Source organism: Phaenicophaeus curvirostris, chromosome 24, assembly GCF_032191515.1.
Source record: "Phaenicophaeus curvirostris isolate KB17595 chromosome 24, BPBGC_Pcur_1.0, whole genome shotgun sequence".
In the NCBI taxonomy this organism is placed as follows: domain Eukaryota; kingdom Metazoa; phylum Chordata; class Aves; order Cuculiformes; family Cuculidae; genus Phaenicophaeus; species Phaenicophaeus curvirostris.
In genome coordinates, this window is record NC_091415.1 from 36,170 (window position 1) to 108,258 (window position 72,089).

A 72,089-nucleotide genomic window follows, 5' to 3' on the forward strand; every position below is an offset into this window, starting at 1 on the left:
AAGGCAAGACAGCTGACTCACTAACAGCTGCTGCTGGTGTAAATGGGTTCCAGGGCAGACTTGAGAGTATATGGTACCACATCTAAGGGAGAAAAGATATTACACAGAACATGCCTAACTACACACAGTTTCTTAGCTATAGCTATTGGAAGCAACTATACGTGGCATGTAGAGAAAGCTAACGGGAACCACCATACTGGTTATGCAGAGAAGAACACCTGGGGATACTTGTATTTAAAGGAAAGCAATTCTCTTTAGGGAGATAAAAAAACCCCAACACAACAGGTTTTATGATCTGAAATTTTCAGCTGAAATTTTCAACATGGAGTTAAAACAGAAAATATGTGCGCCTTCACATGCATCTTTGCAACAGGTAATATCCCAACTCAATCTGATAAAAAGATTAGGTGAGGGCTTTTTTTTTGTGAGTAACTAACTGTATCATACTTTGTAGTATGGGCTTAGGGAAGTCTCACAGTACTCCCGTGTTGCCAGACACACACACAAAAAAGGCATTATGATAAGCACAAAAATAAAAGCCAAGTTATAACCAAATAACACATCTGATGAAAGACAAAGAATTCTGATAGACCCAGTCACATTATGATGGTTCTTTTCCTCAAAACAATTACTTCATTTTTCATGAAGTAGCATCATCCAGCCTCAACAGCTAAACTCGACAAGCATTTTTGCCTCCTGGGGTTTTCCAGGGGTTATTTTGACTACTGATAAAGCCTGTAGTGTTATGAAATTAAGTCCCATTAAATGAATTCAACAGAGACCATTAATCTGGACAAATTACTTCCAATAATCAGAAAAACATGGTGGCAGCAAAATCAGACAACAGTTTCCATTAGAGAACAGAAAAAAAAAGGCCATACATATTACCTCCTTTCTCTCAGACCCTACCGCTCAAGGAAGGTTTTTGTTCCACTGTGATACAATCCATAAGTGCCTGAGATGATGTGTGAAAACACAACTTTTCTTTTGGAGAACTCTGAATTTCCAGCTGAGAGGGAAAGTAGAGTAAGAAAAGAGAAACATGGCATTCTATTATGTGTTTTGAACAGCTGTTATTGGAAGTTAAACATACCTCTTTACATTCCTTGTGCATATTTACAAGCTTTTCCTGGCAGAGATAGTGCCATCTGCAGTAACATCTGTACAGCGGTACGGGTTGGAAGAAGTTACTAATTCTGCAGTTAGGCTAGAGATAACACGGCAATAAGAGAAGTTTCCATGGACCAAAAATACCTCTTCTCCTCTGTCCTGTTTTGAGATGTTTCTCCTGTATTTCAGCCAACCGATCAACTGCATTGGATACATGCTTCTACCAAGTGCTTCTAAGACTGCCAGAAAGCTGACTTTCCACCTGTTCCCATGTTCTCATTGTTTACAGTTTCTGACATCTGCTCGCTTTGCTAAAGATATATCTGCTGCCCTCGGTGTTTTCAGCCGCAACAGTTCTCCCCCTCATCCTTTACATACACATGGAAAATGGGCCTCTATATTCTGCTAAAAATACTTCCCTCACTTTATAAAGATGCATCATATAGGCACACAGTCGTTGCTTCGATAACCCTTATTTTTTCCTACAGAGACCATGCTTTAGTGACTTTACAAGTGAATTTCAGTCAGTACTCCCCTTTCAATCATTTACCATCAAAAGGCTTTTTTTTTTTTCTTAGACAGAATGTGTAGCACGGTAGAGAGTTTTAACATAAGAAAGACTTCCCATTGTCTGTTGTCATTATCTATGCAGCCCATATTCACAGAATATTAAAAATCTCAGCACATCAGTACAGACTATGGGAAAAGTCACCCACATTATTTATCTTATTAGAAAATGTTTTTGAGACACATTTACAGAAAGTCCTCATATAATTCCCTCGCGTAAGTGTGTGTTTCTCCACAGAGTTTATCTGAATTGCCAAGGACAGAGAGTTGAAGAGTCCTCAAGTCTTATAGATAGTATTAGAATAATTATTCCAAAAGCATTATTGGTGGGACATGTAAATAAGGAAAAAGCTAGTGGATTTACACAAATGCTTTCAGTAAATGCTCAGATCCATCCACCAGTAAGCAATACTCTTAAACGAGCAGTCTGAGGTGAAAAAGCTCTGTTACGATAGCACTTTTCATTCTGATCACTTGAAACTTAGTGCTGAGTGTTGAATACAAAAACAAAGCCTTCATTGAGGCAAAAATGGAGAGTGCCTCATTCATGAGAGAAGGAGAAAAGGAATCAGGAAGATAATATGACATTTCACAGGCATGCAAGTCTAGCTGAACAGCAGCGCAAGAGCACTTTTCTGAAATGCTACCAGTAGTTAATTGCCTGCACACAGTCTATTCACAGATGTCTTCGCCAATCTAAAGTAGCTAGTCTCACAGTAGTTTAAGAGTAAACACACACTTATGATGCACCTAGAGATCACTGACTGCATTCAAGTGTCTATCATACAAAACCACTGGAGTTCAGCGAGGCACTCTCATGCTTAGAAATGTTTTGGTTCTGAAAGGTCAGTAATGGCAGCTTTATTTCACTGTTCTGCACTGAGAATTTTTCCACGCAAAGCTCTACTGTCATCTAAGAAAGCAGCACTGAACCAGCCCTCCTAGCTGTAGAACTAATAGTTTAAAGTCAACAGCCTCTGCCTGCTCAAAACCAGCTTGAGCACCATAATGAAAACTCTGCTCTTTTCATTGCAAGTTTTGTAAGAAGTCAATCAAAGATATGCAGTTAACATAGCTCAGAATACAAAGATCAGCATGCACATTAACCCCAAATTATTGATTAAATTTAAAAAAAATGGCAGGATTTTTCAGGAGGTCAGCTTGACTGCAGCATACCAGATCACCTTTGGCAGATAACTCATACAAGGTTAAATTGCTTTTTCCATTTAACTGAACATAGGCCACCAGTCCAGAAAGCGCACGGTTTGTTAGAAAGTGTGTGTGTTGAAAATAACAGCCACAAGCAGCCAGTCAGCTCAGGCAGAACAGTATTTAAGAGCATGGTAGAAAGACAAATCTGTGCAAAATTGCAAAGAACTCGCAGTCTACTGATTTGCACAACCAACACAGAATTCCATGATAGCCTTAGCACAGCCTCTGGAAAAACTTGGCTCATATGCACAACGGTGACCTGCTTTGACAGTTATTTTTGGCAAGTTGGATCTAATCTATAGTCTGACACTAGTGAATTGACTCATAGCTTATAACCAAAAATTGGAGTTTGGTTACAGTGCTGCATAAGCCTGCTTTCATTTTTAAAGGCTAGCAAACACTAATTTAATATCAACATGTTTAACTAAGACACTGGCCAGATTCTTCCAGGATCCATACTCGCATTATGGTAAGGGAAGTTCCCAGATTTTATTTCTAGCCCTTACACTGAAACTAGCCTGCAGCATAGTCTGTCACAGCAGAGAAATCAATACGAACTCATTCTCCCATTTGTCAGTTCCATTTGATGGTCCAGGCAGTATTGCCAGCATTGACCATCAAGGGACAAAGTAATGGAAACGCACTTGAGAGTCTGGACCCAGAGCCCCTGCAGGACTGCTGTCAGAGGTATTTACAGAAGAAGAGAAGCGATCTGCCTAGCAATACACACCTATTGCATCCTTCTGTCATCCAGACAGACCTCACACATATTGCAGCTAACTCCTCTTTCATCAAATAGCCCTCTCATTCGACTACAACACCACAAAATGCTCCTTATTGCCTAGACTTAGAGCTACTGCTCAACCAGTTTCTCCAAGCCCGGAAGTCTTCTTACCACATCTTTGTCATAATTTATCCACCACCTCCTCTAAGTATCAGTAGAGCTTTTACAGCTGTTTTCTACAATTTAACCTTCCAGGCATACATTCCAGCAGGAAGGCCAACTGTCTCCCACAAAGTTACTTTTTTAGGCCAAAAGCATCACGGCTCTGTGATTATAGCAGCACCATTTTAAGAACGCACTTCAACTAAACCCAAGTTCCAGAGTCCTTCCTCTCCAGAAGAGCACGAGATCTACTGGCTTCAGTTTATACCCACGTATTCTAGTCGTTACTAATGTCACAACACAAAATCCAAGAAGCTCTGACACTAAAAAAGCTTACCTTTGCCATCCGTACCCTTTCAGGACTCCTACCTGAAACCAACACCTCTCTGAGGGCTGTCTAGATGCAAATCTGCCACCACATCTACCTTCTATCTCAAACATGCGTTAAACAAGTTTTCCAGCTTCCTTTCCAAGAGCAGTCAGTCATCTCCAGGTACGCCTGCTCCTTCCAGGTGCAGCCATGAGGGGCAGCAAGAGCCGTTCAGTACTGACGGGCAAGCTCTTTCAAGCATATGGCTTTAATATCGTTGTATCTCATTTATACAGATAGGGCACACGAAAATACCAGCATGGTACTCCTCAGCCTTAGGGCCTTCAAAAACCTGCTAAGAGATGTAAAAGACTTTAGAACATGCAGACGCAGAACAGAGGTGTAAAAATACTCATGAAAGCGTCCCGCCTGCCAGGGACACACAAAGGCAAGGAGAGCTACTGCTCTGTTCTAAGGCCCTTTTTCTTTACGTGCTGCTCTACTGCCCAGCCCATGGCAGCGTGGCAGAACACTCTGTGCCTTATATGGTTTGTTCTGAAACAGACTTCACAGATTTTTTTCATTGTATAATCACATAAAAACATTTTCACATCGTCATCTTCATTAACTGGAATAATCGGTGCACAAAAAATATCTTTGGCCCAACTTTGCTGGGAAAATCTTCACGTGGAATTATTACAAAGTGACTTTACCTTTCATTCTCATTTCCAGCACATATCCTAGTCTGTTGTAGAAGACGGAATGCCTTGTTTAGCACCTTGCATTGTCCTGTTGCCTTGTCCTTGAATAAAATGGGTTCGAATTATGAGTCTCTTAGTTTGATGCTGGTTTTACACCCTTTCTGGGGAAACGCAAACAGGGTTAAAACAAGTCTGGTAAGGGAATCAGATCCTGATAGGCTGGACACAATCCCCTCACCCCCTGTCTTAGAGTTCCAAATGGTGAAAAGATACTCAGAAAGTCTTGCGCTTGTTTGGCAGCTAACAGAAAAATATTTCTGTTGGCACTTAGCAACACTCTGGATCAGAACTTTAGTACAAAACAGCGTACAGAGCCTATCCTGTTACACCATGCTCTCTGGAAAAGTTTTACTCTATCTTCTTGCCTTTTAGAGATCTTCAAGGCTGAGAATTTTTTCAGGATACTCTTTTTGAGGAAAGGTCTCCACAGCTTCCCTTTGGGATACTGGTCTTTCAGAATATCTTGCCTGTTTGTTTGGGTTTTTTTTTAATACACTCAGAGAAAAGACAGCAATAAAAATACTTCCACAATTAAAATGGGAAAATGGAAATACCATACTTACGTAAAATGACTGTAGAATGTCGGGGTTCGGGGGTTTTTTGCTTTGTGATTGAAAACAGATCTGTACGACACGCAACACAAAAATGAGAAAATTATTCTTTTTGGTCTGTAATATTATATTACACAGGGTGGATTTTAAATTATGAGCTTAATTCATACACTTATTAAAAAGCTTCAAGTAATTTATTAATGTAGAAAAGCGTAAAGTAAATTTTGTACCTTCTCAGAAGTATGGTTGCCCTCTCAACTGCCATCTGAATACAGTCTCTCATGTAGTGTGGCTTAGAAGTAAAGCAAGGAAGTGAAGACCTGACATTACTTCAGTTCAACAGAAAGACGTTAACTGTGCATCTTGATCCTGAATGTATCCTCTATCTGAAAACTTTCTGCCTTATTAAAATGCAAAGAACAGTAAAAGGAAATAGTTGGTAAAATAGGTTCAAGAGAGCTGCCTAGAATTTTTCATGGCAATTAGCTCAGTCATAGACCTTAAAAATATAAACCAGACTCATTAAATACATTTTCTGCATTCATAAAACTATAGATCAGCATTTGTAAGCCATCATGAAGGCATCCATCATTCATCCTAATTAGATATGGTAGTTTAAAACCTAAAAGGAGAGGGGGGGAAGATATCTACTATTGGTTCATCAATTATTGCAATTTCTTTTAGACTAAAATGATGCATATAGGCTTTGAAATGCATAATTCCAATGCCAGTTTCTCCAGTTATGAAAAAAGGGCTATGGTAACAACAAAGACTGTTTCGTGTTGTAATATTCAACTTGAGTATCTATCTCCCCATTTTAAGGGATGTGGCCTGAGGCTACTGTCATGGTAGTGAGACATACATAACTGGCAATAAAAGAAGTATAGAATTCTTGTAGAAACCAAAAAAAAAAATCCCATATGCATACACGCATTAAACTGAAATGGCAAGTCTGCCTCATGAGTCCTATGCTATACCTTTTGCAAGATAACTTCTATAAATTATCTGCAAGCAGATAACTGAAACTTTAAGTGAAAGTTCACACATTGTTCATCAAAACATACATAAGAACAAGTGTCTGCTTACCTACAAGAAACATTTCTGGCTGTCACCATAATGATTCTCTATGGGCCATGTGAATCTCATGCTGAGTCTTGGCTGATGACAAGAAGCTACGTGTGTGCACACAATGAGACTGGGTGAGCAGGACCCATCAGACTTCAGGCATCCCATCTCCATACGACAGATATATACTTAGCAGCTATCCTGAGAGGAAACTGGAGATCGCTTGGCACTGTGCTACAGTAGTGAATTTGCATCACTGCCTTCGAATTGCAGAGCCGAGGTCAACAAGACAAACGGCTTTGCCCTGGTATTGGAGGGCAGAGAGCACAAACACAGAAGACACTTACACAGTATTTGTCATTTGAAAAAAAAAAAAGAAAGAAAAAAAGAATGACCACAGTGGAAGCACCGAGAGCTCCAAAGCCATAAAAAGATTAGAAGCTAAACACATTTTGAGCAAAAATCGTTATATCTTGCCTATATCACGCAACACACTGCATCAGAAATCTCCAACATAGTATGGAAGAGGTGCGTTCATATCGGTGTGGCACTGAGCAATTTCAGCTGAGCTGCTCCTAAATCCTGTGGGCTGATTACGATAGGCTGTGAGGACATCTTGTCATAGGGATGGACAGCTCAGGGACCTGTAACTCACACCTGCACTTGCACTCACACTTCTTGTAAATGGCTAAACTGGAGCAAAAAGAGTGGGAAGACATAATAATTGTTTACGAATATTTATAACAAGGGAAACTATAAACAGACAACTAAAAAGGTAATAAAGACAAATCAATGAGACAACTGAACATGGGAGAACTTTCAAAGGAGGTGATGGACAGCTGTAGTTGACAAAACACTCAACACTGTTACCTGAAGACGATTTCAATACTGGTATTTGACTTGAAAGGATGACCAGGCAGCTCTAATTTCTCTCTCTACTGATTTCCATCTAATTTCTATTGCTCCTCTATTCAAGTTGCATTAGGATGACATTTCAAATATCAGTGCTCTGCATGAATGCCAGAAGCAACTTGTGCCAGGGGGACATACGGCATCTGAATGAACGCAAGGGAGCTCAATCAAAATTTCAGCCTTGTGAGGTTTTTTTCTGAATGCTTGCTGTTCTCCTTTCAGATCTGTAAAGTTGCAGATTGACATATCTCTGGATTTTTTATGTTGTGATTCTTTTCTCCTAGGATCTCTGCCCTACTGGTTCTGGGAAACTTGTGACCTCTGCATTTTTAATTAGAACTCGTAACTTTTTCCATAGCAACATATTTTGATGTGACAAATACAGAATCTGTCAAATTAAACAACTTCTGGTCAGATAAAGTCCAAACACATATAAATACTAAGCAGCAATAGGATGTATGACATGAAAACAGACACTGAAAGAGGGATGAAAGCCTTTGCTTTGGCTAATTTATAAGATTGAACTTAGTAATTAATGAACTAATACAAGTATAAAGGAATTGGATTGCATGCTGAACTGGTATAGACAAAGAATTCTTAAAACTAATTTCCTTGCAGTTCAGAGCAGATAAAATCCAACTGTCTGGTGTGCCAGGACTCCCATGGCACATGGGAACCGAACTACTCTGAGGAAATATTTCACATGTGGGAAAAGCCTTGCTTACAAGGATGAACTGTATAAGCAGGCAGAGAAAGAAAAAGAAATCCTCTGTAACAAAACCTGAGCTCAGATATTTAAAGACCCAGGAATAATGCAATTCAGTATGATGACTTAAGAAAAATAATTTTAAAAAACCCCATAGCAGTTATATAGGGTTTTTTTGAAAAAACATTTATTTACGATACGTACCTTGCATGTGCCAAAAAATGTTTCTTTCAATAAGAAAACCAAGGAATTTTTGTCAGTCAGATACACTATTTATGTGCTACTGTAATTCATTCACTGATTCTCAATTACAGACACTTTTTGATATTTCTGTCCTTGACATCTGTGCGAGCTTTTTTAACATATTTCAGTGTCGGTAGAGACTTGCACAGAAAACCACTGGCAGTTGTGATGGACGTGTCTGGTTGTGACAGCTGCATTCGGTTCCAAGTGGATTTGGTGAAGACAGATAACAATACCGTAACCAAGGGCTAGATGCGCCCACCTGACCACCGCGCTGGTCACCGTCTGACTCAAACTAAACTTGGAAAAAACTAACATCTGCAGTCAGTACGCAAATATGACTGGAGTCAACCATACTACCCCGTCAAGAGTGAGCAGCCCAGGAGCACCTTGAGCTCTCCTGCATGGCAGTGGCCTAGATGCCAGGATTTTCCCATGAGTAGGGGCATCTCTGGGTTCCTCCTCAAGACTGAGAGAATCCTTATCACATCAAATACTCGGTAAGTGAATTGGGAATAAATGTGCTGAAACTTGTAATCTTAGCTACATGATATAAAGGACCAATTGCACATATATATAATCCTTTAGACATAAACCACTGACCAAGTCTGGGACTAATACTGCATCCAGCTGTGCCTCATCCCCTCTCTGAACCTTGTGACTCAGCAGGAGGGTCTTTCTAACAGTTTGTTTGACCCTGTCCCATATGCAGTAAATAATGAAGTGCACCTTGCTATTAAATGTTGTTAAACCACTGTTGCACTTCCCATTAACTCACTGTCTTATACCAATAAAATGTATTGCTGCTTCTCTCTTGGAAGTGAAGTGCATCGCACTCTCTGTGACAAAAGGCAAACACCAGTGTGGAATAGCTGCTTTACTTTCTCCTTCTGGTTGTTGTTAGACACATTATTGCTGTCCCTTCTCTACTCCATCTGTTTTCTGTATTCCATCTGTTTCTTCTTTCCATGAAAAATACTGAATACTAAGTTAAATATGGTGTCTTTAATCCTTGCATTGCAAATAAGGCATTGCTGGGGTTCTTGGATCCTTCAGTATCACAGACACCCTGCCTGAGTGTCGAGGGAGAGCAGCACAAAACCACAAAGAGGTTTCCTAGCAGATATCTGGATTTCCTCTCATCTATCCTTGGTATAAAGGAAAAGTTCAATATACACTTTGGTAGCCTGCAAGACTATCCAAATGGAGAATTACATTACTTATATAATTTAGGCTTTCTGCTTTAAAATTAAATGCTCTATTTGTGTAAACTCTCTCACGATTGTCAGAAGAGGTAATTCTTCAAATTAAATGCTTCATCTCACCAATTTAAGAATGAAAAGTCCCACTGCTGTGAGAGCTTTGATCCCTCAAAAACCAAAACATTTTTAACTTATTTTAAAATAAGATTGAACAACTTAATAAATCTACTGCTACGTATAAGATACATTTAAGGAATCCAACAGCTAGATTGATGGGATGATACTTGAGATACAGATGGCGCATCACATTGTGTGCATCTCAAAAAGGTCATTATTATTTTTAAAAACCAAATAGTAAAACTAGAATGTTTTGGAGTTAAGAGAAACAGAATTTCCAGGATTTTGCCTTCCAAATACAGGTTGTTCAGGCTTCTAGCTGCAGCAAACAGGCCCATCTTCTAAGTGAGTTGGTGAGGGAAGTCATAACTGCCAGTGCATTTATAAAACCAGCAGCATTCGTTCACTTTCTGTGCTTGCAGTTTTCCCAGCTATTTTCACAGATCATGGCTGCCTCATGGGTCCTAAGGATGCCATAAACTTAAACAGTCTTGTAAATCTTGAGGGGGAAATGATCTGTCTCTTGTCGTAAGCAGAGGGCCTAGGAGAATGTCTATGGGGCTTCACCAGCAAAGCTGCCGAAAAAAGAGCCAAGATTTCGGGGTCCCTGACCTTTCCCAGCCCTCCTCCACCAGTGTCGGCCTGCGGCCTGTTCTGTAAAAGTTTCTGCTCACCCAGGGAGCAAAATCAAACATCTTCTCCAGGGACACTCTCTCTTTCTTCCACCAAGCCACTCATCAGCAAGGCATCCAGAAAGAAAAAAGTGAGTTAAAAAAAAATGCGTGTCACTCAGTCAGGGTTTCCCATAGCAAAGTGTAAATACCCAGACACGCACAGAGTCTAGCACTGCCTCGTCAGCAGAGCCCCAGCCTTCATGCTGAGGCTTCCCGTGTCTGGAGCGAGCTGTAATGGTGCAGAACCAGTGCCAAGCACTTTCCTGTTGATCCACGTATCTGTGAAGCATGCATGTGTAAGTATGGTTAAATGGAGCAACATCAGTATTTGACAAGCGTTTGGATCCCCCATGTCCATACAAACGTGCGTGGCATTTCATCAGTGGTGCGTTTTGTCCAAAATTTTTGGACTTATGACTGCTATGTGAGGCTTTTTGAAGGCTAATGATAACTGTATTGTTCTTTGGAAAAAAATACCGGTTAGCCTAGTCTCACTTTTATTGTCAGTCAACACAGAACAAGGTAAGATAAATGTGGAGAATTTTCCAATAAACTAAAAATCAGATATTAAAAATAACCAACTACAGCACACTATATATTTTTTTAGTACAGTTCACTGGTTACAATTGGCGTTTTTTAAGTGAAAGCTATGAAAAAGTTTACTGCTCCAATTTTTGTGACCACTTCCAATCCCTGTCACAGGTTCTGTGCCGGGAGGATGTGAGGTTTAGAGAGATTTTGTGCGACCTAGTGAGACCCTGGTGCCTGCAGCAGCCAGAGGGGAAGTGGCTCCTTGCACAGAGCTCCAAGTGGGTTTTGAATGGGAAAACGCACTCTCAGCACAAAATTCCCGAAAGGTTTGGAAACTGCCATCCCAGAAACAGGTAAGGCTTATGTTGTTTGAGCTCCAGCCTCTGCACCATGAGCATCTCCTCTGATTTAAAACTGCTTCGGCTGGTGCTTGTACTGGAAGCGGTCTTAACAAGCCACAATAACACTGGCTCCCGGAGGCAGCTACGTTATGTGCATGGAGGTCTGAAATGATAACAGGAATGTATGAAGTCACACAATTAAAGCCACAGCTTGCATGCTCTGCTCAGTGGGCTATCACCCCAGAAGTGGAAAGCCTGCTCTTAAAATGCTAGATGGGCATACAGCACAAGCCATAACAAAAGCTTCCTCCAGGCTGGGACTGCATACAAGTAACAATATTTCTCCTTAAACAACCATAGAGTGCGTCAGACCGGAAGAGACCCATAAAGACCATCAAGCCCGACTCCCTGCTCCATGTGGAACTACCTAAAACTATCCAGTAAAGTACTATTTTTAGGAATCTTTCACTCTTGTTTGTGCTTACACTGACAGCCATAGGTATCTTGGGTAGCTGACTGTTCTCTACTTACAGTTCCAGTGCACTGTTTGTCCAGAACGGAATAATATAAAAGTTGCGTGTAAATAAGCAATGCAAAAGCAGGGTTTCCCTACACTCAACCCTCCTCGGAGGCAAAAGGCAAGAAACTTGAATGGAAAGAAAATGTCCACTTTCAACTGTCTTGCTCAATGTAAAAGCTCCAAAAGTCATAATCAGACTTCCTTTTTTTTCAATACACTCCATACTACATTGTGGGAAGTAAATGTAACAAATATTTAACTTCCCTCCAGCCCAAAGTGTCTTCACACCAGTAATGTTTAAAGGGTAACCAAGGAATTGTATGTGTTTCAGACATACATGTACTAAAGGGCTCCAGAATATTCTTTCACCCTCCAGAAACCTGCATTTTAGGGGGTTCTTATATCAGAAGACAGCACTGGCCCTCCCTGCATTTCCTTTTCAGGAATGCATTCACTCTGCCTTAAACCCATACAAATTTTCCACGTGACATTCTACAGCAACAGGAAGAACAGTCATCACCTCTTTACTCTGTGAGTGGCTTTTGTTGCCCCCTGCTTCTCATGTTGTAGAAAGCACACTAGCATCACCTTTGCAACGTCCCTCATGGCTAAACAGGATTCTATCAAATCTCTCCATTTTCCCCTTTATTTTATTCCGTTCCAGACTAAGGCGTTCCATTTATTAGGCTACTTCTGCATGAAAAAGAATTGTATACTCTTCATTGTCCTTCTCACCCTTCTTTAAGCCTTTTCTAGTTCTAGCATCCTCCTTCTGCAGAGGAATGAGAGCTACACGTGCGTGCATGGGGAATATTTTACAATGACAGAATTTATTCTGCAAGTCACCAGGCTTCCCCCTGCCCCCACTACGGAATAATTGAAAGCAAAAATCTCCAATAACTATTACAGGTATTTTTTCCCGATTAGTAATAGACAGCTCAGAACCAACTACTACAAATGTAAAATTAGGTTTTAGGGTTTTTTTTATCCTGATGCTTCATTTCACATTACCTACATTGACCTTTCTCCTTCATTTCACTTGACACATCATATAACATCCTTCTGTAATTCCTCAGGGAGACTGAAGACTTCAGCCTACCATGGAAGTGGGGTCTCCTCCTTATTTTCCCATTCCCAGTCACTGATGAGCTGGTTCAAGACCCCTGCAGGGCTTCCTGGAAATTGAGTATTTCCCCAGGTCTTGTTGCCTGTCTTCTAAACCATTTGTTTCAACGCCTCAGGACTCCGGACTCTGCTCTCATAGACCATGACAGTCTCATGGTTTCAGTGCTGAAATGTGGTTTCTGAAATATATCATTATGATTTTGATATAATTTCAGACTAGAGAACTTTATCATGGTTTTATTTAGTTCTACTTAAATGCACTTCCCATTAACAGGCTTTAGCATAAACAGGATTTTGCACAAAATTGTACTACGTGGCTTTTACTCCAAACCTTAAGGGGACAAGGGGTACATTATCCCCTATGCTGTAGCTCTGTTTCCAATGCTAAAGGGTGCAACAGAAGCACAGCCTCAGCATACTGCAGATGCGGAATTCAAGTACGCCAAAGAGCAGTATAACTAGGGAGCATTCACTCAACCAGAATTTGTGGCAGTTTTAGTTTATACAGTTCTGTTACTTACAGAACTTATGTAATTAGACACTTCAGCAAGAGACACGTCCGTACTACTGCACATACTTACAGTTTATATAGCAGCATTAAATATTTATAGCTATGCAGTTATAGCGCATCTGTCACCAGAATAAGTTCAGTTCATGGAGACATCACACTGAAGGCAAGTGAAATTTTATTTGAAAGTCCCCTAAAACAGGAAGAAAAAACACTTCAGCAGTAGGTTGCTTTTGTCACTAACTAGAACAAACAGTACATTCCTGTTTATAGTTAGAGACACTGAGGAATAATTTTTACTGAAGATAACTGTTTTCACAGATGATTCATAAATCTGCAGATTGCACAAAGTCTCTGAACTATGCTTCGTCAGTAAGGGGAAACTAATAGTGTCTCCTCAGAGAAAGACACTTGTATTCCTCCACAGCCTACAGCTGTAGTTCATATACTGTGGCAGAAATACAGGGCAAGGGCAAGGGCGATGAAAAGGGGAAGACTATGAACTTCAACTCTATGCTGAAATTTTACATGTATTTTTGTGAGGAAGTTAAATCATTAAACAATTAACTTCTAAATAAATTGCGATATCAAAATTTACCAGTGTTGCAAATAATTTCCAAGGAAGTTCCTCTCTCAGCCGATGTAAATAGTTCTATAGAATTCTACGTGTCCTAGCTTTACATCTTTCCCAACAATTTGAGTTCAGTGATTGAAACACCTCAGTTTTGTGTGGTTCATCTCAACTGTGGAATTCAGAACCATGCGCTGAGATAAAATGTACCGCAACATGCAGGGAACAAGGCACTCCAGAGCCACGGTTGTGCCACGTGAAGGGAATTTTAACTGGCTCAGTCTAACCAGCAAAGACAGTGAGGCTAGAGCATACCTGCAGTCTTACAGCTCATTGAGAACTGGGTATTCTACTGACGTTTATAAAGAACCACATAGGATTCACAGTCTGGAACCACTCTCTCAGTAGCAAGGTGCCTGCAACTTCATTTTTAATATTCTCTCTGTGCCCATTCACTGGAAATACGGCAGTGAATGCAGCTTCTTGCGCTACAGCACACTTGCGCTCACTCCCCACACCGCCCCAGGCTTTATTACACCTATCCAGGAAGCAGGAGGCATGAGGTGAATTTCTTCTTTCTATAAACGCATAATAACCCGCATGTCCCATCTTCTGAGAGAGTCTTCTAATGGCCAACCTGTTACGTAATCTGCAGGCCAGCATCAACCACATTCTGAGAACTTTTGTTGGAAGCAAACCCTTTGGGACTACGAGAGGTGATCACCACATCTCTAGAATCTGATCTTATTTACCTAGTGAGAAGCCCAGGAAAGGCAACCGCTTCACTGCAGAGCCTCATGGCTCTATCTACTAAACAGCCAAGTCTTCCCAAGCTTGCTGTGTCTCTAGGGACTTAATTAACTTTAAAATAAAAGAGTAAGAGGACAGCTGATGAGCAGTAGATACGCAGAGTTTTTTCCACATTACTATTTTAAAATTAGGTGGTCAAAATTAGGCCTCAGATCTTTATGAAATTTGAATCTGGCTTTCTGTGTAAAGTCTTTCGATTATGAAAGATGACATACAAATGTCACCTGTTATCTGGGCTGGATGGGAGGTAATATTTTTGGCAGTATTAAAATTTTATAAAACTTCTTTATGTCCAAGATCCCTTAGTATTTATTTTGCAGTTATGTGTCCATGTCCTCTGGGAGTCTTGGTCTGAGAACTTTCTGCTGTGGTTTTGTTCGGTATTTGAACTTAGATTCAGTTTCTTTTTTATGTCATGGAGTCATGTCCTCCCCCAAGACTGAAGTTTGGGTTTCTTTACCCCTTTTTGGAGAATTTTTTATCTGCAATTAATCCCCTGAGCCTACAGATTAACTATCCTGGCACACCTAAACCCTAAAATTTGAAAACAACCAAATGAGCAATAAAGGTGAAACATGACACCATCTGAGAATGAAAGTTACTTTGATGGATCATCTGGCAATGTGTCAGCTATAGAGAATCTGTTCTCATCTCCTAAGGGCAATCGGTGAATCTATTTTTCTTTTCAAAGGAATTACTATATTTTTTTGCAGCAGGCAAAGGAAAACCAATAATTTAGGTGAGGAAGCACAAGCTCCAGCATGACAGAGAGGGCATGAGACAGGTTGTCCATGAAAGTCTCTGTAATGCCAGCCAAATCCATTCTTCACATTGCATGGCTACAACAGAGATGGTCAAGGTCTAGTTTTGCAAAGCAATGCATTTTGACTGTGATGGTGACACAGTGAACATTTCACTTTAGTGTCAGCTTTGTAAAACTTAAAATCTGAATTATTTATCTTCGCCGTTTCTTTTCTACAATAGTTTCCAGTGCGGCCTACCAGCTTTAACAATCAGCATAACTTGCCGCTTCCTAGGGGCACTAATTATCACCTCCTTCTTCAGTTTTACAATGAAAAACAAAAACAACAACAAAAAGTAGCTTATTAAGTCCACAACAATAATAAGTTTTCATATAAAGCATTAATTTCTTATCATTTGATTCCAATGAGGACAATATGATTCCAGAAATGGGTTTGGCCCCGAAGTTTTAATGTCACTGAAATCCTAATCCTTAGAAAGCACTGGAAGATGAACTTTGACTGCACAGACCTTTAAATAAAAATAGCATTTTTACTAATGTGTTCTTCCCAAGTGCCTGCTTCTTCCTAGTATGTTTCCCATCCTAATACCGCATGTTTTTGCAGCTGGCAGTTGACACTGCCAATGAGCCTTTATGTTCAATGTTATTTAATATATTCCCATCAGAAAGCTATTTTTACTATTCAATTTCAGTATCTTCTTGAAGTGTCTTGCATTTAATGTACATATTTTAATTTGCATTTTTTTCCCATAGGATAAGTAAGCAATGATTCAAATAACCATACTGAAAGAATTTAGGCATGTTTGCTCAGAGGAAAAAAGTTTATAGGATGGTAAACTGCATTGTTTTACTGAAAATAAAGGAACAAACATGACTTAACGTTTCGGATGGCTATAGTGGAGGCAACCGATACAGCACTATCATAATGGAACACTTGCATTTTATTTTATAGGTATGGGAAAATAACATGCTCAGCTATCATCGTAATGAATAGGGTGAAAACTTCTCAGAAATATTGTCCCATTCTATAGAACAAACTCTTAAACAGTTACACGTGGCCCTTCAAGAGGCAGTCTGTGTGGATCCTTGTGCATGTGTCCACGAATGTGGGGTTTCCCAGCCTTTTACTACGTGCTGTTGCTAAACCCCTGCCTCCAGTCTTCCCTCAATGTTCCAGGAGCACGCTTGCAGGGAATCACACACCCCACAGTCCTGAGTTCTGCTGTCACAGCTGCAGGGCACTGCAGTGGGAACCCTCAGGCTCGCATCTGTAGGAAACACCCGCCTGTTCTTTGTGCCAAGGGCATTTGAGTTCAGTGCTCTCACAACTCCTTCTAGATTTTCATACATATAAAAGTCAAGCATCCAGAAAGATGGAATCAGTTCCACCTCAGAGTACAGCAGCAGCACAGCCTACAAACAGTTCTTTCCTTTATGCTTCAAATGTGCTTTGCTAATGAAACTGTAATTGGCCTTTTGTGCATATTGCCCGCAAAGCTCACAATAACATGGGCTGATTTACGGAGTTTGAAGGGTAGATATTTACATATGCTTGCCCAGAACATATCTGCCATTGCTGCATCACAGTAAGATGTACATTTCCTTTCTGCTATAGTCTCCTAAATAAGTATACTTTGTTCTTTCCCCTGGACTGAGAAAACTCTTATTCACACACGACCAGTATAAAAATACTGTGACCTCTTTAACAATCTCCAAGTCAATACTTTCTGCTGAATTGGAAAAATAATCTTATGTGGCTACAGAAATAATGTTTGTGTTGTATCAGCGGCGTTCCCGCCAAAGGCTGGATTATCTGTTTCACATCCATTTAAACACAGGAAGGTTATAACAGGGCAGACAGCAATCTGGACTTTATTGGCTGGGAAAACTGACCTCATAAATCTTATTTGATACATCTGTCCTTTCAGCTGTCTGCATATATGCCCATGCATCCAGTTGGCCATGTGCCTGCTCAGTGATGGATCAGCTTCTGCAGCTACCGCACAGAGGATTTTCCATCTCTCCCTCTCTGCTACAAAAATAAATACATTGAAAGAAGTGCAGAAAGCAAGACATGTTTATTGTCGCTTGTAAGTGCCTGAAAGAGACAAGGTTCTGTTACAATGATGGGTCAGGAAGTGATCTACCTAGAGCAATGCTGGTCATGCCCATCTGTCTATCTCTATTTATCTGCTTACAGTGTCTCTGTAAGCAGACACTGACGCTACTCTCACCGGCAGCTTGAAGTACACAGCAGAGTCTATGAATGGAAAACATTACCACACAATGTCGCAGGCCACCTTACATCCCAAATACCTTACAACCCACACTTCAGCAAAAGACTGGCATTTACTACCTGAACCCAACTAAAGATACCAAACTTCCAGAGACAAAGTTTCAAGCAGAGAAGGAAGGATCAGAACTAGCACTGTATAACTACAAAGTAGCTGTTGCGATGCAACAGTTATTCCAGGTTCACCAATTTGCAGAACTGCATTTACTAGAGTGAAAGGTTTCAGTTTGTTTATCACCAAAGACATGAAAAGTCTGTTGCTCCACAACACAGTGCAGTTACCTAACAGTGAGGTTTTTGAAGGGAGACACCAGCAATCCCTTTTTTCTCCAAAGTTCTGGCCGTTCCATGATGAAGGACCATCCATACAGACTTACAAAATTTGTTTTCCATCAGTAAATCAATTTAATATAATTAGTAAATACAAAAGAAAAAATAGAGCATATTTCACTCACGGCCTTTTCAAAATGAAGACTGTCAATCTATTAAATAAAAGTCTCTATACCAACAAGCTGTTTTTAAAACAGCTCATACTAGCTGCTAGATAAAATATAATAAATAATAATAAACATATAATAAATAATATAAATAAAAATATAACAAATAATAAATAAACAGCAATAAAATATAAACCTAAGAAGCCTGGCATCTGTACTGATTTAAACTTGTTTCAGGCACTGTTGTTTAACTTCATAGTGGGAGAGCAGAGGATTAATAAACAGATCAACCTCCGTACTATGGATGGATTTGACAGTCCAGCTGCCTAGAAGGAAGGCAAAGAAGAATAGGCTCGTGCTGCTGATCCAATTTTCTGCTATGTGCTGAGAGGCCACAGCAGTTTGATCTTATTTTACAATGACTCCACTTCCCAAAAGCTCTTCTAGGATAAGATAAGATGATCATGGGAACAGCAGCTGATAGAATAATCCACCCATTGATTTCTTCTCCCTGCTTACTCCCTGTGCTTTAATTGAATTCTGTGGTTCAGCATTGGTTTCAGCCTCTGCTCTCCGAGTCAACTAGAGTACAAAGTAAATGCAATGGGAAAAATTAAATTCTTGAATTTTGTCCAAATGGAATTGGACAAAAATAGTCTCAAAGATTCTCATTGCAAGTTTTGACTCTGGAATGTAGGTTGTGTTGTGTTTTTTTTTTGTTTTTTTTTTTTTGTTCTGGTTTGGTTTTTTTCCCTTTTCACTCATCTCTTCCTTGCAGTAAGGGCAAAGTGAAAAGGAGAATGCTGGGAAAGTGAAAATTTCTTGTTCCCAGAAGCAGGTTAAAAAATTAAGGGAGCTGGAGGTTTTGAAGAACTCACTTTTGACACAGAAGTCACAGAAGAAACTTAGCAGAGCAGGACAAGTTGCTGTCAGTCACTTCTCACATAAATACTTCCTTTGCCAGTCACACTAGAACTTGGTTTGCAGTCTCTCATCTACGCGCTATACAAATACTAATATATAAATACCAGGTACCTAAAAGCATTTCAATGTTAAATGTAATTCTAAAGAAAAAGGATATATTTAAAAACAGAAATGAACAGTTCACTTCCCGTCCAGCACTGGGCAAAGTCTTTACATGCACTACCTTCTCCCTGTTTAAGTTAAGCTTCAGCCAAGTAATAGTGTTTTCCACCACTTTGAGAACACAGTCCTGCATCACTCTTTCTTTCTGCTTTATCTGGAGAACACCTTCAAGGATCTAGGAATTAAGATTTACAAACATAGATTATGATTTCTTTGGCGATTTACTAAAAACCAAGACTATAGTCAAATATCTCCCTATTTTCCAGCATTCCATGCAATCTGCAGGTAATCGATGCACTCTCCTCTGGCAGAGCTGTCACAAAGGCATGGTTTCATTACAAACAGACAGCGTGCTAGCAGTGCTGTATACTTTTCCAAAACTGAAGAATAAGAGAGGCAGTCTTTCAATATCCTATAAATTACCCTGGACCTCAAGAACACCTTATAGGAAAACATTAAGCATTATGAGAAATTTGTAAGTTTGAGTTCTTCTCTTAGTATACAAAAACTTATAATTCCTAGGTTAATTTCCAAGCAGAATTATTTTACCCATTTGATGGTTTGCAGTTGGAATGACACAAATGTTATAAAGGCTTAGGGAATGACAAATGCAATGTAAAATTCTGTTTGCGTGTCCTAAGGAGAATAGTAACAAAAGGAAAACCCAAAATAACAACCCTCCCTTCTTGCATAATGAAGAATAGTTTTAAGACATAATGCAGTTGTGCATTTCAAAAGAATCGCAAGGAGAAAGGTGCCAAGACACATAGCAGAATGGCAGGAACTTAGGCAGCGCCAAGCCTTTAAGACCGCAGCCCTTGGATATTCATGCAGAAGCCAGGCATGATGCTGCTACAAGGGAGATAACATGTCTAGTCACCAACTATGCTGGACGGTCTTCCAGATTACAAGAACAAAGACAATATGAGGCAAGAGCCTTCAGCAATGCTGACTATCTGCAAGTTTTTCTAAAGGGCAATCATAGGATGGACAATCAAAACTCCTTTTTATAGGAATGACTGTTCTAGTTTTATCTTCACGTTTGAAAAGAGGGTATGCCATGTTTGGCACTAAGGAAAGGTGCCTAACTAAGGTTACGTTAGAACCAGTAACTGTCTCTCATTGGGGGATCATCTGCTTTTAGTGGGGTTCTTCCTGCCATCCAAAGAGGACCCACCTAAGTTCCACATCCTGTGCTTAAGATGAGCTAGCCAAAATACATCCCTTCTCCCACAGCTTCTGGAACAACATTCTCATTGAAACACACATCACCGGTCTCCAGGCACTGCCAGCAAGGTAATTAACCTGTTGATTCCAAGTATAAAACACTGTGCAGTTGTTATAGTGGTAACAAAGCCACTTCATCCATAGCCTCCAGTTCTTCAACAGCATGCAATGTAAGTTTCTGTTTGTGGAGCACTACATGACCGCATTATAAAAATCTGCTGCTAGCAATATGAAAACATATTAAAAGTTTAACTAAGACAATGTGTTTCCGAAGAATTTGCTTTCTTTGGAGCTGGAATGTCCCCATAAAAAGGCATGATCTGTACCAGCCTGAGCTGTCCAATGATCCGCAAACGCTGCACATTGTGTCCTGGAGTAAACTCTGCTTTCTTCAAATCCAAATTGGGTTGAATTCCTCCTCTGCATGCAGACAGCATTTTCAACTAATGCTACAGCTGCATGTCTCAAACCTGCATTTTGATTTGTACGGTTGGCTTTTACAGAGGTACTTTCACTTTATGGTACTGCAAGTCTCCTGACAATGCCACAGGACCACTTCCTGGTACCCCCGGGAAGGGGTGCATGTGAAATTGTTCCTGAAAAGCATAGCTGTTCCCATTTTCAAGGCTTGATCCGCTACCCTGATTTGGCCAAAAAAAGGGGGTTCCTCCCCCTGCCCAAGATTCTCTCTCTTTCTGCTAGCCCACTGAAAATATTAATAATGATGTGGATCTGTGCAGAATGCAAAAATACAATTTGGTACATGCACATTTTTCATTTCTCCCTATGCCAGCACAGACTCGTGGTTACCAGAAGCCTTCTCTTCTCCTGAGTGCCTTCCTCCCCATCTCACCTGGCCTTTCACTGCTGTGTCACCTCTTCTGCAGCACCTGACGTGTCTAGTACAGCTGTTTCACTATTTCTCCTCCAGGTTTTGTTCTCCCTAGTCTCCCCCACCCCCCTGTTAATACTTTTGGTCCCACAGTAGTGCACAAAGCAAGAAAGTTCAGGACACATACAAGTGAATCAGTTGAGAGCTTCACTTCACTGCTGACAAAGGCTGAAGGATTTTAATTTTGCAGACTCCGGGAAGATTTACTCAGCAATACAGAGGTTAAAATCATGGCGAAGATGAGACCTCTGTACTACTGAAAGAAAAACCTGGTGCATGAATGTTACAGTCCTACCAGGGGTTGGCTCCATGCATAATTTTCCTCACAACAAAACTAAAAAGCTGTGCCTTCATTTAGTTGTCAACTTAGAATACTTCTCACACATAGAACTATCCCTTTTACTGCAGAACACCTGAACATACATAGGCACTCCCACACTTGATCAGTCCAAAGGTACTTCTGGCCTGGAGTCCTGTCCCCAACAGCATCCAGAAGACACGGAGAAAACAACTGCAAGAAACAGGGCAAGTGCAGAGAAATTCATTCTTTGATATACCCTCCCAGTTTACTGCCTTTTTTAGTAGTAAAGGCAAGTTGTAACATTGGCAGGGAGTCCCAGCGTTTTACACTTTCACCAGTTCTATTGTTGTTACACAATTCAGAGCTCAGGCCCCATAAGACAAGCATGAGATTAAAAACTTTTTGAGCATTACTTTAAATGCAATCATTTGCACTTCTTCTCAGCCTTGCCCCAAAGCCTCTTCAAGACTTATCACTAAAGACAAGAAGATACTGGACATAGAGATGGTGAAGAGCAAGTTCACCCTTTGAGTCTTCTGGTGTCAGGGCAGGATCCCTCCAACTGAGCATATTTTTTAAAGCACTTTAAAATGTCCCACTCTTAATAGTCAAATGCATCTCACATCCAAGTTTGGTGTTAAGTCTATGTTCCTAATTTTGTAGTTGGACTTCCTATTACATCCTTTCTACCTCCCCTAGACTGTACTGAAGGGACTACAGCGGAGTGCAGAAGCAGGAGTCATTCACAGCTAGACACTGGGATTTTCATTTCCTGCACTCACACATATGTGTAGTGAGAAAACACTTATAAATGAAGGGGTTACCATCACGCTTTCTGATAATATTCATATTCTGATATCTAGTAAGAAAAAGACAGTTTAAGAAATGATTACATATGTCTGCTTTAAAAAAAATGGGCTCCCTTGAAAAGACAGAGAACCAGCTTCTCCTGGCAATGTGGAGGCGGTGTCCAGTCCGATACACACTTCACATGCCCAAAGGAAAACTGCAGCCAAGGTCATTACTACTGTGCAAGCAGAAAGGCCTTGTCAATATCTGCAGAATTTGAACCATCAGAAAGAAAGAACAAACCAGGAATCAGCCTGACAAAGTGATGGCACTGCAGGAAAGAGACATTTTACACTTCATTGCTATAAATCTGGTCTTTAGGTTTGGATGGTCTCTCTCGATCAGATTATGCAAGACACTGCATCCCCAGAAAGTGGCAGTCTCTTCAAGTACATTTTCCTTTTTAATTAAAATACCATTTTGAAAATCAAACTGCCCTCTGACAAGAATAAGTAACAAAACAGCAGCTGTAGTGATCAGCTTGTAAGTACTTGCACGATGCAACACTAACAAGCTGAAATACACTCTTGCAGAATATCAAAATGATTTTTTCACATGGATGACCGGGCTCCTTGGGGGTTTTTATAAACATTAAGTGCAACTGATGATTCATAGAATCACCAGGTTGGAAAAGACCCATCATCGAGTCCAACCATTCCTATCAAATACTAAACCATGCTCCTCCGCGCCTCATCCACCCATCCCCATAACACAGGCAATCTGTGGTCCTCCCCAAAGTACAGCCTCTAGCACGGTCACTGATTTATGGTAAAGCACAGGTAGTTTGAAAACTTTAACGGGGCATAGGTGTTTGAAGAGATCTGCTGATACTGTAAATCCTGCCCTGGTACCAGAGCTCAGACAAATCCTAGACAAACTTTAAAGCAGCCATGTAATGTCTGTTACCACAGAGCAATTGCTAACTTTGCCAAACTATTTTTTTACTTCGACTCCACAGCTTGGTGAAATTTTGCTGTTAGTGCTTCAGCCTTCTCTGTTGTGGCACAAATATTCTATTAAAATCTTTCAGCAAAACTGGTGCTCTTGCGAATTCTTAGTTTTAGGCAGCACGTTTACAGACAAGGAGGTGGGGCAAGCCTCTTGTGATCATGTTCATACCAAAGAGTAGGAAAAGATAGTAATAAAAAGCCTAATTTTACACTTAAAAAAAAGTTATACACCAGCAATTTAAATGCCAATGTGTTTGTCCCACCTCCTCCACAAGACTTAAGCAACAAGGTAACCTTCCCTGATAGACCCAGTTCTCCCCTTGTGGTCTACTTTATGACAGAAGGTCAAGCTTCACCCTGAAATGTTTTAAGGCACGCCGAAAAAAGAAGATACTTCTGCAGGAAAATCTTTGGTGCAGTGCTCACCATTTCTGTGATGATCCAAAGCCACGTGCTATTCAGGGCCATTGCAGCTTCCCTTAAGTACAACATGCTGCCTCGTGGGGACTGCCTGTAGGTCAGACTCTGATACACATAGTGTTCCAGGAGCCTGTGCCTCCAGCAAGACCTGCTGCCATACAGGAATATTCAGCACTGCAAGCCTGAATGAAGGAAAATTTCTGATACGATCATATGTCATTTGACCACTACCGTGGCAAAAAGGAACAGATTATAATACTCATCCCCTGTGGATATAAAATCTCTGAAGCGGCTGCCAACTCTCAAAGGTCATGAGCAAAGTATGGCTGTACTGGCAAATTATTCTCATTAACTCAGTGAGCATTATGCACATGTGACGAAGCCAGGCTTTGACAAGGAGACATAGTTTCTATTAGAGCATGGTGGAAGAGCGGTGGAGAGCAAGAAGAGAAAACATGAGGACCATTTCATAGACGAGAGCAGAGGGGAGCCATTCTACACCAGTCAACACTCCTCTCTGGTCCCAAATTCTTTGCAGCAAGCAGAGAAGCAGTGCTGGAAGCCTTTATTTCTGAGGGAATCTGCAAATGATAGCCTTGCTATCCAGCAACAGGAGGCACATCCAGACCTCCTGAATGGCCTCATTTCATGACGACTCTGGGTAAGTGAGTCTTCAGACAACTATAAGCTTCACTAACAGGGCTGATAACACCCCAAAAAAAGACACCATTGTCACACCCTGTGGATCTCCAAAACAGTAATACTAGTGCAGTGTTAGCAGCATATAACCAGTCAAAAATCCCCAACCACAAAGGGGAAGCATGCATTTTACTAGCTCTTGAAATGCTCCTGTCATGGGGATGAATGTGAAAGGTATGCCAGACCATGTGTGCTGCTTCAAAACTGCTTCAAAAGAGCTTTTGTCCACAGGAGAGAGACCTCATACCTAAGGCCATGACAAGTAACGTCTGACTGACAAAGTCTTTACGGTTTCCAAGGAAAATTCAGACTTCAACCGAGGCCTGGTTCAGCCAAAGGCAAAAAGCTATGTCCAGGGAAAAAACTTTGCAGCTTGTAAGCAGAATACTTTAAAACTTTTTATCCTCTCACAGAAGAGCAAGTAATCAACATCTAAGTGCTAATTTTCAAAATCCACTTTTCCTTCAATATTTTACCTAGAAATAAGCTCTCATTTGACCCTCACTGCCAACCAGCAGCTGAGCATTAATACCAAAGGCATTCCAACAGAAGTGCAGGTCTTGCGTGTTACAGAAATATTGGTAGTTACCACGAACAATCTCTGCTGAGTCTGAAGAGTAGCGTGAAGGCTTTTTCATAGATTTGCTCTGCTTATACGCCACTGACTTTTAAATTACATTGTCTGTCTGTAACAGCATTTGAACAATCAAGAGACATGCTTTTAGTAAGCTCAGGCTTTTAAGATGCTTTCATTTACAGGAAAACGGTTTACTTCTACTATGCAATATAACTAACCACAAGAGAAAGAAAAGATTAGTGTAAGTCACTTCCATAATTCACCATAAATTCACCGCTTGGTTTGAATTGCAGCGTATTGGAAATGCATCATGTACTGATCGATTTTCCGATGCACCCAAGCTACGTTCTGCATGCGTTATCGACTCAACTGTGAAGCCATGTGGCAGAAACAGTTAAGAAAATATTTACAGGAGAATGAATCCTACAGTAAATCAGTAATGATTTTGTTTGTCTGACCTATTTATTCACCACCCATAAGTGAGCTACGGCTATTTTCTAGTAACTTCTACCATACTCATACCATAAAGTAATGCTACACAAACTAACAAAGGCAAAACAGAACACTTAATTCCAGTATCAACTTTTTCATTTTTTGTAACTAACATGAGAAGTGAATTTGCATTGTGATCATTCTTTCCAGCCTCTTGGTTAACTTCTACTTAACCAAACATGGGTAACCTTCCTCCCGCTGAGTGTTAAGGGAAAAGTTTAATATCTCTTTACATTCAATTTAGCTTTAGGAAGAAAGCTCTCAGACAAGTTCATGCAAGCCAGCTAGCTTCTATTTTCTGGAGATTTTTAAAACTGCAAGTGATAAATATGCTTTTAGGTAAAGCAGACACTGTCTTGCACTTTGAATGCCTTCTTTGGGATGCTTAAAATCCTGCATCACAACAAAACACCTCTAGGACAGCCAGGAGGATGCGGATTATTTTGATATATTTTTTTTTTGTATAAAGACTTACCATTACAAGGAAGTATTGAACGTAACTTCACACACATACACACGCAAATAAGAAAATACAACTTGTTAACCTCATACCATCCTGATACACTTTCATGGGATCTGTGAAAAGTGTTTGATGCTCTCTAGGCCACTTTCTCAGTGACCCTACATCTCTCTAAACTGCCAGGATTTTAAGAACAGCAGCTGTACCCACCTGTGTTACTTCCCAACTCACAAAATTCCAGAAATAAATGAGGACTTTCATAATTCTGGACAGCATTTTTCCTTGAAGAGAGTTGCTCCTAAACAGAAAAGCCCAGACACTTTTTCTCCTTCCCTGAGTCTTTCAGCATCACAAAAGATACTGACTCCAGGAGGAATTAATCTACAATTCTCAAGCGCTCTTACAATCCTGCACATACCACATAAGCATAAGGCACTTTTTTCATACATGGTGCCTCCTCCACTCTCCATCTTTCTTGGACAAAAGAGCTGACGTGGAAGGAAGAGGCTGTGACGATCCACAGTTGCTGTTGTGGCATTTAGGGCAACTCCGAACTCAACTGAGCAGTCAGACCAGACAGCCCTACAGTCAGGAGAGCACAAAATGTTTTACCTGTAGTTATCACTCTCAACTGTGCTGCTCTTCATTTTGGTGTGAGCACTTTTGCCTGAAGGGAAATGTGTTACTGCACTACATGGCAGTAGTCAGGCACACACTGGACTGATTTACTCTTAGAGGGAAGGTGGAGATATTGTTCAAGGCAGCTCATACAGGAGATCATGGGACACTTGAAGTTGTTATAGCAGAGGCAGAGAAATATCTGGATGCAAATCTGTAGAGAACCTGGTTTCATTTGTTCAGCACTCACAGAAGTTCTCTCTATGCAGCTGCTTCTCTGACTCCAGAGCGCATCTCTTCCTCACCCATCTTTTCCTCACCCAGCCTAACACTGCCACTCCCTCACCTTCTATGCAGCGACCTGCTAAAGCAAGAAATCATTAAGGATACGAGTTAAGCAACTATGCATATAGTAAGACTTTTCTCTACAAATCTGTGGTTCGGACCACTGCTAAGGAGAAAGACACGTGACCTCGGAGCAATGCTTTCAGCTGCTCAGCTGGGAGTACAGTAGTCCACCTGGGATCAGGCATTCTTCTGTGAACTGCTAGCGTGCCTGTGGGGCCGCGCCTACTCCAAAACCAAAAAGCAGCATTAGTTTATGTGAGAGAACACAAGCTAGTGCTTTTTTTCCAGTGATTGTCACAGCTGTCTTGCTTCCTTGCTGCTATCAGCCTCCTAGTGTAAACTCACCAGGTACAAGAAAGAAGCACAAGAGGAGGATTTCTTCAAGACAGAAATAAGCATTTGTGATGCAGATTAAGTATAGATACAATATACTATTGATCACTGTATCTAAACAAGCTTTTGTCACCACAGTTTTAAGAAGCAGCAGGCAGTTTTTTCCAAGAAGTCAATTGCAGAGATGCTAAACACAAGTGTGCTCTAACTTTTCAGTAAAGAAAAAAAAAAGAGCGCCTCTTTTTATATCCCTACTTTGATACTGCTTCCTACAGTCACAATAGGCAATAACGCTCTTTCAAATTTTCCAGCACAAAGTCCTAATCTGAGGATATTCTAATGAAGTGAGACAAAAGCTCAACACAAGAATAGCGTGGCATTTCTGCAGTGAAATATGAAGCTAAGGCCAAATCCTGAGGTCAAATTTAACAAGTGAAACTTCCAGAAACTCTGATGGCTGGCTGTGTAAATGAGGACATCGTACTTTAGTCTGTGACTGCTATCATATGTGGAGAGCATTTTTCTTTTAGAAAAACAAAGCAATCTGCATAATCCTGCCAAATTCAGAAGGTAATTTTAGCACTTCCATTAAGTATTTTGTGCTGCAATTTCCTTAAGGATATTTCAGACAATTTTAAATGTGCATCACTTCCAAGAAACAGTCTAGCATTGAAGCACTGTTATCTTTGGCATTGTGGAAAAGAAATTTAAGGTTTGTCTACTAGTTTTCATTAAAAAATAAGATATGCTTGCTTCAGATTCAGAAAGCAGCATATCCACGTGGCAAATAAGAAACATCATTATCTCAAAGCTGAATTATCTCTTGCTGAATGCCTTTACGTAGTACCTTGCAGACATCTTTGCCTTCCCCAAAGGACTTAAGGAAAAGTCTCTCCAGATGGCTGCCCTCTTCTGGATGGAATCAAAACATGTTTGATTATGTCCACACAGATAACATGCAGTGGTCTGCTTTTTGATGGAAATTTTTTAAGTTTTTTATTTTTTCCTTGCAGCTGTGTAATCACAAAGGTTTCACTGTGCCAGAATGCAAATTATGAAATTCTAAGGGGCTGCCTCATAGTTACCCAGCTTTTTTTGGAGTAGAGCTTTTAGCCAACTTGCTTTCTTTTTTTTTTTTTTTTGATATCTTATGAAGTTATTCACTTTTGCATTTCTTTCCTATGTTTATCAGGGCTTAAAACACATTGCTGTTTCCGTGGAAAGTAATTAATCCCTCCCTGCCCCCCGCAAACATAATGGACCCCACAACATTTCCATATCTCTTTGATGCTTACGGTAAGCATGTTCAACGCAGAATATTACGGCTGGAAGGGTTCTTATATAATCCCTTCTTCTGTCCCAAGTCAGGGTCAAATATTTCTCTGCTACTCTAGATCACTGTTTGGCTGACCCCTGTTAAAGACAGCTGATAATGGGGACTGCACAGTTTTTGCAGGGAACCCAGTCCACCGCTTAACCAGTTAACTATTAGTATTCCTATGGGTTTGTTTATAGACTCATGACATGAATAAAGAGCTCTAGAGATAATTTTCAAAAGCACCCATTCATCAGGGAGCTCAGAGTTTCTTTCTGAGAGCTCTCATCTTTAAATTGAGTACAAGGATTAAGATGCAAAATAGAAAGGCTGACGACAAAACGTCCCTTCCCTTAAAGAGAGCTTCAGTTCTTGACAGTGAAACCAGGAAGCTGGAGGATTTTCTCAGTATTATGCATGCACAGTCATACTGCCAGTGCACGCTTTGAAACTTTCACTGCACATCTGTGCATCACTGCATCGACTAGGCACCGAGCCAAAGGCTGAATTCCTACGAGTCCGTGCAGCTCCCACACGTTTACAGCACTAGGACCCAGAGGGAGCTGAATTTCTGTGAGTCAGTGCAGCTAGCTGAGCCCTGAGAGCAGTGAATGAGGCTGGAAAGGCAGAGGGAATGTGAATGGCTCTTCTCGCTTGGGAAATTGTCCACAGACTGGGGTGCTACAGACTACAAAACAGCTTGGACGGCCCTCTGGATTCCCTGTCTCCCCGACGTGCATCCATTCTGTTCTGAGGTGAGTGACCCCACAACAGCCAGTTTTCACAAAGCAAGTAATGTGGCTGTTGCACCAGTTGTGGAAGTTCAGTATCTTCAGAATTAGCCAGTGCGTTTTGCTGTACAGTGATTTTTGCCCTCTTGAGGAGGAACATATCATATGTATTTGAAAGACGGTGTGCTCATTGCTTAAGAATATCATCTGCGAGAAAAGTGTGGTCTAGTGAGACTGAAAATTGCATCTACTAATGCAGGTTAAACAGCACGCACATCTGGAAGGTGTTCCTAAGCCATTTGTGTTTAAACTTATAGCCTGAAAAACATCTTTAGTAAGAACAGCCTAATCTTAGAGAAACGTAAGTATTCTTTTCATTCTTTTTATCCAGGTATATGAGAACTTAGTTTTATTTGCATGGTACAGTAGTTACACCTATATCTAAATTCTTTATTGTCTTTGTTCTGAATGTTAAGGCTTACTTAACACTTTCTTTTTTTTTCCCTCCTATGATAATTCTACTCTAGATAAGAACTTCTTTCTTTCTTTCTTAACATAAATAAATAGGAATTCTGGTAAATCAAAACATTACTGGCCCAAGGCAGAAACGTTTTAGCTCTGGGCAGAGCAGTAGTTCACTAGAGACAGTGTATCCTCTAGGATGTCCACTTGGAAAAGCTTACAAACTCCCTGCTGCTTGCCTGTTAGTGACAGGATGAAACTGGCAACGTTTATTCATTTACACTGGGCAATAACACTGTTTTATTTGACACACCAGTCAGAGACAGAAATGAGGACCCCAGTCAGGGAGTCAGAAGGAATTTCTGTGCTGGGAACAAAAAGTGTTTGTGCTTCAGCTGCTTTTTTTTTTTTTTCACTTTAAATTTTCCTTATGTGCTCAAGGAGTTTTAGAAAAACAGCTAAAGGGAGCATGCTTGTCAGGCTGGTTTTTCCAAGTTGTCACAACTTTGAAGTTGCATTGTAACTGTTAGGCAGATAATTTATGAACGTTTTCATGCATTAGAGTATCTCAATACAGTCTTTTAGGCACTTTTTCTGCTAAGTCAAAATAAAACGTGACAATTATCTGCAAAAATATAGAGAGGAAGCTAACTTGCCTCTACATTCATTCTCTGCACTTCTGAGCTGTTTCAGATATTATGGAAAACATGCTTTTTGAAATGACCCTGACAACTACTATTTCAGACATTTGCCTGAAACTCAGAAAGTGACATCATTTTCTGCACCTTCACAAAGAGGTTACAGTGATGCAAGGAAGAACCAAATAAACTGTTCACATGAGTGTGATAACAAAGATTTGGCCTCTACTTGTATCATTAACAGATACATTAATAAATTTCTAACAAATCACATCAACGTCTGGAGAGGAGCCCTCTGATGAATCTGGGCAGTAGAGTAATAGTGATTTCACATCCTGATCAATCCCAGCCACTCACACTAAAGGGTTCTGTCAGTCTCACAACAAGGCAGTAAAGAAAGTAACTGTGGCTTTCTTTTTCTCATCCTTGCAGCTAATCAGTATCTTTTTTCTCATTCAAAAGATGAAATCATCTTTTCAGATGTCTTCATTTAGGTGCAGTGGAGAATTACAATGAGCCCAAAGGATCATTCTAACCCATATGCTAAGTAAACAACTGTTACATAGACTAACTAGGTAGCCTATGTGATCGCCAGAAGATGTTAATTTAAAAACTCAGATCAGAAAAATACCTACAATATGTGTTCAGATTAGCATTTTCAAGCATAAAATGTCTCTCTTTACCGGGATTCCTAGAACAAGGGTCAGATAGAACACACTTAAAAACTAGATTATTTCAATCAACAGAATAAGCCCCGTATAATCCCCTACTGCTCCATGGCTTTGGCAAAATAAAAACGTCCCTTTAAACATTAACTCTATTAACTGGTTTTCTGTTTCTTTACGATACGCTTTTAGGACTAAGAGAATATTGAATATGTAGTAAGTAGCATTAATTGAATTAAAGGTATGTGGGAAAATATTGGTAATTTTAAGAAGTTAACATAATTCTGCCATTTTTTAGTCTATATTTTAAGAGCAAACTCCTCTGATAAATAATAAAGGGTTGATAAAATCAATCCTTTCATTTCAAAAGAGTCAATATTCCAACACCGAACGTCAGTGCTGGACTAGTGTGTTTAGAAATATTTTTCTGTCCCTCTAGCCCAGGCCAATAACATCCAGTGAAAGTCAACTCCTCAATGCGGCTACATTGCCGGTGACCTCTGCTGGCAACTGCCCTCTCAGAGAAGGAGGTTTGCAGGCTGAGTCAGAAAGTGATCATAAACTAAAACATTTATTAGATCAGCTGATACACTCAGAGAAATATAAGATAATGCCTCTCCCAAACAAAACTTGCCCCAGTGTAAAAGAAAGTGAAAGGCACATCTAACAATGACACTACAGCTGCATTTCTTTCACAGTGAGAGGGAAATTCTCCCTAACGGAATTTGGCTTGAGCTGGGTCACAGAGGCCAATGTATTTAAGAGCTTCTACGCCAGCAGCATCTCCCACTCTGGGACAGACGTCCTGGGGGATGTGTCTGGCTTGTTCTCCTGACACAATGCCCTTTGTGCAGTTCTGCTGAATTCATTAAATATTTCTCTGTGTGTGTGTGTGTGTATTTATACATAAAATTATGTGTCTGAGCAACGCAAGTTCACTTTTGTTGTTGCCAAGATATCATAGTATCTATTAATGTCAGTTATGCGCCCTCTTATTTGCCTGGTTCCACTGATACTAAAAGACTATGTAACTTAGCGGAAAGAAAATCTCAGACCCTTGATATAAACCTGTACTGTCTCCACATCCTCAATATTGCTGGTAGTTCTGGTCATCATTTACATCTCAGAAAACGAATAAAGTAAAACAAGAGGTGCAGGATGATGAAAAGCCTGGAACATTTTCCATATTTAGAGCAACTACATAGATTACAATTTCTAAATCTGGAAGAGAAAAGGCTGAGGAGGGCTATGATGAAGATGATAATTTATTGTCATAATTGTCCTTAAGGCATTTAAAAGGGAATGGCTGTTGCCTTGTCTCCCAGTTAGCAAACCAAGGAGTGGGAAATAAAACTAGCGGGTGGCAAGTTCAAGGCAAACAGAAGAAGGTGGTTCCTGTCTCCATGTATAATTGAGCTATGGAATTCCTTTCCACAGGATATTGTAGTTCACAGAGGTTCAGAAAGCAATCATACATACTAAAAGCAAAACCACTACCTGTGGTTCCGGAAATCTGATTAAAAAATGACTGCAGAGAGGCTCCAAGGAGGTGATCGCCATATGGCTGCCCTGTTCATACACCAGTCCCTGAGCATTATAGGCACCACAGGAGACAGAATACTGACCTGGATGAACGTCTGCTCCGGGACTGACACCCCAGCTTTCTCCTCAGTGTTTTAGCCTGTCCAATACTTGACCTATCCTAGCAAGGAGAAAGGTAACTGTGTAATGTTTACTATAAGTTGCTTGTTTGCTGATGAAAGAATAGTGATACTGGCAAAATGAAAAGGTAAAGATAGCATTTTTTATTTTCATTTTTGCTCAAGGATTAGATGTAGGCATGCATTCATGTAAGTTTCCACCACAGGTAGGCATTAATGCTGAGATTTACAGCTAATCAATGTCTGAACAGATTACAGCTGAGATGCTGGTGAAAGGACTATGAAAGTACTTAACAGGCTGATCTCATTAAATTCACTGAAATACACTGCATCTCGTAGCTTTGTGGCCTGCTTATTTGTGGAGCTGACACCTTATTTGAAACCCAGTACTGAACTTAAATATTTTCTAACTCCTTTCACTAAAAATACTGCATATGTATCTAAATTTAAAAGTAGAACGAAAATAATACATCATTAATTTCCCTGACAATATACCTTTCACTTTGAGAATCCCATCACCCTGCACAAAGCAACTGTCCAGAGAATGGCAATACAAACAGTGGAACCTGAATGCCAAGAACCGCTGGCATATTCCGAGGTTGAAAGCAGGAGATGCAAGATGTCCACCTGACTTGGCTAACCAATCCCCAAGTGTAGCTGACTTGCTGTTGATGCATTAAATGTGTTTTTCAGCATGCAGCAGGCACAAAGATACACTACAATTATACAAAACCTCCTGTGTGTAGAAGTGGGATTTTATGCCCAAAAATTTTGCTTCTCTGAGATTACTATGTACTTGCAAATGAGTCAGAATGTACTGGAACGTTAACACCTGGCATTTTTAAACAATTATGGGGACCCAGTAGAAGGGATGAAATCACATTTAACGGATACACAGAGGAAGACATAAGATGCTGACTGCATTGGTAGACAGCTGGGAAGTCACTAAGGATGTGCAGAGCTGGCTACAGCGATTCACTAGTCAGCGCGTCTCTGAATGCATTAGCGCCAAAGGAAGCACACTCAACTGCCCCACACTCTGCAGCAGTTCTCATGTGCTTGGAAGAATGAGAGACAGGAAGAGACAGTACTTCGGTACCTGCAGGCATAACGTCTGTGGGACTACATTCTATATGTTCACTATATTCCCACTACATGGGACTATACGTGAAAGACACCTACATCACACCATTACCATACAGCAGGAGAAAATGTGCAAAGTGCTGCTCAATATTTTGAGCCTGCATACAGGTATTAAGATGAAAATTGCTATATGCATGCAGAAATAAGACCCTGCATACACACCCATGCGAATGAGACCTCCCTCGCTTTTTATGTACACACAAAATTAAAATGACTCCATGAAGTAGTTTGAAATCATGTGCTTGATGGCTTTACTGCCAGGCTTTTGTAGCATAATTCGAATTTCCTGTGCCATATTTCAATGAATGAAACACCTTTAGTTTTCCTTATATTGGAAGCAATGCTTATTTCCCAGTCAAGAGCCTTTCTTCTGTTTTTCCTAGGCTCTTGCATTTAAAAATGCTTTGACATTTTCCATAGTAGTTGACATTATCAGACGACCCAAACCAAGACCAGTGAGGCTGACATTCTCCGTTTCTGGTATCGGTTTTATCACATGAACATGGCTCCCACGTTCTGCAGTGGTATTCCCTGAAGAAACCATGAGAAGGTGACAATGCATAGCAAAAAGTTGCCTGGCCTAGACTTTAAGACCCAAACCCCAACCTACTCTCCCCTCAGTCTGACAGCCCCTACAAACACTTTCTGAACGCAGCTCTGTTCACTGTCAGAAATCAGACCAGTAACCATCCCACTTGATGCAGTTTAAGACTTCTTTTGTTCAGTAAATTTCTAAAACTGTACATTGAACACAGATCATTAAACTGATTCCAAAAACTCCTTTCATAATTTATCCTTCTGGCTCCAATATAAAATTTTGTGTTCCCATAGGGTCCATAACAATGCACTAATATAAGATCAGATTTTGCTCCCATTGACCCATTACGTACCAAAACACCCATTTCAGTGGAAAAAGATTCAAGCACAAAGACAGAAAAAAAATCAAATAGAAGATAAGACAAGTTCTTTAACTTTGTTTTGTGCCTGGATTTATATATTTTTGACAAAATCATAATGAGCATTTGTGCTATCAAATACAAAGCTCCTTCCAGGAAATGAATAAATGAATGAATAATCTATAAAATTAATCTGCTTCTTACACTCAGGCTTCATCATTTATTTTGCGTGGCCATATTTGTGAAAAATATTGCTGCATTAAAAAGTACACAACAAAAATTGATTTAGCTCGTTTAGCTGTTAACTGCTCAGAAAATTAATAAAGGATTAGGCTGATTCAGACAGTTCTGACCTACAATGAATAATTTGGCCCAATATAAATACCAATGGGAAGTAGATTAAGTTTTTGACAACTTTCTATTTGCTAAGTATGGCTTTACTAGTCTAAAAATGATTATTTTTATTTCTTCTTATTCTGAATAATTTCTTATTTTTCCTTCTGTATTGTATAGGTATAAAGGTGACAGATTTTTTTTGTGATCTGCTTCACTGATCTACTTTAATCATCATTATTTTGTTCTTTACGCAACCAGATGCGATCCAGGCTCTTAAAAAAAATAGTTCTTCAGAAAGCTTTATGATGGATATTTGCTAAGCGCCTCATTGCTGTATGTTACATTGATTATGATATGTTTAACAGCTCTGGCTCACAGAATTGTGTTTTTCTATTTTGAAAGATATCTTTTTATATTTTTAAAATCTTTATGTGCTAGATGACTCAGGTATGAAAAAAAGACCTATGCATGTTCACAAAGAGACTTGCCCTGTGGTGGATGACACAGCCGGCATTTTCCGAAATGCATCATTTCCTGCCCATTATGACACAATTCTTTTGAGGTGCTCTACGGACCAGCCCCAGACCAGCAAGGTGTTGAAGGCGCTTGCATTACCACAGCCACACAAATCACTCATTTGAACTACTCATTGCTTAACACACTTCAAGAACAACTCACAGTTCTGATGAACACAACCACAAATCCAGCCCCATATAAGAGCTTCACTTTCACTCATCAGGAAAAGGATTACTGGGTGGCCATAAGGGAGGTCAGCAGGGCCCATAACCCACAGCAAGTCAGCAGGTGAGAAACAACTGTCCAGCTGTGCAAGTGTGGACGTCTTTTTTCACTGCAGCTGTCTATATCCTTAGTTTTCTAGTGCCCTCCTATTTCAGACTGACAACAAACAGTTCTGCACAGCAGCCTTACAACAATGTCTTTTTCCCTCACTCATAGGGGAAAAGAGGACACAGAATAGCCATCTCTGAAATGTACAAATTTTTCATCTTATTTGCATGTAGCAAACTAATACCTACAGCTGACGGACTACTAAACTGCAGAGTCAGCAGGCAGCTGCTGCACAGAGATTTGTGACTTCTTAGGACAACTGGCTTCAGGGAAGGATGACCTACAAAAGGGCAATTTTTTTTTTTTTAAAGCAGTTACTGATTTCCAGTTGCACTGTATTTGTGTTTTTTGGACTCACACAGCAGGTTTTGAAGCACCCAATATCCATTGAACATAGTTTATACTAATTTTCTTCCCATAATAAAGATTCCAGTCCTGTAAATAAGGCTGGTGTTCTATGTTCAACTAGGGATGACGTTCTTCTATATTCCTACCACATACCGGCTGTTTCATAACATGTGTTGTTTGCTTATGCTCAGTTTACTAAACGAGTGATTCATAGTGCTCTATGAGAAGTTTTTTCCTCTTCTTTGTTATACTTTCCAGATTTACATAAATTGCAAATATTATTTGCTGCTGCTGGTCAAGGACACACATGTTAAATAGCCCAGGGTCTACCCTTCTCTGTTCCTCTGGGTTCATATTAATTCAGTCCTCTCACTGTATTAAAACAAGCAGTACAATAAGCAGAAAAAAAGGAAGCTTTGGTTTTTTGTGATGGTCAGAGCTTCTGCTGTTGGCTAAATTGGCAAGCATCTGGGAGGTCTGAATAACTTTCGGGACATACAGGCACATGTCTGCCTGAACATAAATTCTCTGATCAAATGGACCTCTTAACACCATAGGTTTTATTTTGGTGAGGACCTCTACCTATCCTGCATTTTTATAAAAAAAACTATCTTTATGTAGAAACCTATAGCTTTAAGGCCTCTACCCTGCTGTTAGATGTGATCAGGACTCAGCAGTTTCAAGGGTCGTCACTTAGCAGTTCACACAACAGTGCCACTTCACAAGCGTCATTTCTGTATTAAAACAGACTAAATTCACATGATGCTCTTTGCTGAACCCAGTTGGAAGTCTACACTGCAACCAAGAGATGTGCACTCAGTTGTACACTCGCGTAGCAACTCATGTTGTATTTACAGAAATGCCAAGCCACAGAAACGAGGCATGCTTCTGTTTTCCATGTCAAGAATCCTTTCCATTCCTGTCTTTGTTATTGGTGTTTCTTATCAGCGCTATAGATGTTCATCAGCTATGTTTTTGTTCTGCCTAGATCCAAATCCGCCCCACCCCAGTCATTCTTGTGAAGCCCTCCTCTCAGGCACACACTGTAAATGCCAAGTGCAAAGTTTCACCGCTCAGCCCTGCATTCCACGACACTTTACATACAGCAAAGGTTTGAGTTCCTGGCTCCACAGAACCGCATGCATTAGAGGTATTTTGATGCACGAGCTCTCCCTAGATGCACATTTCTCACTAAACTGCTTTTGTGTAACGGGGTGCTGTTGTGAAGCACTGCACTGCAGACCACTTTGCTCTGCGTGTTTTGAGAAAGATAAGCAGGTGGCCCTTTCCTTCTTGTTTCTCCCACTCCTCTTTTTCTATTTGCAAGCCAAGAAATTGGAAAACTATTTAATGAAATGTAGAATGTCTTCCCTTTGATCAATATTTCAAATTTTTAGAAGCATTTAAGTCTTTTGAATTCAGTGTTCAGCACCTGATCCGTGATTGTGCCATCACTTGAAAGTCAAAGGAAAAACTTTCTAAGAAAAAAAACACACTCCCAATGCCACAGAAGAATTGATGCAATATCAGTGGCCAGATTTAAAGTTCACCTTCCTTAACATAAATCAAATTTGCAAAAGCTCATTTCCAAGTGACATGTTTAAGCTACATTATCATGCACAGAAACTAGGTACACAACTAATCATCACAACTTCCCTCTGGTTTTGATTTTAAGCAAGCAGACAATGATCTCGTAAGGTGTACAAATTGATTATCAGCCTTGCACTTAATATTTATTAAAAAAAAAACCCAAACCACACAGAAGTGGAAATGCACCAAATGCAAACACGATAGGCCTCTTAAGAATATTTTTAAGTCAGAAACCTGCTAGGCACATCTTCAAAAAGAAAAAAGAAGCTTATCTTTCTTGTGTTAGACAACCCAAAATTGTCATGTATTCATCATCTGTTGACGACTGCAGTAAAAATAGGCAAATACCAAAGAAATCCTATTCCTTATGCCATGATTATGACGACTTCCACATCCACGAAGGATGTGGAAACCCATCCTTCAGCAGTATTCAGGATTTTCATATGATAGATAACATCTGCCTACGTATCTCTCCTTTTGTCTCTTTCCAATATGATCAGGCATACCACCTAACTTCCAATGCAGAATAGAGTTGCTTTCTTGTAACTATTATGATTATTCCTGACAAATGATTCAGCAGACAAAAACATTAACAAATAATACTGTAACAAATACGATGAGGTCCACATCAAATACCCAGACAAAGGAAATATGTGGTTCCTTACTTACAAGTTTAAGTTATATAACGACAATGAATTTCAAATATGTTAGGTCATTTGAACTAATTAATATCAACACAGAAACCACACAATACAGATTTGAAATCAGACTTTTCTTAATGCTTTCTGTGGAGCTAGCAAATGTGCAGAGTGCAGACACGTGTCACAGTCCGCCTGTAAGCAGACGCGGGATGGTTCATTTCATTTATGATTTCAGAGTGCAAATAATTCGAAGAGTCAAGGGAGTCAAATTTCAATCTAAACTGGCGCTTTATTAATTACGCCCATAAAGTGACTTACGATAGAAAGAGACAGAGAACAAGGAAAGAGATGGGGAGAAGAGGGAAGGAAAAGGGGTTCATAGCTACCACCACGGGTCCACAGATGTCCAGCGTCTCTGGGAGTTCTGGTCCAGAAAGCATTGCATTGTTTCTGTCTTTGCTGGAGGTGATCCCACAGTGGAGGGGTCTTCTTCTGTTTTGGTCTTCTGTTACCCTCCCTCTCAATTCAGCTGCTCTGGAGCTGTCTTTTATGCTAGTCAATACACCTGTGACCCGCCTTTGCCTGTGGAGATGTGCCAATCTCCACCTAATAGGCCACACATGCCAAGAGAGGAGTGTCTGCAGGTCTCCTCCCCTTGCGCATGCGCTCCTTCAGGTGGCGGTGGTCGACCTGGGGTCTCCCTATGAAGGCCAGTAGTCATCATCACCTTGCGCGCATGCTCTGTTGGCTATGGGTCTGTGGTAAGTCCCGTCATTAATCTTCCTGTCTTTTCCTCCTTGCTTCATGGATCTTTCACGATGGTAGGGAGCAAGGAGGCTCGAAGACAGGTACAAAACATTTTTGAGATAAGGAGGCACGTACAGGTAGTTAGGTACAAAGCATTCGTTCCGTACCAGCTCTGGCCGTTTTCTGAGGCCTGCATTTCTGATTTATACAGTCAAGTTCTGAGGCTAAAAATGAGAAAATGTTGAGACAGAAATTGATCCTTTGACTGACTCTTACAACACGGCATGCTGTTCTGCCTGCAGCGGAGTGCTAAGTGAACGAGTTGACTCAATGCTTCACCTACTGTGGAAACAAACACACTTCATAAGGGATGCAACTTCTGTCTTTCACTATGAGAAAATACTTATAGGTATTCTGTTCAGGCAGTTGTTTACATTCCATCCTGCACATTGCTGAGTGATCTGCACTGAACTAAATACAGACTAGAGTGGTGAAAAGCATTACGCATTTCAGTACACTTCCTCTGTCGTGACCAGTGACTATACAACAAACACCAAAACCATATCAGATAGCTTATGTATGATCAGCGGGTCCCCAGCTGACCACAAGCTGTCGGCACAGTATACAAGCTTTGGAGTAAATGTGCCAAGATTCTTTACAAAATCCAAATGCTGTTGTTCACAGGGTTGAATATAAAGGTAGAAAAAAAGAAACATTTTTTTTATTTAAGTTACCCAGCACAGTAAAGTAGAGTTTAAAATGAGTATTATAAACTCTGAGTGAGTTAGAAACAAATTTTACTTGCTAGTAAAAGGTCCATCGCGAATTTGGAATGAGAACTAGCATCCCTTTCCACCTTTCCCACTCATACGCGGGAGCTCCAAATTTCCCATTCTAGAAGCAATATAGCATTGACTCGTGGCAAGGCATAAAGTGGAAGAAACAGAACTGAACTCTGAAGAAGAGCTCTGACAATACCCTTTAACCTCCTCCTTCTATTTCCTCCCCCTTTATTTCACTTTCTCCCAGCAATGCCATTATTCACCAAATCATAAAATAGAAAAAAAAAAAAAAAGGAACAATCTTCCATTTCCAGTGTTTGTGCTGAGCAAAGCCTTATTGGTATGAGAGAAATTTATCACCTCAATCCACTGATAAAGTGAGAAAGAAAAGTAATTGCTTCCTTTGCAGTAATGTATCTCACCTAAGGTTCTGCAACCTGCTTTGTGCAGTCCATTAGATGGTTTAGTACAGCCAGGTGAGAAAATGTTTAATCCAGATCCATGATTTGCAGCCAGAAGTCTGTGCTGTATGATTGACAATTAAAGAAGAGTACTGTGTCACATAAGAGTCCCAAAATGATCATGAACACATTAACTGTAACATTGTATTAAGGTGTTAAGCGTGCTGGGAATTTCCAATATTACAAACGTGATGGAACAGCTTCACATGACAAATACAAAATATTCACCAAAGCAAGCAGTCAATAAAGTTGTGCAACCATGTGGGTGCAGGAGAAAAGATGATTCATTTACAGATGTGCTGATGATATATTCTTCATCATTGCATACAACCTGGGGCACATCAGGAACTAGACCAGTATTTAAATAACCACTATCAACTGGACAAGCTCCTGCAAAAAAATTGACATAATCTGCCTTCAGTTCCTACCTGAAGCAATTTTTGCTAGATGTAAGAAAGAAAACCCATAGAAATATCTTAAACAATAACGCAAATCCTACTAACTCAAACATACCCCATCTGTCAGTACTATTTGCAGGAGACTGGGCAGGTTAGTGTTATTAATCTTTCTAGAAGTGCCCAAAAACCTTGGTTTAATTCTTAGAGGCACTGTAAAATTATTTGTCCCAGAAACAAGGCAGCACTGCAGCATCGTTCAGAAAGAAGAACATGAGAGAGGGCAGATGCGATCATACAGTCTGTTTATCTTGCACACTACAATGCCTACTGTATACCTAGTGAATAGAAATAAAGCTTTTCTACTTTGAGGGAGCCCTGGTGAAAATAGTCACATTACTGCAAAGAACAATCTAAGTTTTCAGGAAGCAGTTAACAGCTTGACTGAGAACAACTCTACTTTTATCTAAAATTCATAGGTGATATTTTGAAACATTTGACTGAACTCCTTCTTGACTCTTGCTTGGCACTTTTCTCCATGTAGGTCAATCCATAGGGAATGCCATTCATACCAACACTGCAGTATAGCAGGATGACTCAGCTGATTTATCAGCTTTCTTTTTTCTAATTAAGAAGCAAGTATTAGGCTTCCCCAAGCCAAGCTCATGTTGTAACTCACATGTTCTGGTTGCCTCTGACTCACGTTCTACGAGGAGGAAAGTAATGTGTCCCCCACAGCCTGTTACAGCCGAACGTCTGGTGAGCACAAACAGCAATACTGCACACAGTGGTTTCTGTTCACCACAAAGCGCTTGTCATTTGGGGAGAGTGTTTCCATTCCTCTTGCTTTCTGAGCACTATTTGTTTCTAATGTGATGTACTGATGATAAACCCAGGGGTTACGGGTTCTGAGAGCTGTACCAACTGCTACCTAGACAAGTAGCTCCTGAAACCAGAGCACCTGTATTTTGCTAAATAAACCTAGCCACTTCCTTACCTAGAACAGAGCACAGAACCTGAAGATCAGCCATGTCTCTAATTTCCAATCAAAAAATTTGCTGACGGTATTAACCAAGGTAATGGAAGAAAAAGAATAAAGGCTACTTGTAAATATCTTAAGGGAACACAGAGGTTTTTTTTTTTCCTTTCATTGATAGGTAAATCACAACAGAAATGCAGAAATACAGGAAAAGTATGTAAGCATTGCCATAAAATGCCTACAATGCAAATGGTCTTAATGACAAAGTTAAACAAACCTCAATTAAAGGCACAATGATTCTAGATTCACAAAAAACATCACTCTCCCAGCTTCGCACTAAGTAGGTCTCCAAGCACGGAAAGGTTGTCAGCTGTGGGGAACAGTTTAGAAAGTTAATGACAGTAAAAATGGAACTCAGTGGAGACTGTAATCCTGACTCCAGTAAGCGTTCCTTCATGCCAGGTCTCTGGGAAACAAGTACTGTTTCAAGCAGACCACAAAGACAAGGGAACCATTAACACCCGTGAGAATCAGCTACAGATGAGATTCTCATTGATCCTTGAAAGTCACAGAATTTAGAGGGGCTGAAAAGAAGTTTAAAGAAAATTCTCACGAATCTGTGGACTTGGCTTGTAAATTTAAAATAACTGTCCTTAGCTCTTCGTTGCAAGGCCGAAGAGGTACTCCTTCTGACTGACTTACTGTCAAGGTCAGTCTTACATGAAAAGTAGGGACAGGGAGTAGTTTGGTTGCTGTGGCTAGCACTGCCGTTCCTAACCTCCAAGCCACTGACTTTCACATTTAGGCTATGCTGCTGTAAATCTTGTTTCTGCCTTATCCATATCTATCCCTGTTAACAAGATTGAGACTTTGGTCACGTTCTTCTGATTGAAATGCTGTAATTCAGGGAAGAGATTTCATGCCTTCTTTTAGCAGAGTAATCAGCGTATCTGTGAGTTCAAGTTATCATTTTTTAACATCAAAGTTTGCATGAAGATAGCACTCTTCCATGCCGGTCATAACTCTTCATCTGCACTGGTTTGAACGGCATGCTCCATTTCACAGCAGCAGTACAAATGGCATTTCTACACCATAGCTAGCTGCAGGGCTGCCTCAAGCTGGTGAATTTACAGGGTTTGGAATCGCTGTCCTTCTCGGTAGTTTAAGTAAATGCGCCTTACTGCTTGTTATGCTAGCAACATGTGTGCATTTGTCTGCAGCAGTTTTCCCTCACTGAACTGGAAGAACCATTGCCCTAACCAGCTACAGCCTCCAAACATAATTTACAAGTTATTATTTCTGCAGCTTCTCACTCCTATAGCAAGTTAACATTCCACAACATTCAGAATTACCTCCTCTCACTCTGACTTCTTCCACACATCTCCTGTAAAGGATGTGATACAGCATTAAAAATGTTTCTGTTTAATCAGCTTCTGCAAGATTGTTTTGATGAATGTAGGGTGAGAAAACTTGTTACAGCAGTTTAGTCATCCCAGTTCCAAGAGTTTACAGATTCAATCGATTGATTGTTCTCACTACAGAAATGGCAAGAAGGTTCATACCTAATGTAATAAAAGACAGCAAGGAAAATAATAGGCTGGTAAACACAGTGAGAATAATCATCTAATCCTAACCTACTTTTATCAGAATTCCCAGATTTCAAACTCTGTGTGCCAGGGTAGACAGCGAACCCCACAGAAAGCTGAAGGTGTGAAACATCGATGATTAGCATCACTTTGCAATTTAGACATTCAGATTTATTCAGACTGAGAACAAGGCCAAAAAGTTGTAGAAAACATGGCAGAGACATGCAAGTGCACAACAAAAAAAGGAAAGATACATGTTTTCCCTGTTATCCTTGTTGACTATAGCAAAAAAAAGTGCGTTCAGCAATCAGATGATGCCAGAAAACAGAAAATGACCATATAAGAACTCTACAAATGTTCCTAATGCAAGTGCATTGCCAAATGCACATTTTTAAGAATCGTTGAGGCTGACAGGTTAGTCCAACTCCCTCTTTCCTGTTTTTAAGCAGAAGCTGCTGAAGCCTGAACTTCATTTAAACTTCTTTGTACTTTGCCTAAGAGATTCCCACGTATAAGGGAGTGAACACTATGAGAAAGGATCAGATCTTTCCTTTACCAACACTTTTCTGTTTAACTCTCCTTTTATACAAAATAACTGTATGACCAAGAAACTGTTCAAAGACACAGGCATTTATTTCTGACACAACTGCAAACGGCTAGCAAGGGAGGAAGGCTATCTTGCATTCTGCATCATCATTCATTTCTCTGCATATTACACTGATCATCATTCAAGCTTAGCACAAGCAGAGTGTTGCAGAGTGGTCAGGCTACAGAGGCTGCTGGTTCAAGATCCACACAAACCTCTTCCCAAATTTTAATTTCACCTTAAATGTCTGGGTGGGGAAGAAAATCTCCTTTCTTAAAACATTCACAGCAGCTGCCTCCCCTCAAACTCTGACATAATACAAAGACAGAAAACTCCTACTCGCCCACTGCTTGCTGGGTCTGCGCCCAGAACCCCACACCGTACAGCTAAAACATGGACCCAGTTCAAATTATCTTTGCTCTCTGGGACCATTAGTCAGATTTTTTGTGCAGCAGCTGCCTGACACACTCAGGATGCTGGGAGCTTTGCACACTGCAGAAGTTTGGACTGTCCTTATTGGTTTAGTGTCAGGATCTCAACTAAAGCAGAGATGAGCTTCTCAGAGCATAGAAATGAAATAACCTCCTAAATCAAGTCACTGGACTTACTTATTCAGTACCGGGAAATGCAGTTTGAATTAGTTTTTCTGAATATATGGGTTTCGCTCACATACAGAACCCACTACACTTTGTTACTACCTCTCTTTATGGTTGCCAGCAGTTGCTAGCACTGCAACTGCGTGAGTCAGCGTGCAAATGGGTTAATACGTAATGAGTAAAAACCTTCCACACAAGATGAAAGCCAAGATGCTTAGGATGACAAGAGGTCCAACACGTACTGCAACAAAGATTAGGTAGGGCAGCAACTCTGAGGCAGCTGGCCTCAGTGTGTGAAAGGAGAAGGCAGGGAGAGTTGCAAACAGTGGAGAGGACACAGTCAGAAAGCACGTGAAGCAGACAGCAGTTGGAACTGGCGAGGAAACAATAAGAAATACGTCAAGACAGGCATGACCAGGGGCAAGACTATGTTCCAGAGGACATGAGATTTTACCAGCAGGAATATATGGCTTGGTCCTTGAGTGTGCTGCCCAACAATTTATTATCAGATCAGCACAAGTGCTGCACAGTGCTTGTCTGGCCCTGATGGGATGACTGTGTGTAGGCGCCTATTGTGTGTTTGCTGCTGTACCACTCAGTCATAGCAGCAGTCATCTGCCGGATCTTAGGGGTGGTAATCCTGTTCTCCTACTATTTTTTCAATCCATTTATTCCATGAAGAAAGTGCAAAAAAAAAAAAGATTATGGTAAAGAGAGCAAGAGCTGGTACTCATATCGATTATAAACACTGGCAAATAAAAGATTGTGAAGAAATGAGATCTGTTTCCTGAATACTTATGCATCCACTTTGCAATGGTTTACTCTGCTGCCAATTAATCAAGATGATCTAGGCTGAAATCTGAAAGTTCAGATTAGGAAATACACAGGAGAAAAAAAAAAAAGTAGGTATGGAGCATTTTGCATAACATCAACACATTTACACAGAAACTTTGCTTTAATCCTAAGTAAGTACTGAGTGTAAACATGGCTTAGAGGTCTAAGCAATAGTAAGAACCTTGTGCTTCTCTTGGTAAACTCCCCTAGCTGTCAGGAGACTGTTATTTCTCCTTTAAGAACTACTTGTGCTTCCGGAAAACATTACAACAGTTACACACATGATACAGCAATCTGATAACTCTTGTAACGATTCTGTGTTTTGCTTTGTTTTATTTGGCAGTGTTTCCAGATTCTTTTGTGGACAGCTCTACTACAGACCCTGTTCTTACACGATTTTACCCTCTCATTTCAAAATTGCACCAGATTTTAAAGGGTCTTGCTGTGCAGAGAAAGAAACCCCCTTTTTTCTGCCTCTTCAGTAACTTTGCATTTTAAGTCTCCAGAAACTACTAAAAAGCTTTCAAACTCAAAGTTTTTCTTGCACTCAACAACACTATTTGCTTATTTTAGATGGCAAAACCCACTGTATTTCACATATCCACAGTGGAATACTTAGGAATTCTAAGGAAATAATTTTGAATGCAAATTAAATGGGAAAGGCAAGAGTACAGGAGTCTGAGCATCACTACATCTTTACAATCTCCAGGACAAGCTCGGGCTTTGCAAAGAGAAGACATACAAATGTCTGCCCCAATCTTTGCACATCACCTCATGGATCATGGGATATAGCTCAATGCTCTCCATTGCTTATATCCAGTAGTTGTCTAGAAATTATACACTTCCCAATTTACAGGATGTGTCAGAGAACACAGAAGTCAAACCACTAATAAGGATCAGCCCAATTACTTAGTTTTTCATACATTCAGTTCAACTTCAGGTGTGTTTATTTAAAGAAAAATATTAACATTTAAAGTTATTTAAGAGTATTATTCCAACACTTTATGTGTGCTTTTAACAAAATTAGTTAAATGTATTACAGTAAGGTAGGTACAGAATGAATGTGGCTGCCATGGAGACACTGCTCATTTTCAGCTGCGGTGAAAATAGAAGTTAATTTCTATAGCTCTTGTTTGAGTTTTCCTGTCATTACTTCCCTAATGTCATGTAAAATAAATCATTAGAGAGGGAATTCAAGCACTAAAGAAGGTAATTGAATTCTGTATGTCTCATGAAGGTAAAACAGATTTAGAAATAGGAAAGAATATTCTTGCAGCTTAAAATTAAGGAGCGGAGGGAGCAAAGGCAAAAAGGAACATAGCTACTGCTTGGCAAGAATCCACTGTTACTCTTCAGGTTCTTAACTTGCAACAGAAGCAACTTCTAAGGATAGACCAGAGGCCAGTAAGTGCTTGTAAAATTGCTTGACATTTTTGGATGCAAAATCCTACACAGGCAAAGAAATATTCAGTACTGACTGTTTCCCCACTGTCCCAGAAATCTCTAAAAGTCTCCTTTGTTTCAGATTTCTTTGTGTAGTGGTAGAAAAGTGAAAACTAAAACAAAAATTAACATTATGAGCTTGAATAAAAACGAAATGCTACTATCGCCATTAGGATTCAGCTGGTTCTTAATAATTAGGGTTTGGACAAGAATAATGATTTATATTCCCTTCTGAGTAGCTGCAATAACATCACTAGTTGGAAAAGTTTACTGGCCCTTAAAGATATTGTATTTTTCTGCCTTAACTACTTTTGGCTGTAAGATGGAATAGTAACATTGTACTCTGATTGCCCTCATGCTTTCTTTCCCCAGATGAATTCCAGTTTGATTTTGGTAGTCCCCCAAAGTCTGAAATTCCAGTTCTCTCATTTCTGATCATTTTGTATTGGAAACCTCAGGATCAAATACAGCAAGCTAGACACTTGACAAAACCAGCTCGAGATCCATCTGTGAAAGGCGCAGAGGGAGAGGAGGACAGGCCATGAACCCACCCTCAGGTAGCTGTTTTGGACTCGCTGCTTTATGCAGCGGGTAGGGAACAATTCCTCCTCTCAGGTCTGGACAGGAAGTGAGCAGCAATCTCTCGTGCTGTCTGGGAGGTGGGTAGGATGGAGGCACCTGTATAATGGACCTCAAAGGCACCCAGCTTTATATGGGGGGAAGGGATTTATCTCATTTATGCTGCAATAGTATTCCTGTCAATTAGTGCCAGAGAGCTTTAGTCACTCATTTGTGCCAGTTAATTAGGATTTATGAAATCTTGGAGTCTTATAAAATATAGACACAGTTTGAAATCTGTATTGGAAGTCCCAAAGTAATCACCACACATCAATGATTAATTTTAGGATTTGCTTTAGAGATGATAATGTAAGTATGATATACAACTGTAATATGCTCAGAAAATTTACTTCTAGCCAGCATTTTTATTTCTAGTCCAATTAATTTTACCAGTTTTATGCCACTGAGGCCATCAACTTCAGGAGAAACAGATTCACATGCTCTTTCTAAGACTGCTTTCTGTCATTTATTTTCAAAGAGATTTCTCACTAGGTTTGATAAGTGACCAGCAATTCATTTTTTCTTCACTGTATTTAAAGATATTTTTATCTTGACAGGGACAAAATCTGTACCTTTTATTTAATGACTGTCAGTTTGTCTTTGTTATCTTAAATAATATACAATTTCCTCTTCTGTGAGGGTGGCTCTATGCGTGTTTAACACTGTACTAACAGCCAGTCTGTCACAGTAAGAGCTGCATACCTTTGCAAGTTTTTACTGGTGTGGTCATCATGACCTGGAGGTCATCTTAAATTTGGCCGCCTTTGGAAAACAATAAATGACTGTTGACGACTGAATTCCCATAAGCATAGGTTACATGCTAGAGTATCACAATGCCAAACGTTACATCCTTAGAAACAGAAGTTTCAATTATGCTCTACAACTCAGTAGTTGCAAAGGGAGTCTTTCAAAGTTGAGCTCTGCCCGTGCTGTCTCACGAGTCTCTGTCACCTACATCAAGAAACCACTGCCTGCTGCAGGGTGGGTCTCCCTCATCAGATAGCTTCCCTCAGCAGAAGGAAGGGAGTGTCAATGAGGCTGATGGGCAACAGACCTGTTTCCCTCCTTTGGGGCTTCTCTGAAGAGGCACTAGCAAGTGAAATGTTTATGTACAGCATCAGGAGGATACAAATGATAAAATCAGTGCTCTTCTCCCTTAAGCACCCAGAATGGGCAGTCACATCGCAAGCTATCAAACACTCTTGTTATTACGCTTGCATAGACTAAACCTGAGTCAGAAATCCAGAGGCAGGGCTTTTGCTGCACATCCCATGATGACAATGATCACGGCGACATGATGCATGCTCAGTGCTGCGGGGCAGCATTTTTCTCAGTCTACTGCTCTCCCTAGGAACACTCAAGGGAACATTTCAGTACCGGAGGCATAAAAGGAAGTGTGTGAGACACAGGTAGCTTCCAGCTGGCTCTTCGGCATACGTAAAACCCTTATTTACAAGATGAGTCACTACAGATGTAACAGAGGAATGAAATCTTGAGCCCATAAGAAATTCCCATTTTCTTGTTCACCAGCTAAGATCAAGGAAAAGCTGAAGTGCAGCTTCTGACACTGCTCTTAGTCATAATGGCTTCAGGATTCCCTTCAAGGCCTCTCAGGTCTCAGAAGTCTTTTCCCCTGAATTGCTACTTCTATATTTTAATTCCTATACATGTTCAAATCTATCAGTGAGGAGGATGTGCCCATAGATGCCTTCTCTTTAACAGCAACTTCAGCAGCAACTGCCACCCTCATGTCTCTCTCACTACCGGAAGCAGCAAGACAAAACTAACACACTGCTTGTTGTTTATTTTGGTGACCTCCACGATCCCTTTTGCAGCACAGACAGCCAAGCACATCATCCATCATTGCAAACACCAGAAAACAAGCAGCAGTTTACTGGCTGCAAACCCTCTGCTGCCACAACCCCAGCACAGCACACACTCCATACTGTGTCCCTGGGAAGAACTGCACAAACACAAACATCACTGCTGGGCCAACCCCTATACAGTACAAACATCTTTTTTCAGCATTATTGAATAATGCAACCACTTCTCCTCTCTGAAATGCAGAAGTCTGATCAAACACTTTAGGGAGTCTATTGGCTTATTCAGTACCCTGAAAACTATTATTTCCTGCTATTACGATGATGGTTTTCTTCTATTTCCTGTAATTTGAATTACAAAACTAGTAGATGAGACGTGTTCGCGCAAGCCTTTGTTCTTCCATACCTTCATCATAAACTGCATGAGATGAGCATAAGCAGATTATTGGCATTAGGAAGGTCACTTCTGAAATACGCGCCATTTCATAAGTTCAAGATATATCAGCATTTCTGTAATCACAAACCCATAAAGACTCAAATATCCCTTCTGTTTATTTTTTGCACATCCAAAAACCACATCAATGACTTCAAGAATGACAGAAAACATTCCAAATTGTATCATGCTTTAGATCACAACAGTCTATGACCATTTTTATTGCCTATGTTTATTTTCAGTTAGCAAATTATTTACCTGCTGTATTTGATTGAACCAAATGCAGTATTATCTTTTCTCTTACTAGTGTAGCAGCTATTTTAATGGAATCTGGTGAATGCACAACTACGAGGCTGCACCGTCTCCTCTACTAAAATAAAGCATTAAAAAATATTCTGTGTTACAGACAAGCATGCACCATTTTTACCAGCATTTACAGACAGTAATACCATATTTACAGCCCAGTTCAAAGCAGCAAACAGCAAGTATCTAGGATAAAAACTAGTATAACTAAAGCTTTATTGGTGCATTATGCATGACAAAGAACAAGAAGGCTTGCCAATCTACTTTGGAAAATCTTGCTCCTTCAGTTTAAGCAGCAGCACACCTCACACCAGCTGAGGCTGCTCCCACCTTTTTAGTGCTACGACGGAATTACGGGAGTGTCAGAGGTGCTGCCATGCTGTAAGAGCAAGCATCGTCATGCTGGTAGAACTGTAACACAGCAGCATGGCTTCAATTACCGATTGCTCCACCAGGCTTTTATTTATTTTCCGGGTCTTTCAAGTCTCACATTGTGAGATGTCACAAAGCAACATACTCACCGTATGATACAACTGTATAATGCTAAGACAAAAAACACAAAGGAAAACATAATGCAGCACTCTTCAAGGAAAGCAACAATACATTCCAACCAGACACAATGGAGTTACACATTTGTAATACGCAGAGTGTATATTAATCTCTAACAAGTTACAAATGAGGAACCTTTTCCTGCCCACTTCATCACCACTCACATTTAGCAAAAGCATGCAACAATAAAAACTTAGACCACACTGTCAGCAAAAGCAAATTGGAAAATGAATTGGGCTAAAAACTGAAAAGTTTTCAGCATCAAAAGCACATCTTCATCCCTTAGAGTTCTCTGTAGAAAACTTCTATGTTTGAGTGTTAAGTCAGTCATCATTCTGTAAAAAAAACATATATCTTAACTGCACTACACTGGCAGCTGTTTCTCTTCCTTCCATAGGTATAAAAAAAGAAAAAAAAAATCCCAAACTGTTCTTGACCTCAAGAATAATTCTCAGAGTGACCTGAATGCCCTGGGACTGATGGGTACCGGGAAGTTCTCATAAGCTCCAGAGTGAATTTCCCTACTGGATAACTGTCCATTGTTCATTACATCACGGTCAAATGTTACCAGAAATAACATCAAAAGACCGTGAACTTTCTGAACTGTAATTATACGTTTTTCATGTAAATTCAAGTAGCAGGTTTTCATCTGCCTTCCCCAGCCCTTCCTACTGAGTCAGTGAAAGAACAAAATCAATCCACTTCAAACACAAATGCAGAAATATCCCTGAAATGTAGCAAAACACAATGGTGATATTTTGCCAGTTACCACCAAGTATATATAATATTACTCTGTGAAAACAGCTGATTTTAGAAAAACATAGAATGAGAATGGACCCTCCTGGGCTGGTTATGTCCAGTCACTTCTGTTTAAAATATCCCCCCCAAAGCTATTGAAAATTAGGTTATAAAAGTGGTAGTCACGAAATGGAACTACTTCAACGTGGTACACCATTTTTGCTCCCAATGTAATGATACTTTACTAATGCTTCCAGGTTTAAAAGAGCTCTGTTTCTGTATTCTAGAAAAAAAAGAGCTGCCAAAATTCAATGGCAGTTTTCTCAGAGAAAACCATAAATGGCTCTTGAAATTCCTAAACTGTCACACACCTCTTGATAAACCAGTTGCTTATTGTCCAAGGCCGGCAGCCTGAACTGAAACTGATCTGCACTGGAATTGAGATTTACAAGTTTGAGGGGTTTATGTGGAACAGAGATCTAAACAGAAATTTGGTAACAATTTTAAGCACTGCTATTCTTATTGAAAGCAATTAATTTAGTAAATTGACTAAATTTTTAGTTCTAAGTAAGTTTCCAGGCAACACACCCTTTCTGGCTGTTCTTCCTCAGATTCTGTGGGATAACTGTTTAAAAAAAATGGGAAGTCCTTATGTATACTTATTTTGTTTCACTTAAAGGTGCCTGCACACAAAGAGTTTTTCAAGACACGGAACCATTTGATTTTTTATGTGATCCATTTCTCCACTCTCCCTTTAGGCCCCGTGTAACACCGGTTTCAGACTGTTCAGCTTTTACTATGGGCATCTTTATTGCACAATTGTCAAATAAAAAATACATAGGAACACCTCTACAAAGCACTTGTGCAAATGGCATTTTATGTATTTATAAGGTCCCACAACACCTACCACTACATGTCCTGAGACTAAGAAATAAGAATGAAGGGGGGGAGTTACCTCCCAGGTCTGTAATCCTGAATGCATGCAAATTCTGAAGAAATACTTCCTTCAGTAGGGCATTTGATTAATCTCTGGGAGCGGTGGGTAGAGAGGAATAGTACCTAGATGCTGTCTTCAGCATCATTTGAATAACTCTGCATCATTTACTGGATTCCGACACAACTGGGAATCCGGGAAGAAGACAGTAAAAGAACTTAAAAAAAAAAAAAAAAGCCACGCTTAAAATAAACTCTTTTGTGGTTAAAAACCAGCCATTTGGAACTGAAGCAGTGTTTTCTTAGGGTGGCAGTCAGAAAAGTTAGTGGATTATTTTTGGCAGCGGCCAGCATATTATAGCTCTGTCATTGCTGTTACTAAACTGTAAAGCGTCCACTGAAAGGGTTATTACGTTACTAGCACATTCTTGCAAAAATATAGCATACTCAGTCTGGTAGCATGAAGCTTCAGATCTTAGAACTTTGTTTGACCTTTCTGACACATTCATACCCCTGAAACAAGCTTAAATACTTTAGCCACGCAGGTAGAGTGGAACGTGAGCCACCATCTAGCGACAGCAGTAAATGCAAAGAGCAGCCAGCTCACTGCGGCAGTATTGCACAATGAGATGTAACGTGCACGTAACAGACTGACTCCTGTGCCCTGCACGGCTTGAAAACAGGCTTGGGAGGGTTCAGTCAGATTTTTAAAAATTAAGTAGTTTGGTTTTGGATCTTGGTAAGAGTTAAATCCAGTGTCTACAGTTCCTGGCAGTCAGCTCTCTTGTGGACAGAAATTGCACAGGTGTAAAATGAATCTAGCACATGCCTTGGCATTAGCAGCACGCTCTCCTTAGCAAACGCACTTGAGTTTCCACACTGAATCCAGCAGGACCTTTTGCAGTACAACAGCACCTTATACAACCCTTATTTACCTTATTAAATGGAACATCTAAGTAATCTAAATATTTAAGGTTAATAAAATACTATTGATATCACTGTCAATGGCACTCAGGAATTTATAATCAGAAATGTACTCTGCTGGGAAGGTGTCGGCGTGCTGGATTATATTACAATCACCGACTGTTACTGTATGCGTTGACAAAAAAATCAAAGGATAAACATGAGTTACTTTCCACTGGCTGTTGGGAACGTATGGCCACGTGTATGTTGGCAGCCCTCCTTCAGCACCTCTGAAGGACTTCCAGCGCTTAGGGCGTCACAGGAGTGGAAAGCATGGGGCACAAACAGTGGGACTAAGATGCATGCACAGCAGATTCATGGATATGGCACAGTTCATGGCTGGCAGGTACCACAAACATCTCTGGTTTTGAGTGTTTGGGTACTGACAACAGGAGTGCACCATGACAAAGCACTGCGACAGAAAACAGATGTTGAGATGGTGGTGGTGCTCTTTAGAACAATGTGGACTACTAAACAGATTAGCCATCGAGTTTTACATTGGCTGCATTTGCTGGCACGCAACCTGCAGTCCCTTTACCTGTAATCAGCCCCGCTTCCCAGACAAAGATGACAGGGGGTCTGAGCCCTTATTTGTCGATCGCTGCTGTGCAAACTGAGCTCTGACAGGCATCAACAGGTATTGCTTCGCTATACTGCATCACTAACAGGCTCGGTGAGCCTGGAAGATGCCCATGAGGGACTGGGAGCAGTGGATTGTTAACCACAGCGTGGTAAAGATGCTGAATAAAGGTAGCTCTGTCTTACAAATGTGCTTCTCTTGAAAACCAAGAACGGTACTTCAGACAATCTCTAGACCACAACAGTAAAAAATGGACAGGTTAGAGAGCCAAGCAAGAGAATTTGTCCTTGTACTCCTCGTATCAAGTGGGGAATGGTACTGAAAATACTTATTTGCTAGCTAATTATTAAAAGGAATACATCTACTTCTAGTGGAACGCAGAATAAGCAACTCCCTGAATCAGCTATACAGTCCGACTGGCCCGATGGCATGCTGCAACCAACCCCAGCTCGGCATCTGGATGAAATAAAGACCTTGCTGGGACAGCAGTTTTTTTGTGCCGTGTACTCAGAGGTAAGTGCAACACATACACTCTTCTCAGAGCAGACTGAAACCATTTATTATCAGTTTCACGCAGGGGCCTGAACAGCTATACCAGAGAAGGTGTTTATAGGACACTTGGCCAACATACAAGTGGGGAAGACAGCTGTCATCTAGAACTTAAAAAAATCATTGGTCTGTCTTCTCAAGAACAAAGACAAGGGCAGTCTGCATCTAACGCTCTTATTTTTTGACGAGTTTAGCTCTTTGACTTGTTAAACAAGTTGCTTCACTGATACTAGCTATTGTCTGGCTAAAATAGGAGATTCCATTCTGTCTTCTCTTATTCTGCCCCCAGACACCATGTCTTTCAAGAGGAATGCTTACTCATAATGAGAGATGGTCCATTGAACATCCTCTGGTTTAGTACAGGGTTTGCATTTCTGGCATCAACGTACCTGTGCTTACATCTGTGGCCAATGTTACCAAGGTACTGCCAGCACTAGAACCAGCAGCTCTGCATCTCCTTGGAAGTTCAGGAGGCTGCACTTGGTATGCGCTGTAAACCCTTCTAGAAGACACCATGAAAGGGTCTAGTGGCTAAGTAGGTGATAAAGTTTAGAAATAACGCTCAGAATAGCCTGTAAAACATCTCTATGTGTCAGGAAAAAAAAAGTCCACAACCCTCACATTCTAAGGTACGCCTATTCTTTAATGTTAACTTGTTTTACTTGTGTTGTCATCAAGTCTAATCCATCTGTTAATCTGTCCACTTCTATTCTCCACTAATTTAATAATGGATTAGAAGATCCCACTTGGAACCTTCAGGAAAGGCACTAGGTATCCCAAATACATTTTGTCTGTGTCTAGGCCACACTCCCCAGTGAATGCTTTACCCCACAGAGAGGAAATATAAAGCAAGTTTTAAATTAAAAAAATGGGGGAGGTAAGCAGTTGAGATCTTTCTGATTTTGTGTTAATGGCCTTAAAGCAATAATCTTAGCATATGTCACATAAGAAACTCAGAGAAGGGAGACAAACGTAGCTGCATTTTACAGCAGTGAATCTTGTACAGCACAAAGCCAGAAACAGCTCTTTGCTGACATTGCAATGTCTCTTTCCTATAGAAGGAAATAATAAAAAAAGGGTTTATGTATAAACACAATAGGTTGAGGCCGCTATTGGCATGTCTAAATTGTGCCTGGATTTTGTTCTGCAAACCTTTTCCATTAACATTTCAGTCAAGAAAGCCCTTTAGCAATGTAATGAACCATCTGATTTTAATTTGGTTGTACAACAAGGGGTTACTCTCTGAACAGCACACAGCCAAGCTATTGAGCTACACCCAGCTCTGTTTCCTTATACAGATGATGATGACTGCTCAAGCATGAGCAGCATGTGGGAAGGCACCAGCTCTTGGCCTTGTTTTAAGCAAATCCGAGTAGCTTTGGAACCATAAGGATTTTCTGTGAAAGAGCTTTGACTCTCTCCTTCATCAATTTGTCGGCAATTCTTCCAGCCTAAATGTTGCACAGACAACTGCTCGTGCAGCTTATGGTCCTTCCCTTCTTTTCTCCCCGTGATGCAGGCACTGCTGCATCCTCGCTCTCCTCTTCAGTCACTGCCTTCACTTGGCATCTCCCAACTATTTCTTAAATGCTTGCCCAGCTCTGCACAAACACTGCTGTTTGTTGCATTTCAGCTCCTGTCCGAGAAAAGACTATCCACGCAAGATCCTATGGGACATCTTAAGAGTTCTGCACCTTCTACAAAACAGTGCTCTAGCAAAAGCTAAAGGCCTGGTTGCATGCTTTAGTGCTGCTTAGGATTCCAGTCTGAGAGAGCTGAACAGAAAGAGAGAGGGGGAACTTCAACAGTAATTGACCCACACCCAGAAAAAACATTAAGACATGCTAGGAAATCACAGTGGAACTGCTGAGCCCGATTCCTCTTTCACAAAACCCTGTTTGTCCAGTCTGTGTGCGGCTGCCTGCCTGCTGGCCGGACACAGTGCAGTTCGGGGCCAGCTGAGGCATGTCAGGCAAAACAAGGCAGAGACGGGGAGGAGCCTTGCGCCATAGTTTTCTCTGTTTATACCCTGTCTCTGCTTATGAAGTTTTCGCAGAGGAAATACAGTGTCTGCCTTTAACTGCGATTTCAGATAATTTTTTAATGTCTCTTATTCCCAGGATGCCTGCTGCTGATTTGTAGCCCCACATGTGGCTGAACTAATCAACACATGGTAGTTACCTAACAGGTATTACTGCTGCTGCTCTCCTAGCAGAAAATCATTCTGAGCAAATTTTAGACATTTGCCTAACATTCTTCCACAGCCAACCAGATGTGCATATTCTCCATATCGAAGGAAGACTAGCGCTGGTGCTGCATCTGCTATGTAGTACGTTCGTGGGGCTTCCTGCTCGCAGCACTCTTTAAAAAGGAAGGTGTTTCCCTGTACATAATTCCTAGTACTGTGACCGCAATGGTTTTAGTTATGCTATACCTACAATGACAAGCCAGAAGTAGCCCGTCACCCATGGTGCTCTTATGTAATACCCATATTTGTCCTAATAGGCAGCTTGAACATGGGAAAATCCCATCTGCCTTTGTGACATGATGCCTAAGCTCTTCTGGGAAGGAGCCTGGGCTTTATCTGCCCAAAACTACCAATGTGGTACATCCCAAAAGGGCAGATGGGATAGATGGAGGCTGCTGGGGGCTGCTGAACCGGCCCTGCTCCTGAGAGTATGATAAAGCCACAATTCACTGGGACTCTCCCCTCCCACAGGTACCGGCTTGGTGGTCACAGAATCACAGAACCACTAGGTTGGAAAAGACCCACAGGATCATCAAGTCCAACCATTCCTATCAAACACTAAACCATGTCCCTCAGCGCCTCATCCACCTGTCCTTTAAACGCCTCCAGGGAAGGTGAATCAACCACCTCCCTGGGCAGCCTCTGCCAGTGCCCAATGACCCTTTCTGTGAAAAGCTTTTTTCTGATGTCCAGCCTGAACATCCCCTGGTGGAGCTTGAGGTCATTCCCTCTCGTCCTGTCCCCACCCTTGCCTCAAGGACACCACCGTAGACAAACTAACTGAACAGACAGCTGGCTGAGCCAAGAGCCTGCTTCGGCTCTCACTGCTCTGCAGGTTATTTGCAGCCAAGAGACCAGGCCCGGCCAAAAAAGGTTGCTGCAAAAATCACTAGAGATTTTACTCCTGGGAACATGCCGTCGCCATATGGTCTCCACATTAATAACACCAAACAAGTGCTTCATAAACAGTGTTCTAATAACGAATACCAGAGGAATTAATAATAATCTAGCTATTATTTTCTAATGTTCTCGCGTTATTAAGAACATTTATGCTGTCTGAATGAGCTTTCCGGAAGAACAACATCTGGCTCCCACATGAATACCTGATGAAATCTCTATGGTCCTGGGTTTCTTATAAATTTATTGCCAGCAACAGCAACCATTTGTGCCAGCACGGCTGACAGTAACTTTACATTTTTCTTTTGTTCTAGGTGCATAGCGTAATGTCCATGCTGTACTACACTCTGATTCTAGCTTTTTTGATCGGCACACAGGCAGCTCCAAAGTCAGAGGACAATGCTCCACTGGAGTATCCTGCAGAACACTCCCTGCTCAATACTCACCGGAGTAACAGAGACCATGGCCCCAAGGCGGCTCCACAGGCATTCCACAGCCACTCTACTTGGACAACAGGTAGAGGAGAAGCTATAAATATCACCATGGACCCAAAACTTTTTAAGAGGCGGCGTTTCCGTTCTCCTCGGGTGCTGTTCAGCACACAGCCTCCGCCACTGTCACGTCACGGACAGAACATGGAATTTCTCAGCAATGCAAGCTCTCTCAATAGGACTGCCAGGACCAAGAGGACCACGCATCCCGTATTACACCGAGGAGAGTTCTCAGTGTGTGACAGCGTTAGCATGTGGGTTGGGGACAAAACCACAGCCACAGACATTAAAGGCAAAGAGGTGACAGTGCTGGGAGAGGTCAACGTTAACAACAACGTTTTTAAGCAGTATTTTTTTGAGACCAAGTGCAGGGACCCTAAGCCAGTCTCCAGCGGGTGCCGAGGGATCGATGCGAAGCACTGGAACTCTTACTGCACAACAACACACACCTTTGTCAAGGCGCTGACAATGGAGGGCAAGCAAGCAGCCTGGCGATTTATTCGAATCGACACTGCCTGTGTGTGCGTGCTCAGCAGGAAGTCAGGGAGACCCTGAGATGGATCTAAACCCCACAACAGCATCCTCCCACCCCTACCTCAGTCTGTAAATTATTTTAAGTTATAAAGGACTGCATGGTATATTTATAGTTTATACAGTACAAAAAGAACCTCATTATTTATTAAACTCTTTTGGAAACCTTTTGTATTTTGCAGTTTATTTCTTGACAGAACCCTTCAAAAGATGCTCACCTTAGTCCCATTCAGCCCCACAACTCTGAAATGTTCACAGGGTCACTGAACAAGCTTTGCTTGCCATTCTACATAAAAAAACCACCCCAGTATTCACACAGATTTCTCACTTACACAATAAAAGTGTTTTCCTTACAAAACCTTCCAGTTTACTGTGAAAATCTTGTAGATTTATTCTGAATTGAAATGTTTTGGCCAATAGCCAACAGACTGAAAATGACCTTTCAAAATTTGTTTCCAGTTTTACTAATTATCCACAAAGATATTAATCTTATACAACTAATCATCTTAGTGAGCTCCTGGTAGAAATCCTAGTTCTTCACAATGCTAGGTAAACTTCTAACTGAGACCTTTAGAGCATTTTTTTAAAATTGCCAAATTATTTTCAGTGCAAAAATAACCTGTTCTGAATTACTTTGGAAAATTCGTCTACACAAGAGTAGAATCTAGATGTATGTATTGCTGCATTAAAATGGTATTTTACAGCTCATTACTTATAGGCATTATTAGAGTGATGGGGTTGCAAATGTCAATACATATAGATAAATTTCAAAAAGCTCATGTGCCTTCTAATTAAAATTTGAGGATTCTGTCAAGCAGTATCTTGGCAATGGGGACATGATACAGAAGCAAGTCTTCGCAGGCATGATAGAATTAAAAAAAATAATTAAATCAGTGAGGCTGTGATTTAGCAAGAAGTCCCCAGTAACCCGATGCTCACAATGCCTCTGCCTGGGACACGAGTCTCCACGAGTGTGTGGTGGAGCCTAAGCTTGTGCTGGGTGTTTCTGTCTCTGCACACTGAACAAAGCCGCAGTTTCGCTCATTGTTTCCCTTGGAAGAGCAGCTGTTATCCATTGCAGAAACTGTTTCAAAACAAATACCATCCAGGGTTTCAGCTCAATTCTTCCAGATCTAGAGGGCACACTTTCACCCTTGCCTTCCCTCCTGTGGTTATTTCTGTAATGAAAAAAGCAGACCTGACATTTGCTTCCTCCACATAAACAGCAAAGAAGGGCAACAGGTCTCTAGTGAAAGTGTGTGGTGGCAAAATAGTTCTGGTGAGAATAACTAAATCCAGGCAAGACAGCTCTCCGGTATGAGAGCCAGCCCATGTGAAGCAGGAGGCACCAAGCCAGGGACCATCCCTGACGTGCCACTGGGCAGCCCCCTCTGGGAGGTGGTTGTGGTGTGGGACAGCAACACTGCAGTGAGAATGCTTTGCTGTCTCCAGAACAACATATTTGCAATATTTGCATGAATAGCCAGTTATCCAAAAGGTCAAGTAGCAGGCAGGCTCCTGGCTGTCCTATGTCCTCCAAAGAATGATGACTTGTTCTGGAGCAGGGGGAGGCAGTGAAGGCTAAGGAATACCGATGGTGCAATCATGTCGACATCAGACGCTTTGCTGCAGTAGCAGCCCCCTGCCACGCATCACAGAGATGGTGGGAGTCAGTGCACCCGAAGCAAAGAAAACTGCAAACTGGGGTAGAAACCCGCCTGTGCTCTTTGCCAGTCACAGAGCAATGGACAAAAGTAACAAATCTGCTTTAGATGTGCTCTTTATGGTATATGACACAATGCAGCTAGGGGAAAATGAAGCTGCTACTCATCCAGGAATTCCAGGTCTATGGAGACTGCCATTATTCTACCACTGACACAACCAAACTGCAATTTAAAGTGTCTCATGAATGCATTTGGTAATTCCAAACATATGTGGGACTTGGCATTTCTTCAAAGAGCCCTGAAACCAATGACTTTCTTCTTAAAGCAATCTTGGAAACTGACATTCCTTCCACATCCAGCCAACTTGGGAGATCCTCTGACTGCACCTGAAAGCACATTCTTGCCAATAAGAAGGTAATACTACCTACAGCACCCAACCTGAGAGACAAAGAGCTGTCATTAAAAGCTCTGCGAACAACTGCTATAGATCTGGATCTTGATTAAAATTTCTATTAATAAAGATTTAGCTATTCATTATGGGGAAAGTGTATTTAGTCTTGCAGATATTGGTGCAATCTGTTCCACATGTAGCCCTTCGGCTGATTTTTATTTTGTGCTCCAAAGACTGACACTAGACTACAGATTCACCCCTCATGGCAGCGCTCTATCGTGTTATTGGCGTAGCCTGCCTGTTCATGAAAAAGGTCTCAGAGGAAGGGTAAAGAGTAAAAAGGACTGTTTGATGCATTCACATTTGATCTTGATCCCACTGTTAATCACAGAATCTGGAATTCCGGACTTAGAGCTACAAACCCAACCCTGTAACTTATATTTTAAGGGTGTACATGATTGCTTCATGGCTTCATTCCTTTGAGATTTCAATACCTGGATGAAGGAGTACAAAATCCATGCAGTAATTGCTGCGTAGAAACTCACAAATGCTGCTCGCCTACAGCACAACTGACGGAGTTAATAAAACCAGAAACAGAACCAAACCTGAGAGAACATATTTGTTACCATTGTTAGCACACTCTGGGGGGTCAGCCTTCCAAACCATAGTGGAGCCAGAGACAAGACATCTTTCATAAAGAACTTCTGATTATCTCAATAAAAAGTATCTCTTCACATCCTATGTGAGACACATGAACTGCCATGGAAAATTCCTCTTCCTGTGCAGTGTCTGTGTTACATTTACTGACAGAGGACCTGTGCTTTCAACAGCGCCTTCGCTCTGAGAGTGGCTGAGAGTGACAGATGAGGCGGGACTATGTTACAAACCCATTTGCTGGAGAAATCACACTGATGGCAAATCACCCTAAGAGTTCACACGGTATAGCAAATGGGAAATCTGTTCTCTTACGTGACTTTCATTAAAGAGGAAAACAATTACAGGATTACTGCTCAGCAGGGACTTCTGGATTCTGAACAGGATTTCATAGGATCAAACCTATGCCACAACTGCAAGAGAAGAGATGAGGGACAGAAGAACCAGGTATCATAGCTCAACCTACAGCACTGAAAGGCGCCCCAAAATGGCTTATTTTGCTGTTATTTCCACTGTATTCATGGAGTGACAGGAGCATCCATATCTGAAGTAAATTTCCTTTGTAGTAGCTGCGGTTTGAACATCTACACTGATTCAAGACTGCAGTTCAGCACAGAGACTTGTGCCACAGAATGGACTTCATAACACTGCACACCTTGTACAAACTGACAATAACTGAAAAACCTGTGAGGAAGGGTCTCCGCAAATCAACTTTCTTCAACATGACTGCAAGCTTGTAACACACAACATTTCTCAAGAGCACCTCTAGCACCAACAGCTTCTCCACTTCCTTTAAACGAAGCGCTACACGCCGTTGCTGGATTTTCTTCTGACTGTTTAAGAAGCCTACCAAGTTCTAAGTATTTATACGAGCTTCCCTAAAGATGAAGTGTCTTCATTTCTTTTTAAAGCCTTGCTTATAAATATAAGGACTGAAAACAATTACGGCTAAGGAAAAGGAAAGACATTCCAAGTAAAGGGACTGCTATGAAACAGGTTTATTGGAAGAATTGCATAGTCACCAGTTCAAGAACCTGAAATCCATCTTTTTAGATTCTGAGGAAAGAAAAACCAAAATCCTTATAGTTAAAAAGCAAATCAGACCAGACGTGGTTTCCCCTTTAGCCAAATGCCACATGCATGACACCAACAATTTTACTATTGATCATTTGGTCTGACTAAGGAGCACAGGTTAAATTTTGCCTGGAGTAAAACAGATTGCTCTCTAGCAAGATGAAGAAGGTGTGGACCACAATCAGTTTCCATCACTTAACATGGGACTCATCCTCTCGTCACTGCTTTTATTACAGTTTTGGTTTTGCAGTGGTTTTTGTTAGGGGGAAAGTGGTGGCAGGGGACGACGACACATGTCTGAAATCCTCCTGGTTACACAATCATTCCTTCTGCTGAGTTAATGCCAAAAGCCTGGAATGCCGGAAAGCCCATTCTAATGCACAGGCCTGCAATCTTCACTGGGCCTTGCCTTGGTTATTTTCACTTCAGCTGCAACACCGACAGGAAATTCTGACACTGACAGAGGAAGAGCCAGGTTGCAAAACAGTCATACTTTCTCCATATGCCTCCTTCCATCCCTTACAGGACACTGCTGCTTCATTATCTAATCCCTTGTTTAAACATGCAGTTAAAGAGAAATGCCATAAAGGCACACCCATGACAGCTTTTCTTTAGTAAGCAGCATCTTTCATTAGAGCAATTACAACCACTGTCAGGGAACTTATTTGTATGGCTTAGAATCACTGTGTATTGTATTTCCACTTTTCTCTGGCTGTCTTATAGAGGAATTCTTTGCTCCAGAAAAGTCAGCATCCATATGCCTACAAATAAGCTATTCTGATATGGTATCTCTGGCACTATCTAATGGTCATTCAGTCATGGACTGATATGCAGTCTTGAATTCCAGCTCTGTCTGTATAATCAACAAGGAGCGTATATTGACACTTCAGTAGCAGCATTCAACCAAGCTGCTTTATGAAGTGAAAAGAAACTAGCAAAAACTAAGGTATACAGCCCAAAGTGGAACAAAATATGGAATAACTGCTCTATGGTAGTTTAACTTTTAGAGAAAACCACAGCACCTGGGCAAAAGGGAAGGATTGAAACTAAGAAAACACAAGACAGAATTCAACCTCCAATGGCCAGGAGATAGCATCCATTGTATTTAGACAGCATAAGGGAATCATGGCATCTCCTTAGAAAAACAGATGTTCCTTGGGCTTAAAGAGAAAAACAGTTTGAAAATTACTTAAAGAAATTAGGTGCATTAGGTGCACAGCCTTAGCGCTGGCATTCAGAGACGCACTTCCCTCAGCTAACAGCTTTCGGTACTTCCTTGACTCAAATAAGAAAAGGTAAGGTTAACATGCAGCATAGAACAGACAACATCCCAAGCACAGCATCAGCAGACAAGAAGGGGCTTTGCAGGCAGAGCGCCTTGCTTGAGAATTCTTAATGTCTCCAGGACAGAGCTCTCTGACCAGAGAGCATCACATCTTTCCTACGCGCACAAATCTATAGCAGATCTCAGGCACTGACCTCAAATTACCAGATAAAATATTTTGTCCTTATCCTCCCAGTGATAACTGTTCCCGCAAGGATTGTTTTCACTTTATCAGTCTAGTAAGCACTTCCTCAGTGTTCTTTGAGTCTTCCTCAGAGTCCTTCCAGTCTTCAAATAGCAAAAAATGCTTCCTGATGGAATCTGAAATTCATAGCTTATGGAGGGTTTCCCTAAACTCTCCAAGAAATTAAGAGTAACTATGAAGCTGCAGACTTTTACTGTGCATCGTTGCTCAGGAAAAGCCATCGCTTTGCTACCTTTTGTTCAAGTGATGGGGACACTACAATCTGACTAGGTTTAAAGTCAGCGGAGTGGGGTAGAAGGTTCTTCCATTGTGCTTCTGCCAAACTGTGCTGAAGGACAAATTTTTCATGCTTTACAGCAAAAGAAAATAAAACCCCCTCAAAATTACCCATGTCTAAATCAGTTAAATGGAATACTGCTTTAAATGCCGGTGGCTTTTTCTTTCAAAGCATTGCTTTTGGCACATGTGGCTTTTAAATAATATATTGCCAACCAGCATTAAAGCACAAAATCCACCATACTTACTCTGCAAACTGGTGCTTCACTTAATACTCAAATTCAGTTGCTGAGTGATGGCTCCTTCTGCCTGGAAAAGGCATGCCTGTGCTGAATGCACTGACTCACAGACTGTCTCTTTTGTATCACTGTTTACATAATCCAGCATACACAGTGGCCTCTTCAGGCATTTAGCAAGTTCTTGCCCTTAAGTTTGTGATCCAAAGTGTGATCATTTGAGAAATGAATCATGTGGTTGTAAAGCTATGCAAGCATTCAACCTAGCTAACACCTTTAGCCTCTGATGAACACGTTGCAGATGCTCTTGGCACGTCTATGAAAAGCACATCTGCTGTTGCTACTGATCATAAGCATCCTCTGGGGATTTTGGTCAGCTTTCCTTTTTCCTCTTGAATCATTTGATTTGGTTAGATTCCAATTCTACTGCACAGAATCCAACTCTGAGAACAAGTTAAGTTGTGGCAGGAAGGAAGGAATGTGCACAATTCAAATTCCTTTGTGAGAGATCTATCAACCAATAAATAACGAGAGTGTTATTACAGCTTCTAATTAATACAAAGCTTGTCTGCTTTAGGAGTTAAACTGTGCACCAATTCCAAAATACAGTTCGGTGTGTTACCATAACATTCGAGCTCTATTTTGTCTTGTATTGACTTGATGCACAGTAAAAAAGGAAAGGGAAAAAAAGGGTTCATGTTGCCAACTGTAAAAGATTGCCTTGGTTCTAGGTCCTTCACACAGAGTGGAACTCGGATTACCAAAGACACATGCAGTGTGAGTCTTCAGACACCACAGGATGGCATTTTAAGTGGGGTGGAGTGTGCTGAACATAAGAAAGAGCCCCTGAATAGGTAAATAACACAAGTGTGTATAATTTGCTCGACAATAGCCACTGTAACTGTAAGATCCAATTTTTATTCTGTTTTTCCCACACAAAGTTAAGAATATTTTTCAGAAAGTCATGAAAAAGTATTTTCTATTTAAGGTGGTAAAAAACTAAGCAGATAGTTTTTGTACGCATTTTTCAATAGCTTTTCAACTGGCAACTACTGTACAAAATTTTAGCCATAAATACTGTCTAGCAAACAGTAAAACTAGAGGCTTCAGTCAAAAATATTCTGAATCAGAACAGCTTTATGTAAGTAGCTAAGATGAAAAACTGAAGGTGACCAGTATGCCAAAAGTGTGTGAGAAGTACCCTTATCCTCCATTAGTTTTCTAAGACTATAAAATCAGAATAGACAGGAGAACAAAGATTTTAGTATCATGCAAGTTGATGAAGGTGATTAGTAACATAGGAAGGACAGTATCTAACGGGATAGTGCAGTTCTGAACTCTGACTGTTTACTGACTAATGATGGAAGCCCGGTTCTGTCATTTGAGGAGGACAAGAGTTCTTGAAGTCCTCTTTCAAAGTGCATTCCCAAAGCAGATCCCTGAAGCCAAACACAACAAACTTTGCAAGGGCTATTGTTACTCTGACGCAAACAACTTTTCAGATGTCTGACTGAAACAAGTTGTTAGACAACCTGCGTTCTGAGCAGTGAGGCACTAGCATCATTTTCAACAGCCACCTAACACGTATCTCTTGCGGAGTTACTTGCCAATCACACAATTAGAATTACTACACACACAACTGTATCACTGAACTGTTGAAAACAGGCAAAAAACATGAGACCGCAAGCTACTAGGTGGTGCAGACAAATCATCCGTAACAGACAAATCATCTTTTAAAGACATTATAGGTCCTAATATTCTAATTTGTTTAAAAATAACTAGACATTTCTTTGGAGAATTTAACATACAGACTGTTCTGTCTGCAATGGATTTGGGACAAATTAAAGCAAATAATATTTATTCCATCTTTCTAAACTCAGGTCCTCTTCAGCTTTATCAAACTGCTTGGACATTGTCTAATGCAGGTGAACAGATGACTCATTCAGTGATTAATAGCTTCCAATACAGCTGTCACCTGCAGCAAGGCTTAGACACTGACTTCTGAACATCAAAGCTACACAAGGGCAAACAGGCATAATCGAATTAATAAATGAGATTTTGCAAACTGGAACTGCTCCTAGCTTCTTCAGCACTAGGCTGAAAAATTATGTTTATTGTAAGAGTTTATTCCTTTTGATCCTAACAACCAGTCATTCTTCAGATAAAGGGAACACTTGCAGCAGTCTTGCTGTTGATTTTACACTGCAAGACAAGTCAACTAACGCTGGTTTTCTGTTAACTAGTTCTAACAGGATCTTAATTTTGAGTATAAAAGGTGATTCAACAAACATTTAATGTTGTCACTTTCTCAGCATCACCCTGTACTTATTTGCAAACTGCTGCCTCTTTAATAATGATGACATATTTAGGAAATGGCTTTACTACTAAGCACCCAGCTGAAGTTAACAGCTTAAAATCAAAGAGGCTGTCCTACAATTTGCATGTCTCAGGTTTTTTTAGCAAATTTTCTCCATCTCATTCTTATCTCTCTTATTTTCATGCACTATTTTTTTTTGTGCTGAGGATCTAGCGTATTATTTTTGAAATGTTCCTCAATAGCAGCACCTCTCATTCTATTATATTTCCATCCATTTTTCACATTACTGACCCACTTTGCACCTAATCCCATAAATCTTCATTTTCTACTTTGCTGACAATGTGTTTCTCAGACTGCCACCCTGGTTAGTAAGGCTCAGAGGATGCTGTAACTCACTCACTAAAGAGGTGACCATGCAGGTTGGAGCCCAGTCAGCCAAGCCGGGCCTTCAAAGTAGGTATCATTCCTTACCTAGAGGATCTTCCCTGTCAGTACCCTAAGCCGAAGCAGCAGTTGGAAGTAGGAGCAATCAGGCTGTAGTTTTAGCTGCTTATGATAAAAGTAGTAGATGGAGGAATGAACACACATTTTACCCTCAAAGCTCATACAGAACAGGCTGCAACAACACCAATGCACTTGCCAAGATCCTTCACACTCTGCCTAACAGAGCCTCTGTCATCCAAGTACCTTAGATCTTTCCTTCAGATAGGTATTAAATGCTGTATTTTGCAACCTGAGCACCCGTTACAGCTGGAGACAAACCCATCGCTCTAGAACGTTCAGAGCAGGCCATGGAAACAGTAGACTTCCTTGGCCACTTGCCCTGTTTTTATGAGAGCTCCACAATTCACTCCACTGGAAAACTGCTAAATATACCTCTTTGCAAGGCTGATCATTTTTAGATACCTTGTAGATTTGAGGAAGTTACTATATAGGAAACGAACAATAATTTATGCTGATCTGAGGCAGGACTAGAAATGAGCAAAAATGTGCATTACAGTATTTGTTTCGTGTTTGACAGTTTCCTTGTGCAGGTACCACATCTCAAGCAATCACGGTAAAGCTCTAAAGCACTCTTTCAAAGAAAATGGACATTTTTAAAAGGCTTTTTGGGGTTTTTTTTGAGGTTTTTGTTTGTTTATTTGTTTGAATAAAGTGGCTACGAGGATCAAAAAAAAAAATGCTTCTGGGCTGACTCCAGTTGCTTTCTTGGCTTTTTTCCAGTGATGTTCAAATCTGGGGTTGTTCAAACTAGCAAACAGTAGTTTTGCGGTTTACTCATGCAAAAAATGAAAGCTCTGGCAGTTTTTTAGTACACATTACTAACAGGGTTCAAGAGTACCCTCTCCTCCGTCCTGGGGTTCTGACTGTGCATAAACATTGCTTTGACCAACAGGGGCAAATTTAGATACTTCCCAGAATAATTTGTTGCATTCTCACGACAGTTGTGGTCCCAGACTGGATTAGATCCAGTGGGAAAATGTTTAGACCAAGAACTGTACCAAATAACACTGCAGAGAGATGTGCCTGTAGTTTTTGCCTACAACAGAAAGTAAGATTATAGAAAGAAATTTAGAACCAATATGCTCTAATTGCGTGTTTCAGAGTGAATGACCTATTCGCAGGGAGTAATGCTCCAAAGAGATTCCAGGCCAAAACAATTCAGCATCCAGCAAATGTGCAGTCAGGCTCACGATCTCTAACACCAACCATCTCCATAACTCACAATAACACGGCGGTCCAGGAACAGAAACCAGTGAAAGAAGGTGCATGGGCAGAATTGAAAAGGAAGCTGTCTCTTAACCCTCTCCTCCAAACATTCTCCCCCCAACGTGCTACATTTTAGATTTTAGGAGTACTTAGGAAATATTTAGCTAAAAGGAGTGATCGAACATGAGAGGGAAGCATGTGGGGAGTGGGATCCGGGAAGCACAAATGCAGACGAAATTGAAGAAGGAAAACAGTCCCAGCATCTCCACAATGCTGCACGTAACCAGCAGGCTGAGAGAAGCAACTATTCCCTATAGACTACAGCTTCACCAGCAGAGAAAAGAAGATGAAGAGCAAGACCACTGTGATTAAAACCACCTCAGAGAAGCACCAAGAGAACCCAGTCGCTATTATTAGGCAAAACTGGGAGTCAGTGAGCAGCTGGCTTTGGGTGCCAGGCACAGCCTGTCTGCCACCTGAGTCGTTTTGGCTCCTAAAACATTTCTACCTGCACTCACATTTTACTGACAGATTTTTGTGACAGATTTGCTTCCTGTTCACTGCAGAATTAGGCCGGAACAGCTGCAGCCCAACTATGGCTCCTTTTGTGCAGTCAAGAGCAGCACATAACGGTTGGGGGCAAAGAGTTTATGGCCATCACAACTTATAATTCTGTGGTAAAGTGCTAATGGCTCCTTTAGCATCTCAAATATTTGAGAGACTTAGCTCTGATATCAGCTTAAGCCACAACTTGTTCCCCTGCGAGCAGACAGAAAGCAAACTAATAAAACACTTCTACCAAAATATTTTTGGCAACAAGAACCAACAAGACAGCAAACTCAGAAGCTCCACATACCTCACTACAGTTCAGCTCCTTAAGAGCCTTTGTCTTCTCAATTCCCAGCACTTAAACCTAGCCTACGCCTTTACTCATTTCTTCTTACCAACTAGTTTAGAACAACATTTCCAAACACGTTGCTTGGGTTTTTTTCCCTCCTCCTTACTGGTTTCCCCTTTCTTCTTGTATTAGTGTTGCTTGGACTCATTCTGCCTCTGTAGATTCCACTGGAAAACACTTCTACTCTCAACGGCATTTTTGCCTTTGCCTTCCATTTGTCTGAAGAGTACTATGCAAGCTGCATAGCCTTGCATTTTCAGTCCCTTCAAGCAAGTTTTATAGAATTTTGTCCCACTGCTACAGCAGATTGCTCTGAATAGCAGTTACTATACGCACACATTCATACAACACAGAAATAATGACTTATACCTGTAAGTTTGACACACGTTTGTTAGAGGTTCATTTAAAATGACATTCTAACAGTCATCTTGTGACAGCACGCCTATGAATGTATTTTCTGACTCAGATGACAGCATTATTCAGCTTTTCTTATACTCTTTCTTTGCTGGAATGTTACCTAAAACGGTTTGGAACCTGGAAGAGGTGAGAAATTAGAATTATCTGGAGACAGCTTCTTGTGTGCCACTGATCACAGGTGACATTACGAAACCTAATTCACTATTACTGTTAAATTACTGTTAGATGAAGCACTAGTTACTTTCATTCACATCTTTGCCGTAAATGCACAAAAGATCCTTTGTAAACCAGAGGCTAATCAACAGCAAAAGATAAACAGCCAGAATATGCAGGAATGACTTACTATTAATAGTTCTTAAACTTTATGTCCTTCATTTTATGTTTATTCTTGGGTGTTTCAAATTAAATTCATCACTAAGCCAGAGGTCAAAGTGAAATTTCTTGTATTTATTTTCTCAGTGTGATGGAATAAGCAGAATGTCACGGTGTTACTTTACAACAGGTCATGTTAAGCTACATTATAAACACCAGCTTAGACTTTATCCAAGGTGCATTTTGAAGCAGTAACAATATCACTTTTCTCAGCCTGGGAAACTGATAATTGCGGTGCCTTGGAGAACAGTCTGCTCCAGAAAGGAGGGGCTAAACTCGAAGGTCCATGGGCAGAAGGGTTCATTGTAGCAGGGTGGGAAAAGAAAGTATTAAAAAACAGAGACAAGATATAGAGGTGCTCTGAGCCAACAGCAGCGAAACCGAAAACTTTCATAAGCTTTTCAGAAACAGAGCTAAACAGGATTCTGGTATCAGTGTAAAAGCATCTAGGCCTTTATTTAGCCTCTTTCTTTTGCATAAATGTAAAACACTGAAGGAGATGGTAATGAACGAGAAATCAGATAAACATTCCAGCCTCCTGTATTGGCCAACACTATGCAAACTGCCAGCCCTGCAAGGAGTTATACCTTGCATACCTTGCCAGCTCTGAAAACACGGAGTCTCTGAGCAGTAGATAATCTGCTTACGTGCAAAGAGATAAGAAGTGGAAGTGAGAGGATTCTTGCAGAGAGGTCTTGAGACTTGTCAGTGTGAGCAGCAGTATTGCAACGTGCTATAGATAAAAAAATAACACATAAAACCAGTTTAAAGCTCAATGGCTACTTCACAGAATTTAGATGATTCCATGATGGTTCATCCGATAGATCTCATTTCTCCTACATTAGATGAAAGGAACACAAATAGAAGTCTATTTCCAAAGCACCAAAGAATTCTTTTCCTTTTTCAGAGAAAAACGCACTCATCACTCCAAATGACTGTTTCTTACACCTTGGGAAACTAACACCTACTGAAGATACTACCAAGACTTGATCTTACTCATCCACACAAACATTTTCCTGGGCTGCACAACTGAGGCCCCATTTTATATAAACAGAGCACCATGAGTCACAAGTGCACCACCTCTTTAACTCAATTACAAGATCTTTTTCCGAGATAAATACAGTTGCTTGAAGTTAAATAATATGCATAGCAGAAAGAAAACTAAGAGAAGGAAATCTGATTTAACTGAAAGATGAGTCCTCCCTGAAAATTCCATGCTGTCTGTATCTCCATTAAAAAAATCTGATGTATTCAAGTCAGACCAAAGGTTTGCTATTTCAGCACCCTATTTCCAACAATGGCCAAAACTGGATGCTTACAGAAGAAAGACCAGTACGTATACTTTCTTAATACCCGATAAAGATCTGGATACAATTTAAGCCGCAATCAAAAAAAACATACTAAACCCCCTATGGTTCTGAGATCTAGGAGATCTGAAGAATCTAAACAATAGTATATAACACGCCACTCAATAAAAGAATGTTCCTTATGCTTTTACAGGAAGAGGAAAAATAGCAGAAAACTTTACCACGAGCTCTCACAACCAATGAAAAAGAGGCAGAATGCAGCAGGAGAAAAAGGCTCTAGCTAGCTGCTGCATTATTAAATTATCCTCACTATGATAGCTTCAGGGAGAGACAACTGAAATTTTGCATTTATTAAGTTGCAGACTAATGCCTGGAGTAACAAACTTTATCAGCCTCATGAACACACAGATCATGGATGCTCAGGCAAATCTTTGTCTCCT

General features: G+C 40.6%; 1 protein-coding gene across 3 annotated transcripts; it reads left to right on the top strand.

The window, feature by feature from the left end:
* Positions 1-28,990: 28,990 nt before the first annotated feature.
* On the top strand, positions 28,991-58,964 carry NGF (nerve growth factor). 3 transcript variants are annotated; one of them, XM_069875914.1, is made up of 3 exons: positions 28,991-29,537; positions 54,460-54,601; positions 58,160-58,964. In XM_069875914.1, the coding sequence occupies exons 2-3, from the start codon at positions 54,518-54,520 to the stop codon at positions 58,826-58,828; spliced, it is 753 nt and encodes a 250-aa protein (XP_069732015.1). In that variant the 5' UTR covers positions 28,991-29,537; positions 54,460-54,517; the 3' UTR covers positions 58,829-58,964. The 3 variants fall into 3 exon arrangements, with proteins under 3 accessions (XP_069732015.1, XP_069732013.1, XP_069732014.1); XM_069875912.1 differs by having other exon boundaries at positions 28,997-29,537; positions 58,097-58,964; XM_069875913.1 differs by lacking the exon at positions 28,991-29,537 and adding an exon at positions 29,695-29,874 and having other exon boundaries at positions 58,097-58,964.
* The last annotated feature ends 13,125 nt before the right edge of the window (positions 58,965-72,089 follow it).

Excerpts from the sequence above, each read along its gene's own strand:
- NGF (XM_069875912.1), top strand. The coding sequence starts at position 54,518 with ATGCTGCAACCAACCCCAGCTCGGCATCTGGATGAAATAAAGACCTTG. Across the intron at positions 54,602-58,096 it reads TTTGTGCCGTGTACTCAGAG|GTGCATAGCGTAATGTCCAT; the intron begins GTAAGTGCAACA and ends CTTTTGTTCTAG.